At 45.5% G+C, this 71523-nt stretch overlaps 1 protein-coding gene and 1 pseudogene across 1 annotated transcript; one reads left to right on the top strand and one right to left on the bottom strand.

Annotated features, from left to right (window-relative positions):
- The first annotated feature begins 14456 nt into the window (after window positions 1–14456).
- TTLL6 (tubulin tyrosine ligase like 6) lies at window positions 14457–52308 on the top strand. Its single transcript, XM_043470576.1, has 14 exons — window positions 14457–15228; window positions 16179–16297; window positions 16436–16566; window positions 18159–18315; window positions 19071–19214; window positions 19844–19929; window positions 25103–25328; window positions 26632–26807; window positions 28102–28290; window positions 29073–29250; window positions 30184–30465; window positions 42936–43305; window positions 43787–44055; window positions 50942–52308. The coding sequence occupies exons 2-13, from the start codon at window positions 16277–16279 to the stop codon at window positions 44053–44055; spliced, it is 2229 nt and encodes a 742-aa protein (XP_043326511.1). The 5' UTR covers window positions 14457–15228; window positions 16179–16276; the 3' UTR covers window positions 50942–52308.
- An 8952-nt stretch (window positions 52309–61260) lies between these two features.
- LOC122447819 lies at window positions 61261–64936 on the bottom strand (annotated as a pseudogene).
- Window positions 64937–71523: the final 6587 nt, after the last annotated feature.

The following is a 71523-nucleotide window of genomic DNA, read 5'->3' as shown; positions in this document are numbered from 1 at the left end:
AACTGAATTGAAGCAGAATTAAATCACTTTTCTTTTTACCTGATCCCTCCAGAATTTAGAAACTCCTAGGTTCTCAGCAGTCTTTCCCACAAAGGCAAAATGGTTATAAGATGCAAGAAAAACTGACTTTATAAATGATCTGTCTAATTGGCTCCCCCCAGGAATAGTCAATTTTTCCACTTTGCTTCATAGACAATTATCTGATATATTGTCATAGTAGGTATTATTATTCTTTTCCTAGAGGAGCCTGGTAGGCTACAGTCCATGAGGTTGCAAAGAGTCGGATACAACTGAGCGACTAAGCACAGCACATGTTAAAGGTAAAGTGCTCGGGGCTGGTGCACTGGGATGACCCAGAGGGATGGGATGGGGCGGGAGGTGGGAGGGGGGTTCAGGATGGGGAACACATGTAAATCCATGGCTGATCCATGTCAATGTATGGCAAAAACCACTACAATATTGTAAAGTAATTAGCCTCCAACTAATACAAATAAATGAAAAAATAAATAAATAAATAAAGGTAAAGTCCCTGGAACACCAGTGCTGGTACTCCTTTGATGAGAAGATTCCCTTCCCAGGTGCCAAGGTCATACTGATTTGCTGTGTGCATGCTGATATTCGTTTTTTTTTTTTTTTAAACCTTGAAGGAATGTATCCCTGATTTGTTTGATGTTTTTTTGATCTGATATAAAACTGCGTTTCTCCAGAGAAGTTCCTCAGAGTTATCTGAGTATTTTCTCAGAGTTATCTGTCTCTTGGTTGGCTCAAATATAACTCTTTTCTATTCCTATCATAGTTTGGTTATTGATTATTTGTACTGGCAATTCTTTTTATCAGACAAATTGTGCTTTTTTTGAACTAGCTGAACCATCTATCTTCACTGAATGAGCTAAATAAAATCTTTAACATGAGTTCAAATTCACTTTTATACCTGTGTGAATCATGGTTTTACCTTTTTTGGTGAACATTTTCTTAATATTTTAAATTTTTAGTGCATACAAATACATATTTGACATAATTGTAGTCATAGTCTATAAATTTTTTTTCACTTATTATTATCAGGTAAAAAATTTTTGCATACTGCTAAAAAAATTATTTTTTTTGTATACTGCTATAAAACTTCATAATGATTGGGAGTTTTTTTGGTTGTTGTTACATAAGTGATTCTACTACAGCTTTCTTCCCCATTCTCTAAGCATTGAATATTTAAGTTATTCAACCTTTATTTATTATTGTTGTTATTTGACCATGCTGTACAGCATACCGGATCTTAGTTCCTCAACCAAGGATTGAACCCAACACCCCTGCAGCGGAAGCATGGCGTCCTAACCACTGGACTACCAGGGAATTCCCTAAACCACTTTTAAAAAGCAAAGATTCTGCATTTGCTTAACTCCTTCTGAAATTCTTGAATTTGACTATCATTACTATTTTTTAAAATAAATAAAGAAGTATTTATTTATTTATTTGGCTTTGTCAGGTCTTAGTTGCTGCCTCCTGGATCTTCATAGCCTCCTGTGGACTCTTTCGTTGCCATGTATGGACTCTAGCTGTGGTGAGCAGGCTCAGTTAACTGTGTTGCAAAGGCTCCAGAGCATGTGAGCTTCAGTAGTTGCAGCATGTGGGTTCTCTAGTTGTGGCACAGAGGCTTAGTTGTTCTGTGGTATGTAGGATCTTACTTCCTTGACCAGGGATGGAACTTGTGTCCTCTGCATTGGAAGGTGGATTCTTAACCACTGGACCACCAGGGAAGTCCCTCATTACTATTTTTACCATATAAAGTGATACCAATGTGTAGGTGAAAGGACTCCATACTATATATTCATTTCACACACATACGTGGGTACACAGTATGGAGTCTATAAAAGAAGTATTAGTGGGAAATGAGTATTCCAATTTGAAAGAAAATAAAAAGGCAACTCTGACTATAAAGGATCCTTTTGCTACATGTAGTGCCTTCAGTGTGGGAGAGCCGGGTTTGATCCCTGGGTCGGGAACATCCCCTGAAGGAAATGGCACCCACTCCAGTATCCTTGCCTGGAAAATTCCATGAACGGAGGAGCCTGGCAGGCTACAGTCCATGCAGTTGGACACGACTGAGCGACTTCACTTCACTTTAGTGCACTGATGAGTACGTGCGTCTGGTGTCTCCAAGGTACCCAGCAAGCTGCCCTGCACACATAAAGTGTTCAAGTAATGTGCCTATTATTTCCCCTGCAGTCAGGGTCACTTTCTATGGAATTTGTTTCTAAAAGCATCTGCACCAAAAAAAAAAAAAAAAAAAACCAACAATCATGAATAGTAGCTCCTTTCAGGGAAAGCTGTTTCCCCCAGAAGGCAGAGGGAAGATGAAAAAGGACAAAATAAAAACAGAAGCTGGAAGCTCCATTGCTCCTGGGCAAGCAGCCCTATTCCCTGGGCCTCTCTGAGCCCTATCAGATACACACCAAAATGAAAGACCTCAGAAGAGGTGCTAGACAGCAATTTCTGTTTCTGTTTCACCAATAACAGTACTAAGAAGTGTGTGAAGGAAGGAGAAGTTCTCTATGAAACCCTGCAAGGCCTTGGCCAAGGCAGCATATTCTTCCGGGCCTCACTTTTCCTCATCTGCTAACAAGAGAAATACCAGGGGAGTCTTTAAGATCTCTTCTGATTTAACAAGACTTCTGATTCTGTGATTGGACATACCTCTATAATATTTCCTAATACATTGCATCATGTCTATTTCCTACTTCATCCCTGGTACATATACCAGTACTTTCTTTTGACTGGCACAAGAAGAAAGGGCTTTTAGGCTGGATCTTGGGCCAGGGGACCAAAAGCAGGACTCTCTTTTTTCTTTAATTAAAGGAAGTGTCTCAAACTGTGTGTCAACTGTGAATAAACTTCTGAGGGTTCTGTTATGGTCTTTTCTTTATTTAGTCAGGTGGGTGCCTTAGGAACAAAAAGACAGTGAAAACAACAGCTTCAGACCTGTATTTTTTCACACACTCTTGCTTCTTAGTTGGAGCTCAGAGGAGGGGACACAGTTTACATTTTTTGAGAGGACTGCAAGGACCCTCTAACACACTGCTTTAAACCTTCACACCTAAGCTCAGAAAACCCCAGTGTTTGTCATGTGGGTTTTCCTGTTTCTGGTTTGTCTGCTACAAACCGCTGATGCTCTCGGATTTCCTGGCTGTCACTCTCTGGCCCTGGAGGGGATGCCTGAGGGGGCTGAACCCTGCTTTGCTCTATAGTGGGGGCAGCTCTACTGTTCACCCTGTGTTTGTTCCTGTCATTACCCCTGAAAGGACAGCAGTGCCAGGCTCTGGCCTATTAGCTCCCACTGCGGCCAACCCTCTCATAAATAACCCGTTGTCAGGGATTTTAATGGAAGCCCTCTGGAAGCTGTAAATCTTTGTGGCTCCCTCCTGCATCCTCTCTCTCATTTCCATCACAATATTACTCCAGAGGGACCAGAGACCAAAGCATGAGCTTGCCAGAGCAGATTGGTAGGACACTGGGGAAAGAAAGAGGCGGGATGGGGGAGGGGAACAGAGCTGGGACAGTTGGTCTTAGGGAAGCATCTGTTGGGTTGGTTGATGATGGTTACCTGGATCCCCAAGGCCCTGGAGAGGGGGAAGGGCACGATGGCCTAGGGCCACCTGATGGGAAGAGGGAAGAGAACAGGATGGCAGAGAGGTTTCTGGAAGGGTGTACCTCAGGCCCTCCAGTGTGAATTTACGCACCAAGTAGCAGGATTTTAGTGTCTGCTTCAGGTTAAGCTATGCCTTTGCCTCTAGCCTCCTGCTTGAGCAGATCAGCAGGTAAAGGGGCGGTGTCCTGTGTTGGCAGGAAAACCTTTCCTCTACCAATTTAGGTCTGAAAGGTAACAAAGTTTTTATGTACACCAGAGCAATCAGGAGTGAGTAACTACTCCAAATAGATAGGGATTAAGGTTTATACATCAGTTTAATAAGAGTGGGGGTGATGAGGGATTCAAAGGATGGAAGTCTCTAGTGAGACTTGTTTACACAATTTTTTGGAATGTCCAAGAAAATGGACATTCCAAATGGCCGGGTGGTGCCTGCCTGACTGGAGATCTTCTGGGATGGGTGGAGGGGGTTGCCAGGTTGTGACCACTGGTGTTTGGAAAACTCTGGTTTATTTATATCAGGGAAGTTCAAATAGGATTTCTTTCTGCATCGGCTGTAGCCCAAATACTTCCACCTTAAAGTAAAAACTCTCCTGAAGGTTTTTTTTTTTTTAAGTCTATTCACCTGCTGTTTCTCCAGTATTCTATCACAGCATGGGACAAAGTCCTGGGCACAAATTTCCCAGTGAACCTGATGAAACTTAGCTCCTGGACTAACTTTAGTGTGCTTCACATCACAGATGTGGATTTTGTCTTTTCCCTTAGCTGTTTTGACTACAGGTTTTCTTAGGAGGACTTCTCCTTCTTACATGTCTCCCCTCAATTGCTGGAAAAGAAAGTAATGATCCCAGTCTTACATAAATCTTACTCGTTGGGACTAAACGATCTTTTTTCACAGGAGCAGCTACATTTCAGTGGCATCAAGTCAAGCATCTGGAAAGATTTCAAGAACGAAGAGGGATGTATATCTCTCCTCGGTTCAATCCGTAAGGGAGTTTCTCAAAATCGCTCTGGTTCAAGACTTAAAATCAATCCTTTGTTCAATCTTTCACCAATCTGAATCAACCCAGGCAAAAACTGCTCTGTGCTGTGCTTAGTCGCTCAGTCGTGTCCGATTCTTTACTGGCGGCCAATCCTTTCCAGGCAGGACTCTAAGCTCAGACAGGTGGAAACTTTAGGGAACCACAATTATTTGAATCCAGTCACTACTCTGATTCTCCATCTGAGAATAGTCAAGGTGGTGTTTTGAGAAGTCAAAACCCCTGAGCCCTGGGCAGCTCTTTCCTATTGGCCAGTTCAGTGGCGGGGCCAGGACCCTCCCACCCTCTGAGGTATCATGATTCAATAAGCCTGAGCGGTTCGTCACAGGCTTGTGATACCCATTTTACTGCTAAAGAAGCTAAGTCTCAGGGCACGTTGGCTGTCCGAGGTTACACAGGCAACCTGCGATCTCGACTTGGGTTTCAATCTAGCCCTCTCTGCACGGTGTTCCCTGCTCCCGGTAGTGGATGTTTACCCTCTATACAGTGCCTAAGGGCCAAGGCGCCCCTCGCTCGGACCGACTATCGTCGCTAGAGCTCCAGAATCAGGCGTTCTGATTCGCTCTGGCCCCCGACGTTCAAGCCGCGCCTGCGCACGACGCCCGGACGGCGCGGGCCGGATCCGCCGCGGACCCGGGGGCGGGGCGGACCGGGGAGGGCTGGGCGGATCCGGTAAGGCGGGGACCCGCGGAGGGCAAGCGGTAGTTGCGCCTCGCGCGCCGGGAGCGCGGCCGGCGTCTCAGCGTCCTCGGCGTCTCCCGGGACGACCTCGGGCGCTTCTCTCTCCGAGCGGTTAACTGGATTCGGGAGGCGGGGGGCATGCCAACTACCGAAGGGGCCAATCGAAGGCCTGGAAAGACCTATATGCAAATAGGGGGGGCCGGGCGGACCCCAAATTAGGAGCGGCTCGGGTTGGGGTTAGGGGTTGTCTGGCAGCCAGTGGGAGAGTGTCTCCTTCGAGGAGGGGACCCACGAGTGTGGTTGCAAGCGATACGGGCGGCAGAGCGGGGGCGACACGGGGGAATAGGAATTGCGGGTAAGAGCGCCCCAAAGCCCGCTGCTGCCCCCAGGCCGCGGCCTCCTAGTGCCTCCCTACTGAAAACCGGGTTCTACATGCCCTTCCGGTCCTCCACGGTGCCCAGTTCCCCAAGGTTACCCCTCTGCCCTTCCCTGGTGGCATTCTGTGGCAAAAGCCTCCCGCACGCCCCTGCTTCCTCTCGGTTCTGCAGTAGCCCACATCTAAGCAGGTCTAGGTATCGCTCACCCTCTTCCACGCCCCATACTTAATTCACTGCTAAAATATTCTCACCCCCTTTTCTCATCCTCAGGACCCCATGCCAGGACCTTTCTCACACACCAACCATTCTTTTCCCACCTCCTCACTCTTTCCTAACCTACCTTTCCTCCCAAACCTGGGTCGCCCTCTGTGCGCACCCTCACTTCCTGCCCTCCCTCTATTTCCCCAAACCGCTGCCCCCAGGGAGCTTGTCCCTGAGATACCAGAGATCCCTGGGAATCGCACAACTCTCTCCCTTTCCTCCTTCCTCATCCTCCGATCCTTCTCCTGATCACCTTTCTTCCTTTGTCTTGGAGAATCCTTACAGAAAGACACTTCTGTTTCTCCTGGCAGCACAGCCCCCTGCAAATAACCTACCTCCTTTCCAGCCCTCTGCAAATAACCTATCTCCTTTTCCTTTCACTTCTAGGCGTTATTTCTCACCTTCCTGAAGGAAAACTCTTCTAGGCTTGAGGAAAGTTCTTTGGGATTTGAACCCTAGGGAAAAATGTAACTTACATTTATTAATAGGAATGAACGTGGGAAGGGAGCTAACAGTTTACTAAACCCTAGTATGTGCTAGGCACTTAAGTTATTTATTGTGTACACCAGTGCCACAATTATATTTTCATTTTACAATAGCCCTTATTTTGAACCAAACATAGCTTTAAGAGCTTTAGAAATATTAACTCACTTAATCTTTAAAGCAACCCCATGAGGTGAATATTATTTTCATTTTACTTACGAGGGAACTGAGGTACAGAGAGACTCACTCACCCACAGTCACCCATCTGTTATAGTAAGTGGTAGAGGTGGGGTTTGGATCCAGAACCAATCTGTCTTTGCTAGTTATGCACTGCGTATTGTGGAGAAAATGACTGGGTCTGAGCCTGCCTGAAAATTGCATCTTCCAGTCTTGCAGAATGCCTTGATTTCTAGCAGAATAAAAGATGGCATCTGAGTCAGCAAGTTTCTTGTTCGCAGGGAACGTGGCCAGTTATTCTCAGCACTTATTGGCAAAACCCTTGAATAGTTGAGTGCCTCCCTTATTAGTCTCTGTTTTGCTAAGGGTCCCTTCAGGCCCTGTGCTGAGATTCAAAGGGTGGATAGAATGAAAAGCCGAAAGACCATAGTGAAAGTGAAAGTCTCTCAGTTGTGTCCAACTCTTTGTGACCCCATGGACTGTATAGTCCATGGAATTCTCCAGACCAGAACACTGGAGTGGATAGCTGTTCCCTTCTCCGGGGGATCTTCCCAACCCAGGGATTGAACCCAGGTCTCCTGCATTGCAGGCAGAGTCTTTACCAGTTGAGCTACCAGGGAAGCCCTTCCTTTCTGAAGTCATAGTTTTATGCTAAAATATAGACCAAATAGTGCTCAAATTGACTCTGGTAACGGGGGCAGAAAAAAAAAAAAAGCCTTGCTAGAGTAGGGGAAGGAGTGGAGGACCATAGTAGGCATTTTTTTATCCGGCCTGCTTCAAAGTTCAAAGCACTTTCCTGGATATTAAGCTTTTATGTTCTTGGTGATTCTGTAATGATGGAAAAGGTAGGAAATGAGGGAGAATATAAGCACTGGCTTCTAAATATGATATCCTATGTCAAAGAGGCAAAGCTAAAAGCAAGATCCAGAGATCTTATTCTGCATCTTTTTTTGTCCTATCTACTTCTGTCTTTTCTAAGATCTAGCAGAGGCATTCTATGCTTCTGGTAGGGGAATGAGGACCAAAAGATGAAAAGGTGAGTGGAGTGCAGGAAAACATGTTATTTGGAAGAAGAGAAGGAAATCACAGGCAGACACAGTAGGAAAACTCTTCAGTGCTGAATGAATTCCTGCAGACCAAAAGAAAAGCTTAGGTTGTGAAGGTCAGGGTTAAAAAAACTAACATTTGAAACACTTAACGACCAAATGATTCTTTCCTCCCTTTTATAGACCCCCATATTAATCCCTGGTAGCTCAGCTGGTAAAGAATCTGCCTGAAATGCAGGAGATCCCAGTTCGATTCCTGGGTTGGGAAGAGTCCCTGCAGAAGGGATAGGCTACCCATTCCTGTATTCTCAGGCTCCCCTGGTGGCTCAGACGGTAAAGAATCTGCCCGCAATGCGGGAAACCTTAGTTCAATCCCTGGGTTGGGCAGATCCCCTGGAGGAGGGCATGGCAACCCAGTTTAGTATTCTTGCCTGGAGAATCCCTATGGACAAAGGAGCCTTGCAGGTTGCAGTCCATGGGTTGCAGAGTCAGACATGACTGAGCAACTAAACATATTAATTCAGCCTAGCAAAGGAAAGCACTAAACATTTCCCACCCTTCTGTAGCACCTCTTGGGCCAAGAAGAGTACTCAACATGTGTAGTCTTGGAGCAATGGAAATGAGTCCCTCCAAGTAACCTGCATTGTGTTTGCTTGCGTGGAGCTATCCCAGTGCTCATCCCCTCCCCCTGGTGGCCAATGGAAGTCATTTTCATGCTGTCACTCGGCTTTGGTTGGCAACCTCTACTTGGAAGATCCCAAGATCAAATCCCATACCAAAATGCAAACAGGGTTTTTTCACTATCTTAACTATTTTACTTGGGAAGAGAAATTGACTGTGTCATCAAGAAAAACTGAAGATGATGTTTGCTACATATATTTGTGCAGCATAGTATGTATGTTGTTTTTGCTTTAATTCCCTAAGTCCCTTGGTCTATATTGCCTGCCCACTGACTGGCATAATGGAAAGCTATGTAGAAGGGCAGGAAGCAGGGGCTTTGATCCTGGCTCTGCTGACTTCTCTCCGGCTTTGTACAAGTTGTCCCTCTCCGCTAGCTGGGAGGGGGATTTCAAAACCTCTAAGAAGCAAACAGACTGAACTAGACAATTTCCAAGGTCCCTCCCAGCTGTAATATTCAGGAATTCCACTGGAATACGCTCTGATTACACTCAAATAAGAGCCCTGGTACAGTGTGGACACTGGCGAAAAGAAGGGAAAGAAACAGTGAAAATACATACACAATAGAAACAATAGGGCTGGTCTCGGATTATGTCAGATCTGGGGAGATCCAGGCCCCTTGTTGAAAGTGGGAATTTAGAAGCATTTGGCTTACAGGAAAATGGTGTGGGACTAGCTGATTCTTAAGAGGCTAACATCACCAAGACTGCTTCTGGGAGCTAGGAAAGCAGTTGCTTCACTTGATGGTTACGGTCGTTTACGGGTGATTGGCAGAGAGGAAAAGGCAGTGGATGGAGTGTAGAGGAGAGACAGGCTATCGGGTCAGATGAATATGAATATAGCTTCTAATCCCAGGTCTGCCTCTTACCCTCTCTGTGTTTCAGCCTTCTCATCTGTAATAGAAGTAAGAGAGTATCTATGGTATGATATTATGAGGATGAGATGAGACAGTATGTATGTAAAGTGCTTTAGTATAATTAATACCTGTTATACTTGGTAAGTATAATTAATACTTGTTACACTTGGTAAGTGGGCTTCCCAGGTGGCGCTAGTGGTAAAGAATCTGCCTGCCAATGCAGGAGACGTAAGAGACATGGGTTTGTTCTCTGGGTTGGGAAGACCCCCTGGAGGAGGGCATGGCAACCCACTCCAGTATTCTTGCCTGGAGAATCCCATGAACAGAGGAGCCTGGTGGGCTACAGTCCATAGGGTCACACAGAGTCGCACGGGACTGAAGCGACTTAGCACGCATGCATGCATACTTGGTAAGTAGGTTGTAAATAGTATTTACTGTTATAGTGAATGAAACTGTTTTAAATGCCTGCTATATGAAAGGATGCAAAGTCAATGCTTTAAAAAAGTTATTTTTTATGCTCATACGACATTTCTATTATATAGATGAAGAAAAGGGATCTTAGACAGGTGAAACTAGTTCCTGCCTTTATTCATCCTTCCACTTCATTCATTCAAGAAGCATAGGGATCTCTGTTATGTGCCAGACACTGTGGTAAGAATTGAGAATTCACAATAGCCTCTTCCATCAGAGAAGTCACAGTCCAGGGACACATAGCTGAGAATGATAGCAAATAGTGAGCACCTGCTATGTGCCAGGCACTCTCCTAAGCATACTGTATTAACTCAAATGAATTACTGCATTTAATTCTCATGGCTGGGGCACACCATTTTACAGATGAGGAAACTAAGGCAGAGAGCTGTTATGATAAGTAAATTGCCTGAGATCACACAACTAGGAATTGGCAAAGCGTGGACTTAAATCTAGGCAGATAGACTCCAAAATCCTGAGTTCTTAGCCACTTCATTACAGCTGCCTCTTAGTAAGTGGTTTAAAGCCACATCCCTGACTGCACAGGCCCTTTGTTTTTGTTTTCAGTTACTCAGTGCGACCCCACGGACTGCAGCATGACAGGCTTCCCTGTCTTTCACCATCTCCTGGAGCTTGCTCAAACTCATGTCCACTGAGTCGGTGATGCCATCCAATCAGCTCATCCTCTGTCATCCCCTTTTCCTCTTGCCTTCAATCTTTTCCAGCATCAGGGTCTTTTCTAATGAGTCAGTTCTTCTCATGTGGCCAAAGTATTGGGGCTTCAGCATCAGGCACAGGCCCTCCCACTGGGATATAAGTACCGAATCTCAGGATGCCAGCAGCAGCCCCCTTCCCTCTTTTGTATTCTCCTTAACCTTGTTCTTTGAATCGGTGGCCTCACCTCTTTTGATTTCTCAAGGCTACAAGATTGCTTTTGACCAAATTTTAAGACAGGAGAGTAGGTAGAAACCCCCAGGTTAACAGGGAGTAGTTGCTGAGACTGGGAAAGAAAAGTTGAGATCTGCTAGCAGAGTCTGAGTAAATTCAGATGCCTGTGGGGTCAGACTTGGAGCCTAAATGAAAGAGAAGTGATCTGGGGCATACAAAAGTGTTTCCTCTCTCTCAATGCTGCTAAATGGAAAACTATAACAGGAGGGTAACTGTCACTTGGCTCCTGAATCAGGGAGACAATAGGGAATGATAGGGACTGAGGCAGACTGGAAAATGTCTAGAGAGGGAGCCATTGCTCAGTTCTGGTTGATTGCTGGCCTGAAGTAATGGGGACCTCCTTTTCCGAGAGGAATGGACATCTAGATTTTTATGACAGATCTACATTTCCTAGTTATTGGCAGCTACTTCTCTTTTACATCTCTAACAGTGATGACCACTACTGTGGGGCAAGTAAACATTTCTGTAGGCTAGATTCAGAAGGCAAACCCTCGTGGCAAATATTGAGTGAGCTGTTCTCTTTTAGGGGCTGGAGAGAAGCCAACAGGATTTAGCCCTGGGTATGAACAGGAAGGAGAGAAAGCTCCCAAAGACAAAGCGAAAAGAGTCACACGTGGCAATCAATGACTGTTGTCTGCTTTCTTGCATCTGTCTCGGGCGCCTTCCGAGTGTGTCTCACGTAGCCTAGTTTACAGAGGAAGGTGGGCAAGTCTGCCCTGATGAACCCACAGAACTACACAAGCTCCGTCCCTTCCTTGCTTTCTGTGCCCGAGGCTCTCTTGTGCAAGAGTAAACAGAATTTGACTGACTTTTTTTTTGGGTGGGGGGAGGGTTGTTGTTCTCTTTGAGGCAGACAAATACAAGCAACCATGACTTGTTTTTACCACTTGGGCAAGGATTTGAAAAAGGGCAAAGACAACTTGCAACTGCAGAGGCCAGATTCAGGGTCAGTTTTCCCTCCTCAAGTTAACATTAACCTTTAGGTAAACGAGCCACTCCTCCTAGAGGACTTGGTAAACAGAAGCCATTGTGGAGGCCAGGGGAGGGGAGCCGGCCGTTTACCTGGCAGGAAGCGAGCAGTCCAAGGTCAAGATTTCATGTACTGCAGTCCTCTTGAACTTTTCCAAGAATATGCCTGTTCGCTGAGAAAAACTGACGCACAACACCCAGGTTTCATCCGTTAATTGCACTGAGTACAACCTTTCTCCCCCTGCTCAGGGCAGGCGTCACCACAGATGGCTTGGCTGTGAGGAACAGCCCTTTTCAGCAAGAGAGAGAAACAAGTGGCCGTTCTTGGCCACTTGATAGCTCTGCTGTTCCTCTCAGTGGTGGCTACGAGCGTTCAGTGAGATGGTGTATGTGAAAATTCTTTGGAACACCTAAGGAATTATGTCCATGTAGGGTTTTATTATTAAATTATTCATAGGTAGCCTCTGAATTAGAGCACCCTCCCCCGTTTGGGTTTGAAAAAGAAATGGAGAGTGGTGGCAGGGTATCGTAAAGTTAAATAAAATGGCTGTAAGGTATCAAAGTTGTCTGGAATTAGCAAGGTTGGGTATAGAGGGGAGGTGATTCCCAAGAGGTTGTGTGACTCTGGTGAGCCTGCTGTAATTGCATGTTGCTGGTGGTAGTTGAAATTGTTGGAATCCCTCTGGGAAATAACATGGTGATATAAGTAAATAATTAAAATATCAGAGGCTGCATAATTTCCATATTCATTAACTTAGTCATTCTGGTTCTGGATAAATATCTTAAGAATATAATCCTAAAGAAATAAAGGCTCTTCTATACATGAAAGTGTGCATTTTAGAGCTATTTATATAATAGCAGGATTGAAAGCAATTTTCATTGTCAATAACTGCATTTAATTGCAATAGCTGGTTAAATTCAGACACATTCCTTCAGTGGGATATTATTACACAATGATGAAAAGATAGAACTATGTAAACTTTGCCACAACCAAAAGAATGGTTATGATATGATAGTAAGGGACAAAAAGCAGGTCAAATGTTTATTATATAATTATAATTATATAAGACTTTGAATTATATAAGACATATATATAAGACTTATATAATTATATAAGACTAATGATAATTAGAATTTTAGAATAAAAAGGAATATACAAGGGATTTCTCTATGGTCCAGTTGCTCAGACTTTGCCTTCCCGTGCAGGAGACACAGGTTTGATCCCTGGACCAGGAACTAAGATTTCACTTGCCTTGCAGCCAAAAACCAAAACATAAAACAGAAGCAGTTTTGTAACAAATTCAATAAAGACTTTTAAAATTGTCCACATTAAAAAATAGTCTTTAAAAAGAATACACGAAAAAGCCAAAGTTGCTCTGTTAGTTACAGGTGGCTTTCCACCTTGCCCTTTTCTGAGCTTCCTTTAATGTTATAACATTAACAATATTTCAATGATAATAATAAATTAGAACAAATTGTAGTAAAGATATTAACCATCTTTTAGAAGCCAAGGAGTTTTGAGGAAAGAATAGGGTAATTAGCAAGAGGACTATTGGCATCAAATCAGAGGGATTAAAATAATGAAGAGGTTGGTGGGGTTTGGGGAGGTGAGGAGAGGAGGAGGAAGCACCAGAAATCTGGTTTTATGGTCATAGAAGCCTCAGATGTAAAGGGGATATGAATCAGTTCATTGGGCCTGGGCAGTTCTGGGTACCCAAAGGCAGACTAAGCACATTCCTAAGGATTAGTGAAGCAAGGGCATTAAAAGCCATGTCAAAAAACTTGATATTTGAAATTTCAAGCAAGCATCAAGGAAGTCATCATGGAGGTGGGGTTAGGGGATGAGAACTTTGCTGGACTTCCTTGTAGGTATTTTATGATTTTGTCATGCTTTTATTTTGAATTGGATGGTGAGGGAGATACTGTAGCCTCTTCTGTGGTTGAAGTCTCTGAAGGGTTGCATCTGATCCTGGGCTGGAGTCTTGCTCAGTCAGCTACAAGTCAGTCCGTCACTTGTGAATGCCAGTTGCGTTCATTCTCAGGCCAGCAAATTGCATGAGGGTTGTTTGGTGCAGCGCCTGAATAGTTAACAGACCTCCTCAAAGCACCCCATTTACAACCACGGGGACCAACTCCCTCAGCTAGGGAGGCTCAGGGCTCAGTGCTGAGGCTGTCTCCAGACACTCACTCAGTTTTAATAATAAGACTGTTTACCTGGTACCAGGCATAGCATCTCAGCTTGCTATGATGCTGAAAACCCCAGGAGGGAAAAACCAAGGCCAGAGTTGGCTGAGTGAGTCCCCAAGGTCATAGTCATGGCAAAAGGTGGAATCAGCTCCCTGCTGGAGCGTGCACAAACCGTGGAGGTGAGGTGGCATTTCATACACTGTAACCTGTTTTCTGGTTCTGAGTGCTGGCCCACCGCCCACATGAGCAAGGGAGGGGATCCCCCTGCAGGTGGATCTGAGTAACTGCCATTCTGTTTGCCCTCTCTCCAGGGTGGGGGGGGCAGTATTTCCCCCGAGCCTCCTCACAGGCAGGGGAGATGCTCCAGAGCCTACCTTTGGAAGAAGAGGAAGGGACAGACTCAGAAGAGAAAGAGGACGGTTCTAAAGAAGATTCAAAAGAAATCATCACCATGGCTTTTGTGAGAGAGAACACTGGGGCGCAAAAGGGACTTCAGAGTGCCCATTCGCAAGGCAAGAAGAAGAGGAAGAAAAAGAGGTTAGGATTGCAAGATGGGGAATGGGGATCCATGTTGGGAAAAGCAGGAGGGACCTGGAAGGGAGGGGGCCTCAGCGGCTAAGGAGTAGGTAAAGGAGAAACTCTGTGTAGTCACACCATTTTTGGTTCATATAAAAAGAACCTACTTTTGATTATCTGTTTTATAGAATCGAAGAATGCTGTGTGTAATCTAAAACCACACCTGTCCTAATCTTCATTCTGTTGTGTGGGCAGGGACGATTTCCTCATTTTAAGAGAGTACTTATTGTCTTGGGGATGTAGGACACTTTAAATGTAACAGAACCACGTTGATTTCTTAGGATCTGACTGTGGCTTCTGTATTCCAGTTCTTATTTAATATTTTGCCATACCCTACTCCATTCTTGGGGGGTGGGTGTGGAATGAATCACTCCTCAGACTGATTGATATCTGACATCTTCTCCGATTTCTAACTCATAGTTTCCCTTAATTGGGGGCAATAGGAGGGAGACCATTAAATATTTTGGCCAAAAAGATGTTCACTTCCTATTCCTGATGGGCCACTGCAATTAGAGGATTGAGGAGTGATGATGTAAATGTGAAGCTTTAAGCAAAATCGGCCATAAACACAATACAGAATTTCTAGCTCATAGGCAGAGCAACAGTACTCTGCACCAATGTTTTCTGTCACTCTGCAGCTACAGGGATGTGTGTCCTCAGTAACAGGGATGGTCAAAGCAGGCTCAGTGTGGCCACTGAGATTTCACTCAGCTCCCATGGGACTGGATGTTTCTGCATGCAGTCACTTGCTCTGGCAAGTGTGTCTGTCTCTGTCTTGGTGCTTTCCCCTTTCTCTTTTCCAGATGATTGGTGATCAATCTATCCAGCTGCCGATATGAGAGTGGTGAGCATCTGCCTTCAGTGCATCCACCATGGGGACCCCACCGGATTCCCCCAAAGAGTTGGGAAGGGTCACTTGTATATTCCTGAGGACGGGAAGGGGGTGTCTGCTAATTGTGTTCTTTGCATCTCCCAGTCCAATTAACTATTTGAGAAAGTTGGGAATCTCATTCCAAGAAAAGATGAGTTTTGATCTCATATTGGTGAGATCTCGTTTGAGATCATTTGATCTCATAGTGGTGTGTACTTCCACTATCTGTAGTTCCTGTGTATGGTTATTGGGGGATCTATTGAAGAGCTGGCAGCGATGGCTGCAATCATTGGCTCTTTTTTGGAGCACAAGTTACAAACTGGCTGTCCGTGGGCTAAAGATGACCTGCAGACCTACTTTGACTGCAGAGCAGAGTGTTATTATTTTCACTTTGAATTTGGGTGCTTTAGGCTGGTCCTGACTCTTCTGGTCACTACAGGCACCTTGAAGATATTTGAATTTATGTTGGAGTCAACTCCCAGTTATTAATAGGGACCAGGAAAGAAGGATGTGTGTTGTTTTGAAATACACTGTGTAGTTTTCTTCTGTCAATTTACCTTACTAATTAAGCTTGGTTTTGGCTGACGTTAAGGATTAGTTTCTATTCCCTGAACACTCAGTGCTAGTGTTTGGAGAAAAGCCAAAGGCCTGCTTCCTGGCAAGGGTGGGTGAAACACTGACCTCAGAAAACCTTCTGTGGTGATCACTGGGCACCGGCCGCGCTCTCCAATAGCTTTTGATTCTCTGTGTTCCTTTCTTGGCAACAGCGTGTCCAGATGGGGCAAGATGGCTTCCGGTCCCAAGGAGCCCACTAGTCTGGCTTCCGTGTACAGTCTGGGAGCACCTAGAAACATAACCCCCCCCTCCCGTGCTCCTTCCCCACCTCCCCCCTGATGGGTCTTTCTTCCTCCCCCTCCTGGCAGTGCGTAGGGCCGCCCAACAGTATGGCCTTCGAGAGGGAGGAGAAAGTGATGACTGGACTCTCTACTGGACTGACTTCTCAGTGTCACTGGAACGGGTGATGGAAATGAAAAGTTACCAGGTATCTGGGTCAGAGCTGGTCCTCAGTGTAAGCGTGGCATCAACCCCGTGGGGCCCCACTCTTATGACTGACCCCAAAGGGGAGCTCGTGGGTGCTCCTGTGGGCCCCATTGTTCATGACTTCCGGCTTCTTTTGCAGAAAATCAATCACTTCCCAGGGATGAGTGAAATCTGCCGCAAGGACTTGCTGGCCAGGAATATGAGCCGCATGTTGAAGATGTTCCCAAAAGATTTCCACTTTTTCCCGAGGACCTGGTGTCTTCCTGCTGAGTGAGTGCCCCTTTCTCCACTCCCCACCCCCAGTTTACATTTTCTTCTTGCCCCTAACCCTGGTTACTACTTTCCTTCCCATAGGATCTTCCATCTCTCTCTTTTCAGGAAGAGAAGGGATAAGGGCGTATCCAAGGTTGAGAAAACACAAGGCTCTGCCTGTAAAAATAGATGACATTGAGGGGCTGGGTGCCTTGGAGCCTGTGCCCGCATTTGGGATGAGAGTTTATTCTGACCTTGAAAGCTGTTGATTTTGAACTTGTTCCAGTCTTTTCACTGTGCAGTTTCTGAATTTTTGAGGCCTTCAAGCACTTCTGGAGGGGGTGAGGTGATGGTTAGAGCCCTCTAACCATTAGGAGCAGGGAGGGATACCTGACCTCTGACCCATGGCAGGACATGGCAGTCAGCCTTTTCCCATCTCTGTCTCACTATATCCATCTGGAAACTGGACATCCATTCCTGGTACATAAAGTACTCTGGAACACACCGCTGAGAAGCAGGAGAAATGTGAGGTGACATGAGCATGACCTGGGTACAGTCCGGTGTCTGGATGAGGTGGGGAGGTGGGGGTACAGAAGCACTGCCATCAGAATAATGTTCACAAGGCAGGGGCCCCACAGCAGTCCCACTGTCCCCTCTCCACTGAGTGCTTTCCCAAACCAAGAGCGCCAGAGTGCCCAGCTTTTTCAGACTTGTTTAGAACAATCGGCAGAGCTTAGCTGCAACTTAGAAGGAAATGTGTTTGTCATCAGGTCCGCAGGCACCTCCAGATTTCATGGCCGCTGAGAGACATTGTAGTTACATGACTTCTCCAGTGGCCACAAAGCGCCTTTGAGTTAAATGGAAAACAAGAAGTATTGCAATGCTGAGATTTAGAATCCTGTAAGTTGGTTGCTTTCTTCTGAGTATACTTTCTTCAAAGTACATTCGAAGATAGCATTTGTTGGACTACCCTGGTGGTCCAGTGATTAAGACTCCGCCTTCCAACGCAGGGGGTGCAGGTTCAATCCTGGTTGGGGAACTAAGATCCCAAATGCCACGGGGTGAGGCCAAAAATTAAAATAAAAAGATAGAATTTTCCCTGTCACTCTAGCTAGAGTGGAGGTGTTACAGAGGAAAAGCTGAAGTCCAGAGCAGGGAAGGAGATCCAAAGTCACATCATTTGTCAGGGCTTGAGTCAGATTCAGAACTCCACATCTCTTATCTGTAAACTCAAAGCCAAACTGTGTGGATCACAGTTACCTTTATGGGGTGTGAGGCATGTACCAACACCTTGCCTGCATTGTGTCATGTATGAGATAACTGTCATTGTCCTCATTGTGTAGATGATGGAATTGAGGTTTAGTGAGGTCAAGTCCTTGCAACGGGCCACACTGCTGGTGAGTGCTGTTGCCTGGGTTTAAATCCAGCTCTGATCTCCCTGCAGAGCCCATCCTCTCTCCACTATGTGTGCTCCACTGGTTCTCCAGATCTCTGGGCATCTGTCTGTCAATTCCAGGGTTTTTGTCACTTTTTAAAAAAGAATAAAGAGCTAGCTTTCATTTTCACTGATCCCCAGCTAAAGGTGTCTCATTCCCTCCCTGCTCTGGTAGCTGGGGAGATTTGCAGAACTACAGCAGGTCAAGAAAAAATAAGACTTACATCTGTAAGCCGGATTCGGGCTGCCAAGGGAAAGGTATATTCATCACCCGAACAGTGAAAGAAATCAAACCAGGGGAGGATATGATCTGTCAGCTCTATATCTCAAAGGTACTTCCTCATCATGACTATTTATTTATCATCCACGGCACTCTCAGGCTGTAGCTTCACTGTGAAACTAGGGAAGGGAGGGTGGGGAGGAAGTGATACAAATCTTCTGCCTTGTACTTGGTCAGACCAAGCCTTCTGACTGGAGATGTGACATGTGCCTAGGCCAGAGTGCCCTTGGAGGTTGGTCTGGCCCTGCCAGGCTGGCCCCTTGCCTCTAACAGACAGCCTCCAGAGACACTGATCTCTGGAGATCCCACCTCCTTTGGGAGAGATCAGGGTAGCCAGCTTTACTCCGTGGCTGGAGATAAAGCCTGGTACAGAGAGGGAGCCTTCTAGAAGGTACATGGAAGGGACGCCTGGCTGGCACTTCCATCAGCATTGCAACTGCAGGGAGAATTCTGGCAGAAGGGCGACAGGAGTATATACAGTCCTGGATGGTGACACATGTCCTTCATCACAGGACTCTTTCGTGTTGTTTTGTCTCATCACCAGGAGAGCGCTTCAGGGTAGTTAGTTGTGCCACTCGACAGATCATGAAACACAGGCCAGGTGTGCTTTAGTGACTTCCACCAGGTCAAGTGATGGGTCACAGGGCCCAGGCCCCACATCTCCCTCTCCAGTCCCGGTCCAGGCCACCCTTTTTTAAACACAGGCAACATTGGGACTGACGCCACAAAAGGCAAGACAGGGCCCCAGTGAGCTTCAAGCCTGGGTTTCTCCTCTGATGCTGTGTGGCTCCTGTTCTCTCCTCCCAGCCCTTTATCATTGATGGGTTCAAGTTCGACTTACGGATTTATGTGCTCATGACATCCTGTGACCCCCTCAGGATTTTTGTGTACAACGAAGGACTGGCACGCTTCGCCACCACCTCTTACTCCCATCCCTGCACAGACAACCTGGTGAGCTCGGGGACACGCTGCCTCCACTTCCTCTTTAAGCTGGTAAAAAACCCTAGTTACATCTGCATTCTCAAGGCATGGTGAACGTGGCTGTCCCTTGCTGGACTCTCATTTACTGTGTAACAGGGTGTATCTGTTCTTGGATTTAGCCTTCCCAAGAGCCCTCAGAAATAGGGATTATCATCTCCAATTTACACATGAGGAAACTAAAATCCAGTTATAAGGACAGCAGAACTAGGAAAGTCCAGGACCTTGGGCCAAGGTCCAAGTTCACAGAACTAGGAAGAGGCGAGGATAGGACTCGTGGCCTGACTGTAAAACCACAGTTCCATGGTGCTCAGAAAAAAGGACATGGGCAAGCCCCCAGCCCTCCCCCCACATCCCTGGCCCCAGGGTTCCTCAGGTCTTCCTCAGCAGAATGCCACTCAGCCTCTGGAGGAGTGGGAGTATTATGCTCCAGGCTGTAGGGTACCCCTTCTTTCTTCCTCCTTTTTGCCAGTGTATGTAAGCCCTAAGACATCCTCTTCCATTTCCTTATCTTTAAGCCTCAGGGCCCACGGGAGGGCGCAGAGAGGAAGTGGGAAGCTGGGCTTCCTTCTGACCCCACAGACTTGTGTCTCTTTCCCCAGGATGATATCTGCATGCACCTGACTAATTATTCCATTAATAAGCACAGTGCCAATTTCCTTCAAGATGCTCACTCTGGCAGCAAGAGGTAAGGAAGCGGTTCCCCTTCTCTCTCCCTGCTGGGCTCAGAGCTGCTCTCTGCGATTCTACTCAAACCCCATCAGTCCCCATGTGTTTCCATCTCAGATCATGTGGTCTCAGAAAATATTTCTTTTCCTCTAAACCCAGAACAGACGCCTTAGTCTCTGCCTTCTGGCTGTTAATCATTAAAAGAAGGTCACATCATAAACCCTAGGGGGTTGGGAGGAGGAGAGATAAACATGAACTGTTTCCCCAGGAGGATACACACACACACCAAAACATACTCGTATTACAGTTAGCCCTTCTGACATTTCCAGACCAACAGCTATTTATCGATTGCTGGTCTGCCACAGGAGAAGGACCTGCCAGGCCTGGGGTTCCCTGGGGTGTTGCTCCAGCAGAGATTCTGAAATGATGTGGCATGATGTCCTGGTGTGACATGACCTATGGCTAGCTGGCTGGAAGTTTCCCCAGAAGAATGGGGGGAAATGGGAGGAATGCATGCGTCTTTCCCCCAGTGGTTTTTACATTTCTCTTGTCATCTAATCCTGTCTCACTGAGGTTTTTTTTTTTTTTTTTTGTCTCATTGAGTTTTAAGATGACTAGGCTAAAGGGAGAGGGCAAGGAAGGCCTGTGTGGCGGGGCCCATGTTGGTGCTTTGGGTGCATGTTTTTTTTCATTGAATTTTCACAATACCATGGCAGAGGTGCCATCACCTCCCCCTTGTAGGTGGACAGCTATGAGTTAGGCACCACCTCCATTTTATAGATGAGGAGACTGGGCCTCTGAGAGGTTAAATAAGCTGCTGAAAATTACAGGCTATAAATGCTAGAGCTGGACACAAATGTCACTCTCTCAGATTCCAAGGCACATGATCTTTCTCTTGTATCAGGCTTAAAGGACTGATAAATAGAGTCTGTTTGGCTTCAGAGCATCAGAGAAGCCCAGGAAATTTCACAACTCCCTCAGCAGCAGAGTTCCACAAAGCAAAAGGAAAGTCAATAGGTTAAGCCTGCTAGAAGGGGACATGTCGGGTGGATAGGTGATCTCCCCCTTGTCCTAGAGTGCCAGCCACCCATCTTGCCCACAGCTCCCTGACCTCCTTTTTGCCCACCTGGTCCTTGGGGACCCACTGGCGTTTTGCACTGTTCCGTGTTGAACATCAGGGCTTGGTGAGGCCCAGCTTCTAGTCCCTGCTCTGATTCTTGCTGGCTGAGTCATCTGGAGCAAGTCTGTTCACTTATATGAGCCTCCGTTTCTTGGTCTGTAGGATGAGAGCAGTGAGATGCCCTGCCCTGCCCACCTCATAGGTTCACTCCAAGCCGCACGTGACCTGTGAGAGCACCCAGACGGTGTTCTTAATTACTGTGATTTCTCTTTAGTCTAAAGGTGTGTAGTTAAAGGACCATCATCCCCCTCCTCTTATAAGAACAAACACCCCACTAACAGACTTTGGGCCCTCAGGCTGTGATGGGTGGTGTATGTGGTGCCAGGACCAAGGTGGGGGTGTAGAGTATTGTTCTGCTGCCTTTATTCTCCCTCCTTCCTTCCTCTTCTTTTGCTTTGCCTCTCTCACCCAGGCCTGGCCTCACTGCTCTGCTCTTCTCCATCCCCCTCTCTGCTGGAGCCCCCTCTCCTACCCGCCCCTGCAGTCCCCCACTCACCCTTCCTCTAGGCCCATCTCTCCTCAGCTGCACCTGGATGCCTCAGTGTTGCTTTCTGCTCAGCATTTCCCAATGTCCTGCATCCTCTCTCATCATGTCCACCCCAGCAGTCCAAGCTTCCTCCTCTCTACCTGCTGACTCACAGGATTGAAGAGTTTGGTATCATCTCAGATGTTTCCTTTTTCAGCAAATCATTGAATTCTGAAGTTCCTTCCTTCAAATGTCCCCCAGTCCTTTCCTTTCCACCAGGCCCCAACCTTGGTTCAGCCTCTTCCTTGACTATTGCATGACCTCATCACTCTTCTCCTTAGCTCCAGGCACTTCTGCTTAACCTTTTTGTACATCCAATTTCTCATCTCTGAAATGACGAGATTGGGACATCCCTGGTGGTCCAGTGTCTAAAACTCTGCACTCCCATGCAGGGGACCCAGGTTCAATCCCTGGTCAGGGAACTAGATCCCAGATGCTTCAACTAAAAGATCCGGAATGCCGCATCAAAGGCTTGGTATAGCCAAACAAATAAATGAAATGACGTGATAGGGAATTCCCTGGTGGTCCTGTGGTTGGGATTCCGCGTTTCCACTGCAGGGGGCACATGGGTTCGATCCCTAGTCAGTTCACTGATCAGATCCCACAAGCCATGCAGTGCAGCCCACAAAATAAATACAGATAGATAAATAAAATGATGCAATAAAAATGAATCCTGGCCAGCCAGCCTCAAACAGATTTACCATAAGAACTTATTGAGATGATGTGTATGAATAGGCCTCAAAAACCATAACCCCCATGCAGTTGGCTCATGTTATTGTTATACACTCCATGTACTCATTACTTACGCACTCAGGTAACCAGTGCCTAGAGCACCAGTTCAAACTCTTCTAGTCACTCTATGCTTTGACCAGACCCCATTTCCCACTATTATTATCACTACACTAATAGTTACCATTTTATTTGTTGGGACCTGCTGTCTGCCAGGCACTCCTCTGAGAAATTTATACACCTCAATACATTTAATTCTCACAATGACACTGTTAAGTTGGCATGATTTCCCAAGTTTGCATATTAGGGAACAGGTGTAAAAAGATTAAGAAACTTGCCCATGGTTACACAGCTAGAAAGTGGCAGAGCTGGAATTAACTCCTGAGTCTGGTCCATGCCCTTAACTACTAGTAACACTGTCTGCACCATCCACACTGTGATGTTCTCTCAGGATGTTCTTTTGCTTAATTTTTGATACACAGGCCTTGCTCATTCCCACTTCTCTGCCTTTGCTCAGCTCCAACTGAAAACATAGGGAAACATCCTTGAAGGCCCTTCTGTCTAACTAAGCTCTGTGTTGCCTTCTCTGACCTGGTCCTAGATGCTGGTCCAGCCACATAACCACTGCAGTGTGGGGGAAACCCATCTTCTCTGTGGGCCTGTTTCCTCACTTGTCAGATGGGAGGATTGTCTTCCATCTCTAAGGACAAGCCTGTGGAATCTAAGTCTAATCACCCCAGAAGCCTCTCCATCTCTGGACTCCCACCATCCTCCTGGTCAACATCAGCTGTAGCCTGTAACTACTCTTTGCTTGGAGCACATGTTTGTCTTGTGTCCCTAGTTGTACTTAAGTTCCTTGAGGGTTAGTATGGTGCCCTGGCTTTAGAATCTAGGTGCTTCCCATGAACACTTTTGGGGCAGAGTGTTTTCCTTCTCTCCCTCCAATTTGCTTTCACCTCTCCTCATTCTCCTCTTCCTCACCTTTTGAAACCATCTGCTTCTCCAACTGACTGCCTCATCTGCCCTAAACTACCCCTTTCCTAGCTTGACACCAGCCATACCCGCGGTAAATCCCCACCAGACTGCAAACTCAGTAGCAGCAGTGAAGAAGAAAAACTGGAAACTTGGCAGGCCTCCGGGGCAGAGACCGGGCCTTATTCATCTTTCAGGGAGCCTGGCACGTGGTTGGTATGTTAAATCGAATGGACTAACCACTGGGCGTTATGAAACTACACAGTAATGTGTATTCATTGTGATGTGCCTGAGTCATCAAGAAGAGGTTATGTTATGATTCATAATGTCTATTATATAAGATGGTAGAGGAGTGTCTAATCTATTTTGGGAATATTTTTTCCCAGTTAGGCAAATTAAGCACTTTTTTTTTTTTTTTTTGCACTTGAGAGGATTGGCTTCAAGGGATCTGGAACATTCATTTATGAGCAGCACTTCATCCTGGACAGTGGCAGGTAGAAAAGGCATGCCTCTGTACTGAGTGTCTCTCTTTATCTGTCGTCCTATAAATGCATCTTTGGTTGTTTCATATGTGTGCTGGCTCTTCAAACGGTCCTTAGGCTTCCCACAGGAGAGGTGCTGGTTTCTCAGGATCCCCTCATTGCATGAATTTTGCACACACAGCAGTGTGTTTGTCGCTCAGTTGTGTCCAACTCTTGGTGACCCCATGGACTGTAGCCCACCAGGCTCCTCTGCCCATGGGATTCTCCAGGCCAGAATACTGGAGTGGGTTGCCATGCCCTCCTCCAGGGGATCTTCCCGACCCAGGGATCAAACCCATGTCTCTTATGTCTCCTGCATTGGCAGGTGGGTTCTTTACCACTAATGCCACCAGCAGGCCCTTAGTAAATGTGCATTGGCTCCACTGACTGGGGTCCAGCTCTAGGGACTGCCTGGTTGAGCTGTGTTTCCTGTCTTCTCATTCTTTTCTTTCGTTCTCCTGCATCACCCATATTTCCTCCTCCAGTGTTTTCACTTCCTACTTCGGCTCTCTGTGCACACGTGTGTGTGTGTGAGAGAGGGGGTGGGTATCTGTCCCCATCATTGCCTTTTGGACCTGTCAGATTTGCCCTGTCTCTGTACTGCCCAGCTCAGAGCTGACTGGAGCATTTCCTCATGAACTTCTCTGCAAGGGGTAGATATTCTCTGCTATCTGTGACAGGGGGACCAGCCATCTTGGTTTGCCTGTGACTGAGGGGTTTCCTGGGATGTGGGACTTTCAGCTGTAAAGTCAAGACTATCTGGTTTGCCTGGGACAGTGGGTAACCCTATCTGTGGAAATGCCCTGGGGTTGTCTTTTCCCTCTGGGCTTCCCTTTAGGGGGTTAACATTGAACAAAATTAACAACATTTCTGTGTCTTTAGTGTCCCCAGAGTCCCCTCAGACAGTGGAAGTGGAACCCAGATATCAGTGGTCTTAAAAGACTCCTTAAGTGCTTCTAATGAACACCAACGGCTAAGAAACCATTGCAACCAAAGCAACATTGTGATGTAGGGTGTTGGTTTTTTCAATTTTTAAAATTCATCCATTAAGCTTTCCACCGGGATACTCAATCCCTGCCCCAGCCCACAGATGTTTTCTCCTACGGGTCCTCCTGAGCTGACACAGCTATTACCCTTGCTCCTGAGTGTCCCTCCCACTGGCTTTGGGGCTTTATCCTCTAGAAGTTTCTAGTTTCCAGCATTCTACGGCCTTAGATGACCAGAGGTGGGCTGCCCTGCCTCACGGCCCATGGTTTCCTTCCAGGAAGCTCTCCACCTTCAACATGTACATGGAGAGCCATGGCTACAACGTGGCGCAGATCTGGAGAGACGTTGAGGACGTTATTATCAAGACGATCATCTCGGCCTACCCCATCATCAAGCATAACTACCACACCTGCTTTCCCCACCACACACTCAACAGCGCCTGCTTTGAAATCCTGGGCTTTGACATTTTGTTAGATCACAAACTCAAGCCCTGGCTGCTGGAGGTAGGGAGGTTGGGGTGAGGGGTGAAGCTGGCACCTGTTACTGGGGTCAGTCCCATCTCTCCGCCCTCCTGGCTCAGCTAGGATGTTGTAATCCACTTGCCAAGCAACGGCCTCCCTGGCGCTTGCTGCCTGGGGCGTCTCCCGTTGCTGAAAAGTGGCCACCAGAGGGAGGTAGACGGCCGGGAATTAGAGAATTCCTTGTACTTTCTTGAGGTCCACCCAGACTTAGAAGCTCTGATCTCAGGCACAGAGTGACTGTAAAGACAGCTCTACCTTTTCTAACAGAGTTGTCTCTGTCACAGAAAGGAGACTTTGTTCTTCATCAAAGCTGGAGATCAGATGGAGCTACTGGGCCTGGCTATCTGGGGCCTTGATTCAGTTCCGAGCACCAGCAGAGAACAACCTAGTGTCTGTGGGCATGGAAAAGGGCGGGGAGCCACTCAGTGAGTTTCCTGTCTCCTCCAGCCCCATGGAGTGGTGGGAAGAGGAGGAAGAGAAGCTTCTGGGTGTCTGCATCTCTTCCTGACTGGACCTGTGCAAGCAGGCCTCTCCCATGGCCGTTCAGTGTACACACCAGAAGCAGGGGCGAGGGCAGGGCTGTGGTACAAGTCAGAGGTGATGGTGACGGCTGCCAGTGATACAGAGGCAGCCTGCAGAGGGGAGGACCGAGCATTACATATCAAATTCCTGGGGTCTTGCCTTTCCTCCATTCCTAGCCCTTGTTCCCAAGTACAGGTGGGAAGGAGAATATGGCCGTTTAGAGCTCTTACCAAAGAGCAGAATAAACTACCAGGAGCAAGCCTTCAGAAACTGCTAGAAGTCTTCAAATGTCACATAGTGCCTCTGAACAATATCGACTCTTCTGTGAGCAGGAATGAGTCCTTTCAGTCCTCCCACCATCCTGACCCTTAACCCCTGTCAGGATCCTGAATGCATGCATCACTCCTTTCCCCTCCCCACCTCCCAGCCTGGCCCTCTGGACTGCCCTCTTCCATCTGGTCTCTGGGGTGCACAGTGCATGGGAGGGGGCAGATGCACCCCAGATGGAGGGGAAACCAAAGACAGACTTGCCATGCTCCTCAGGAATTGAGGACTGAAATAAAAGCTAGTCACACTGCAGGGGTTTCTGCTCCCTCCTTTTTTCACCGGGGCTCCAGTCCAGACCCTCTTTCCCTCTCTCTTCCACTCATTATGGTAGCCAGGGCCCCTAGGTGGGCTCGGGTAGCTCCGTGGAGGGGGCACTTAGCTTTACCCCCTGCTTGCATGCTGCCCAGCCTCCCCAGCTGCCGTCTTGTCCTCACAGGTAAACCACTCTCCGAGCTTCTCCACTGACTCCTGGTTGGATAAAGAGGTAAAGGATAGCCTGCTCTATGACACTCTGGTCCTGATCAACCTGAGAAGCTGTGACAAAAAGAAGGTCTTGGAGGAGGAGAGACAGCGGGGGCAGTTCCTACAGCAGTGTCGTTCTCGGGAGACCAGGTACAGTCATAGGGCAGTTCTAACAATTGATAATCCTGTTTGGAACATAAATTTCTATTTGCAGGATGTGGCAGGTTAAACAGTTTTTCTTGTGGTTATTCCTTTGTTCCTAAGAATAGGAGATTAATTTATAGACATAAGTACATGTGATGAATATAAGTTTGTTAATATCATATGGAGAGATCCAGGGATTACCGATAGAAAAAGTAAAACCATCTGTCTTTACAAAAGGGAACATTCGTCTGTCCTCCCCTTGTCCCTGTGTTGTGGGGAGCACCTCATCCCTGCTGCATAGCGTTTGCCTTCGTCCTATAACAGAGGCCTTCATCTGCAGAGCAAGAAGGAAGTCTCAGAGCCTGTCAAGGACTTGGCTTTGCTGCTTTTCAGATCTCACAGTGGCCCCTGCCCTCCTCACAAGCCTGATCCTTTGAACTGATCTTCTGGAACCAGGCCATGGCATCAGGCCATCTCTGTTTGGATGGCACTGTGTTTCTCGGAGCATGTTCACGTCCACTGCCTTCCCTGTGAGGAGGGGGCGGGTAGGTGGTAGCATGGGGGATTGTATGTCCTGCTTTTGAAGCTAAGAAGACCAGTACTCTGGAAGGGGAGCTGCCTGTACAGGTCACCTCGCTGACAAGTGTCAGGTCTGGACACAGAGCCTGATAGGTTTGTGCTGCCTGGCGTTCCAGGATGCCTTCCACTGAACTCTTGGAGAAGGAGGCAGCATCATCTAAGGAGCATCCCCTGAATCAGTCTCCTTGTCATGACTTGGCCCTGGATGGCCCAGGGGCTCCTGGTTTCCCTACTATAAAAAGGGCTTATTGATCCTCCGCCCTCCACCTCCTGGGGGGCTCTGAGGGGGAATGAGATCATCAGCTCTCATAAAATCTCATTAGGCTTATCCAGGTTTATCCAAGCCCTCAAGTTTAGTCAGGTTCTCCAGAGGAGAGTAGCAGGGACTGTGATTGGAAAGGTGACAGTCTGCCTCCCATCAGAAGCTAAGCCAAGAGAGAAATGGGCTTTACTTGTAATGGGAGAGAATTTGGTGAGCTGTCAGGAAGACTGTTCTAACCAGCTCTTAGTGGTTATGACACCAGCTGTCCCAGGAGGGCTAGAATCTCCTTTCAGGAAACGTTCATGTATTCCTTTACTTAGGAAATGCTGGTTGAACACTCTCGCGTGCAAAGCCTTGGTCTCGCCCTAGATGACACCCATGTCCTTGGAAAGGCCACGTCCTTTCTAAGCTTGATCCCAAGAAGACCTAACTGCAGCCCTGCGTTCTGCTTCCCAACAGGAAAGAGGAAGTCAAGGGCTTTCAGGCCGTGCGTGTAGAGAAAACTGAGAAGTATGAAAAGGAAAACTGTGGAGGGTTCCGCCTGATTTATCCCAGTGTGAACTCGGAGAAGTATGAGAAGTTTTTCCAGGACAACAACTCCCTCTTCCAGAATACAGTTACCTCCAGGGCTCGGGAGGTCTATGCCCGGTAAGAAGGCTCCTGGGGTGAGGGGGGCTGGGTGTTGGGGGAAGAGGAGATTGTGCTTGACCTACGGTGTGACCGTGGGGCAGCCATGAAGTTGTTTTAGTCTCACAAGGACCAGGAATCATAAGGTTCCTTGGTGTGGGATGTTGGTAAGTAGATATGAAGCTGTTTCTACAAACTCACCCCTAAGCCAGCCAGCCCAACCCCACTCCCAGAAACCCCAACCCCTCAGAACTACCTCCTAGATTCATTCAGGTATCAGATCTAAGGACTGGAAGGGACTCATCCCATTTCACCCATTTCATGGAGCAGAAAAATGATCATCCAGCAGATAATGACAAAAGAGGCTCTAGAAGCCCTGTCCCCTGAGTCCTGTAACTGAGTTATTTCCATCACATCATTGGCCAGAGAGGCCCAGCATATGAAGGGGTTTGATATGGGAGCCCCTGATTTTATCCTCCTACCCAGACCCTCTCCCTAGCACTTGTCGGTTGTGTGATCTGGCATACTGGGAAGGGAGGAGAGAGATGGGGTGGTCGAATGGGGTGCCGCCCCCCACCACATCTCTCCCTGGGCTAATCCCAGATGGGAAATGGTATGGTTGGAGGAAGGACTGTCTCCTCCATCTCTTGCTTTGGAACCCTCAATCATTTGGACACACTGGGGCAGGGAAGATGGAGCACCCCTCCTCCTTGCCCGGTCTTGTCTGCCCCTCAAGAAGTATGTCCGTAATATTCATAGCCCATCCCTAACCTGCGTGATACTCACTGTTCCTTACTGGGCAGGCGGCTGATCCAGGAGCTGAGACTGAAACAAGAGAAAAAATGCTTGCAAATGAAACAGAAGAGGGTAGAGATGCACGGGGAATCGGCAGGCGAGCAAGCGAGAGGCAAGAGCTGGCAGAGCTGGCGACAGAAACAACAGCAGAAATGCAAGACTGCCACCAGCCAGACCTCCAAACAAGTAAACGTGGATGGGAGGGGAACGCACATGCCCAGCACACTTCCCCGGCTGGGGCCAGTCCAGGGGGGGGATGCTGAGAAGATCCCTACTGAGAGCTCAGAAACACTGAAGGAATGGGGGCCACATGGAGGGCTGGGCCCCAGGAGGGGGGCCGGGAAGTCACAAGGAGCCCTGCGGGCTTCAGAGGATCCCTTCATCCAGGCAGAGAGGACTCGCGCTGTTCTGTCCTTCTCCCTCCAGTAGGAGTAAAAGCGGCTGGGAGGCTGAGGACCAGCCCCATGTGGGAGTGGGCTCTAGGACTACCTTACTCATGGTCCCCAACTCCAGTTTAGGTTGAAATGCCCCGTTCCTGCAGGCCAGGGGCACAACTGAGAGAGAAGGCTACAGGGAAAAACTTTAGGGGGCAGGACCTCAGAACGTTACAGCAGGGGGCAGAACACAGCTGGTCTTTCCAGCCTGCTCTCTGCTCCAAGTATGGACTAGCCTCCAGGCTGGGGCCAGCTGTCCAGTTGTCCCACAGTCTCAGTCTCTGGAACCCCCTTCTTGGCCTAGCTCTCTCTTCTTGCTCAGTGGAAAGATTCAGTTGACTTTTCAGTCTCTATCCTTCTTAAAGACTTACCTGAAGTGACAGGGTTAGAAATGTTTTTTTTTGTTGTTAGGGTCATAGACCCTCTGAGAATCTGATAAAAGCTATGGAATCTCTTGCCATAAGTAACTGCAGTTTTAAGTGGTTCAAAGACCCCGTGAAGCCATCCATGAGCCCTCTAGGGGGTGTCCTTGAACTCTAGGTTAAGAGCCCCGGCTTAGAGAGACTGATTCAGATTGCTTTCCTCTCCTCCTGATCTCCTTTGCACCCACCCTTGGGTGCAGATAATCTACAAGTGGACAGAGCTCGGTTCCCATGGGCTCTATGTTTGGTTTCTTTCTTCCCAGTATCTCCAGCCATTGACATTGGTGTCCGGCACACCTGACTTGCTCTCGAGTGTCAGACACACAGAGAAAAATGAAGCAGATAGCAGCCTTGACCAGGAGGCCCCCAAAGAGGAGGCTGATCCAGCACCCTGTAAGCCTTCATCTTCAAGGCCTTACAGCTCTGTACCTGACTTGAGGAATTCAAGCCTTCTCAGCTGCTCCAGGCCAGAGCTCAGTAAACCCATCTCCAAAATGAAGGAAGCCAAGTCTACCTCTGCAGTGAACATGATCACCAGCACTGTGGTAAGTAGGGCAGGCTGCCCACCCCTGAGGACTGAGCTGGGGTGGGGTGGGGTAGTGGCAGGAGTCTTGCCTTCTGGTCCATTCTCTGCCCCTGACTTACTCTGGCCCTTTGAGTAAGCTGCCTACCCTTCTCAGGCCTCAATTTCCCCACTTGTGAAGTCCAAGTTGTGGAATGACACTCCTGCTAAGAGTCTAGACCTGTGCTATAGGGCTTTTAGAAACGAGGCATGCCCTCTTTTGGGCAGGTTACCACCTGTTGTATTAGTTTCTGTAGGGCTGCTGTAACAAATGACCATAAACTTAGTGGCTTGAGACACAAATCTCTTCTCTCACAAGTCTATTCTTTAGATCAGAAGCTAAAGATCTGAAAACAAGGTGTTGACAGGGTCATGCTCCCCTCTCTAGGGAGAATCCTTCCTTGCTTCTTGCTAGATTCTGGTGGTTGCTGTCCAATCTCTGCCTCTGCCATCACATGGACTTCTTACTTGTGCTTCTTCTCTGTGTTTCTTCACATGGCTTTATAAGGATACCAGTCATTGGATTTAGGGCTTACCCTTATCCACTATGGGCTTATTTTTAACTTGAGATCTGCAAAGATCCTATTTCCAAGTAAGGTAACATTCTGAAGTTGTGGGTGTACATAAATTTTAGGAAGTTGTTGTTGAACTCAGTATAGCACCTCAACAACAACACCTTTCAAACTCCATTGATGTATGGACACCTTTTGATGGAAAGAAACCTCTTTCAGATTCCAATTGTAAACAAATTATTTTTTTTTAATATATACAAACATAAAATAAAATATAGGTATAGGTATAAAAAATACCTATAACTCTTGAAGTGAAGTGAAAGTTGCTCAGTCGTGTCCTGCTCTTTGCAACCCCATGAACTATACAGTCCATGGAATTCTCTAAGCCAGAATATTGGAGTGGGTAGCCATTTCCTTCTTCAGGGGATCTTCCCAACCCAGGGATCAAACCCACATCTCTCGCATTGCAGGTGGATTCTTTATCATCTGAGCCATCAGAGAAGCCCACCTATAGCTCTTGCTCCATGCTAAGTTGTTGCAGTCGTGTCCACATCTTTTCGACCCAGTGCATTGTAGCCCACCAGGCTCCTCTATCCGTGGGATTTCCCAGACAAGAGTACTGGAGTAGGTTGCCATTTCCTCCTCCAGAGCATCTTCCCGACCTAGGGAAGACCCAGTGTCTCCTGCATTGGCAGACAGGTTCTTTACCACTGAGCCACCAGGGAAACCTAAAGCTCTTACATAGCTACAAAACAAGAATAAAGCACTTCCTGGTGTTCCAGTGGTTGAGGATCTGCCTGCCAAAGCAGGGGACATGGGTTCAATCCCTGCTCCAGGAAGATCCCACAGGCTTCAGGGCAACTAAGCCTATGCAGCACAGCTGTTGAGCTCATGCTCTAGAGCCTGTGAGCTGCAACTGCTGAAGTCCATGCCCTCTAGGACCCATGCTTTGCAGCAAGAGAAGCCTACACACCACAAAGAGAAGCACCCATTCCCTGGAACTAGAGAAAGCTTGTGCTCAGCTCCAAAGACCCAGTCTGGCCAAAATTAATTAAAAAACAAAACAAACAGCACCAATAAAATCAGCACAAAATATTAACTTCACATGACAGTTGATTTTCTATTTCTGTAGAAACCAAGTTGCCACATAAATATGGTACTGACAGTCCTAACACAGGTTCTTTTGTATTCATTATACTTAGGCCAACCAAGAGCTTTGTGGTGACTCTACTGGAAAATCTTCAGCATTGTTGGGCCTTCACTTGGTCTAAGTGCAGTATAGAGTAGTGCAGTGTTTTTCAAATTTCTAACCAGAGCCCATAATAGAAATTCATTTTATTTCATAGTCCATCAAATATACATACATACAATTGGAGAAAAGTTTTTAAAACAGTGCTTAGCCATGCTGCATATAGTGAGTGACTCAATCTTTTCTTTTAAAGATACCAGTTACAACCCCCTAAATTAATTTCATGACCTAGTGGTAGGTTTGCAACCCATAGTTTGATAAACATCTTTAAGAGAGTTTGCTTCAGAGCCTTATCACCTTGGATTTCACAATGATTTCTTGGATATGACACCAAAAGCACAAGCAGCAAACGCACAAATAGATAAGTGGGACTACATCAGACTTAAATAATCAACAAAATAAAAAGACAACCCGTGGAATGGGAGAAAATCTTTTCAGATTATATATCTGATAGAGATTAATATCCAGAATATATAAAGAACTCTTACAACACACAAAAACAACAAAACCAAACAACCTGATTAAAAAATGGGCAAAGGCTGGGACTTCCCTGGTGGTCCAGTGGTTAGGACTCTATGCTTTCACTGTAGAGGGCACAGGTTCAGTCCCTGGTCAGGAATTAAGATCCTGCCAGCCATGTGATTCGGCCAAAGGAAAGAAAAAAAATGGGGTGGGGAGGGAAAGGTTTAAATAGACGTTTCTCCAAAGTGAAATTAGCCAGCCACACACACACACACACACAAAATACTGCATGCTTCCACCTATATAAGGTATCTAGAGTAGTCAAACTCTTAGAAACAAAAAGTAGAGTGGTGGTTGCCAGTGACTGGTGGGTGGGGTGAAAAAGGGATGTTTAATGGGTCCAGAATTTCAGTTTTGCAAATTAAAAGATTCAAGAGATCTGTTGCCCAACAATGTGCATATAGTTAACACTACTGTACTATACACTTAAAAATGGTTATGATGATAAATTTTACGTTATATGGGGTTTTTTTTTTACTATAATAATTAAGAGTAGGAGTATACTTTGGGAATCTGGCTGCCTCTGTTGGGTTCTTGGGGTCTCCTTTTATTATATACATGACTTCCATCTAGTCAGTCTAGTCTCCCTAAGCCTTAGTTTCCTCACCTAAAAAATGGAATTTTCATCATAGTACCTACCAGTGGATTACTATGAGGATTAAATGAAAGGATCCACAAAAATGCTGTGAGTGGTATTCAACACACAGGAGTCAATAAGCATTAGCTATTATTTTAATGTTACTGCTACTTCTTAAGACCCCCACTTTGTGTGTGTGTGTGTTTTGCATTAACCCAGGAATTAAAGCAGTACTTTAACCTAAGACTTAAAACAGTACTACTTAACTCTGATGAAATAACAAAATAAGGCAGCTAGCAAAAATTCATTTTTTTTCTTTTTTTGGATTTCATGTTGATTTGATCAAAATCATTGGTTCAGGATGTTGTACTATACTTGGTTCATTCAAAGCCTTTGCCTGTTTTATTTACTTGTCACTTTATCCCTATGCTCATCTCCATTCACCTAGCCGCCATCTTTTGTTCATATGTTTCCTTGAAAAGAAGAGATTTTTTAAAATGCTGGCATTTAAAATTTGTGTAAATGTGACTGGGTTATTTATCTCATTCTATGCCCTATTTTTATTCTTATTGAGCTCTACTTTTTCTTTTCTTTTTTAAGATTGATTTTACATGCATTAAAATAATAAATTTTAGCTGAACAATTCTGACAAATAAATACACCCGTGTGATCCATATCCCTATCATGATATAGAACTTTCTGATATTTCCCCAAAGTTCCCTCTGGCCTTTCCCAGGCAATTGACCTTTGCTCCCTGCATCCGTCCCCAAGACAGCCACTATCCTGACTCTTTTTTTCATCTTAGATTAGTTTTGCCTATTTTCGAATTTTGTGCAAATGGAATAATATAGTATATATTATTTTGAGTGTGACTCCTTTAATTCAGTATTATATCTGTGAAATTCATTCATGTTGTTGGATATATCAGTATTTTGTTCTTCTTTATTGCTGAATTGTGTTCCATTATACAAATACACTGCAGTGTGTTCATCATTCTCCTGTTGATGGACATGTGGGTTGTTCCTAGCTTTTATTCTTTTATTGCTATTGTGATTAAAGCTCTTATGAACATTCCTGTATAAGTCTTTTTGCGGACGTAGTTTTCTTTTCTCTTGGATAACTACTTACGAGAAAGATTGTTAGGTCAAAGGGTAGATCTATGTATAACTTTATAAGAACACCAAAGCCTTTATTTAAAGTGATTATAATAGCTTTTGTACATTTCAGCCAACAACGGATGAAGGTACCGATTGCTCTGTGTCTGCTACCATTTGGTGCTGTCTTCTAAACTTTAGCCACTCTAATGGCTACGTTGTGATTTCTTATTTCGGTTTTAATTTGATGATTAAGCATGTCAAGCACTTCATCAAGTGTTTATTGGTTATTCATGTATGTTTTTTTATGAGGAGTTTGTTCAAGTTTTTGCCTTTCTCCTTTTTAAGAGATGGGATTTTGAAAAAAATATCTATTTATTGCATTCGGTCTTAGTTGTGGCACGGGGGAGCCTCATTGCAGCATGTGGGATCTTAGTTCCCTGACCAGCGATAGAACCCATGTCCTCTGCATTACAAGGTGGATTCTTAACCACTGGACCACCAGGGAAGTCCCAGATTAAAAAAAAAAAAAAAATTTTTAACACCAAAAACATCTTGTATTGGGGTGTAGCCAGTTAACAATGTTGTAATAGTTTCAGGTGAACAAGTGAAGGGACTCAGCCATACATATACATGGTAGCCATTCTCCCCCCAACCGCTCCCATCCAGGCTGGCACGTAACATTGAGCACAGTTCCATGTGCTGTACAACAGGTTTTTGTTGGTTATCCATTTTAAATATAGAAGTTTGTACATGACCTTCCCAAAGTCCTTAACTGTCCCTTCCCCCTGGCAACCATGAGTTCATTTTCAAGTCTGTGAGTCTCTTTCTGTTTTGTAAGTAAGTTCGTTTATATCATTTCTTTTTTGATTCCACATGTAAGGGATATCATATGATATTTCTCCTCCTTGTCTGACTTACTTCACTCATTATGACACTCTCTAGGTCCATTCATGTTGCTGCAAATGGCTTTATCTCTTTCTTTTTAATGGCTGGATAATATTCCATTATATAAATATATATACACCACATCTTCTTTATCCATTCCTCTGTTGATGGACATTTAGGTTGTTTTCATGTCTTGGCCGTTGTACACTGCAGCGCTATAGTGAACACTGGGGTGCATGTATCTTTTCGGGCCATGTTTTTCTCTGGGCATATATCCAGAGAAATGGGATTTTTTAATGTTTTTGCTGTAGTGTTGTAGGAACTCTTTATATATTCTGGAAACCTACCTATTCTTTTTCTTAATAGTGTTTTTTGATTAGTGAAAAAGCAATTTCAATGAAGCTTATGAATTTTATTTTATGGTTATTGCTTTCTGTGTCCTGCTTAAGAAGTTTTCATGCACTCCCATGTCAGAGATATTTCCCATTTTTTCTAAAAGCTTTATGGTTTTAGCTTTGTGTATAGGTCCATAATCCAACTCAGATTAACTTTTGAGTGTGCTAGGTGATGGGCAGTAGGGTTTTATCCCCATAGGCACATCTAGTTACAAGACTATTTACTGAAGGACCTTCCTTTCTCATTGAATTGCTTAGGTGCCTTATAAGTTCTTTAAGGTTTTATTTTGTTGTTGTTGTTGATTCCATAGGATTTTCATCAAACAATTATGTCATCTTCAAATAAAGACAGTTTTACTTCTTTATTTTCAATCTTCATGCCTTTTATTTCTTTTTCTTGCCTTATTGCCTGTCTGGGATTTCTAGAACAATGTTGAATAGGAGAGGGGAGAGTAGACATCCTTGCCTTGTTTCCAATCTTAAAGGGGAAACATTCAGTTTTTTATCATTAAGTATGGCATTATTTGTAGTTTTTGACAATGTTCTTTACTAGTTTGAAGAAGTTCAAAGTTCTATTCCTAGATTGCTGAGTGTTGTTTTAAATCATGAATGGGTATTGAATTTTGTCTAGTGCTTTTTTGATGCCAGTTGATAGAATCATATAGTTTTTCTACTTACATTGTTAATCTGGTATATTACATTGATTTATTTTTTATCTTGAGCCAGTCTTATATTCCTGGAATATAAGACCTTTTTGCCATGTTGTATTGTTTTTTTTACAGATTGCTGCATTCAATTTGCTAATGTTTTGTTGAGGATTTTTATTATCTGTGTTCATCAGAGATGTTGGTCTATAGTTTTGTTTCTTTTTTGTCTGTTAGCTCCATAAAATAAATTGGGAAGTGTTTTCTCCTCTTCTGTCTTCTGGAAGAGATTGTGTAGAACTGTCATTATTTCTTATTTAAATATTCAGTTAGAGTTCTCCAGTGAAATGCTCTCAACCTCGTGATTTCTTTTTTGGAATATTTCCCTCATAGTTCAGTTGGTAAATCATCTGCCTGCAATGCAGGAGACCGGGGTTTGATTCCTGGGTTGGGAAGATCCCCTAGAGAAGGAAATGGCAACCCGCTCTAGTATTTTTGCCTGGAGAATCCCATGGACAGAGGAGCCTGACAGGCTACAGGGATTGCAAGAGTCGGACACAACCTAGCAACTAAACCACCAAACTATAATTAAATTTCTTTAATAGTTATGTATTTTATTTTGAGTGAGTTTTGGTGGTTTGTGGTTTTTAAGATATTGGTCAATTTTATCTAAGTTGTTGGATTTATATGTGAAGAGTTGTTTATAGTAGTTCCCTATTATCCTTTTAATGTCTGCAGAGTTTGTAGTGATACATTCTTTCATTCCTGATAATGTAATTTTTTATTCTTTCACTTTTTTTTTCTTGGTAAGTGTCACTAAGAGTTTATCAATTTATTCTTTTCAAAGAGCTGAATTTTGCTCCCATGGATTTTTTATTTTCTATTATTTTCCAATTATTTTCTATTATTATTTCCAATTTCCTATTATTTTCTGATTTTTTATTTCATTGATTTTTGTCACCAATACTTAGGTTCTGTTTGCTTTGGATTATTTTTGTTTTTTTAATTTCTTAAGGGGGAAGTTTAGGATGTTAAATAAGACCTTCTTTCCTAATATACACACTTCATGCTATAAATTTCTTTCTAAGAACAACTTTTAACTAGATACCATGAATTTTGATCTATTTTCATTTTCGTTTAGTCCAAAATGTTTTCTAATTTCACTTGAGATGGTCTTTATGACCCTTGGGTTATTTAGAAATGTGGATTTTTTTTAATTTTTAAAATTTTATTTATTTTTGTGTTTTTTTATTGAACTATATTTGCTGTGTAATATTATATAAATTATAGATATACAATATAGTGATTCACAATTTTTAAAGGTTACACTCCATTTATTGTTATTATAAAATATTGTCTCAATTCCCCATGTTGTGCAATATATCCTTATAGTTTATTTTGTACCTAATAGTTTGTACCTCTGACTCCCCTATCCCTATATTACCCCTCCCCACTTCCCTCTCCCTACTGGCAACCACTAGTTTATTCTCTATATGTGAGTCTGCTTCTTTACTTTTATATTTGCTAGTTTGTTGTATTTTTTAGATTCTACACGTGAGAGATATCATACAGTATTTGTCTTTCTCTGTCTGACTTATTTCATTTAGCATAATGTCCTCCAAGTCCATCCATGTTGCTGCAAATGGCAAAATTTGCTCCTTATTATGGCTAAGTAACATTCTTTTGTGTGTGTGTGTTTGTGTATGTCTGTGTGTGTGGTTATACCACATCTTTATCTATTTTTCTGTTGCTGGGCACTTAAGTTGCTTTCATGTCTTGGCAATTGAGAAATGTGTTAACTTTCAGTTGTTTGGGGATTTTCCTGTTATTGATTTCTAATTTAATTCCATATCATCAGAGAACACACTTTATATTATTTCAGTTCTTTAAAATTTATTAAAGTTTATGTTATGACCCAGAACATGGTTTCTTCTCGAGAATGTTTCATGTGCACTTTAAAAGAATATTTTGCTGCTGTTGGGCAGTGGGTCAGTTAGATTAATTTGGTTGCTGATGTTGTTCAGTTCTTCTATATTCTTATTAAATTTCTGTGTACTCATTCTATTAATCACTGAATTCTATTCATTACTGAAATCCACCTCAGGATTTTCATCATGGACATGGGGGCAAAGAGAGTAGAGAAAAGAAAAGAAGAGCCACAACTAGAAGGTTCTCTTAGAGCTTTCTCTGTCTAAGGAATTACTTAGCTGGCTAAGGAATGTTACTTAGCCATAAATAGGACAAAATTTTGCCACTTGCAGCAACATGGATGGACTTAATGGACATTATGCTAAATGAAATAAGTCAGACAGAGAAAGACAAATACTGTATGATATCACTTATATGTAGAATCTAAAAAAAGACAACAAACTAGTGAATATTCCCCCGTACCCACTTTTGAATTTTGAGTTGCCTTGAGTTCAGGTCAGGGCATACTGAAGGAAAAAACAGTAAACTTCCCTGGTGGCTCAGATGGTAAAGAATCCACCTGCAATGTGGGAGACCTGGGTTTGATCTCTGGATTGGGAAGATCCCATGAAAGAGGGCATGGGCATGGCCACGCACTCCAGTATTCTTGCCTGGAGAATCCCCATGGACAGAGGAGCCTGGCGGGCTGCAGTCCATGTGGTCTCAAAGATCGGACACGACTGAGCGATTAAGCACAGCACTGATGACTTGCTGGTGCTTTGAATTCTCATCTTCCTCAAATCTTCCTCCATCTGCTTGCTACTGTTTACTTTTCAGAATTGTCAGATAACTATTCTACGCATGCATTCTGTGCAGGTTTTGTAGGAATAGCCTATGGGAAAGATAGATGCAATATGCTTAATTCATCTTAGCTAGAATCAGAACCAAACTACTGTCCCTTCTGCTTGTTTTAAATTTTCTTATCCCTTTGATGTCTGCATGATACATCAAGATATCTCCTTTTTCATGGATGATAAAAGCATTTGTATTTCCTCTTTATTTTGATCTTAGTATGAGCTTATCCATTTTATTAATTAAAGAACCAATTTTAGGCTTTGTTAACTTTCTCTACAGTTTATTTTCTGTTGCTATTGCTTTCCAGTGTTGTTGTTTGTTGTTTCATTGCTAAGTCGTGTCTGACTCTTTTGTGACTCCATAGACTGTAACTCACCAGGCTCCTCTGTCCATGGGATTTCCCAGGCAAAAAATTGGAGTGGGTTGCCATTTCCTTCTCCTGGGGATCTTTCTGACCCTGGGATTAAACCTGCATCTACTGCTTGACAGGAGGATTCTTTACCACTGAGCCACCTGGGAAGACCAGTGTTTTCTTTATTATTTCCTTTTTCCCCCAGTGCTATCTTTATTATTTCCTTTTTTTCGATTAGCTTTTAGTTTAATTCAATCACTATTTTCTAGTTTCTTAAAGTGAAAAGTTAGATTATTTACTGTAAGCCTTTCTTCCTATCTAATATGTGTTTAGCACTATAAATTTCCCTGTAAATACCAGATTATCTTCATATCATAAATTTTGATATGTTGCATTTTTCTCATTGTTTGGAATATTTTTCTGATTTCCTTGTGATTTCATTTTTGTTCCATGGTTGATCTAGAAGTATATTGTATAATTTTCTAATACTTAAGAGTTTTCTAGATATCTTATTGCTATTCAGTCAGTTCAGTCACTTAGTCATGTCCGACTCTGCGACCCCCATGAACTGCAGCATGCCAGGCTTCCCTGTCCATCACCTACTCCCGGAGTTTGCTCCAACTCATGTCCATTGAGTCGGTGATGCCATCCTTACCATCTTATCCTCTATCGTCCCCTTCTCCCACTCCTGCCTTCAGTCTTTCCCAGCATCAGGGTCTTTGCATCAGTTCTTTGCATCAGGTGGCCAAAGTATTGGAGTTTCAGCTTCAGCATCAGTCCTTCCAACGAATATTCAGACTGATTTCCTGTAGGATTGACTAGTTTGATCTCCTTACAGTCCAGGGAACTCTCAAGAGTCTTCTCCAACACCACAGTTCAAAAGCATCAATTCAAAAAAAAATTCAAAAAAAAAAAAATTTCAAAAAAAAAAACCAAAAAACAAAAGCATCAATTCTTCAGTGCTCAGCTTTCTTTATGGTCCAACTCTCACATCCATGCACGACTACTGGAAAAACCATAGCTTTGAGTAGACGGACCTTTGTCAGCAAAGTAATGTCTGTTTTTTAATACGCTATCTAGGTTGGTCATAGCTTTTCTTCCAAGGAGCAAGCATCTTTTAATTTCGTGGGTGCAGTCACCATCTGCAGTGATTTTGGAGCCCAAGAAAAGAAAGTCTGTCACTTTTCATTGTTCCCCCATCTATTTGCCATGAAGTGATGGGACCGGATGCCATGATCTTAGTTTTTTGAATGTTGAGTTTTTAAAATTAATTTATTTTTTACTGAAGGATAATTGCTTTATGAATGTTGTTTTAAGCCAACTTTTTCACTCTCCTCTTTCACTTTCATCAAGAGGCTCTTTAGTTGTTCTTCTCTTTCTGCCATAAGGGTGGTATCATCTGCATATCTGAGGTTACTGATATTTCTCCCGGCAATCTTGATTCCAGCTTGTGCTTCATCTAGCCGAGTTTCTCATGATGTACTCTGCATGTAAGTTAAATAAGCATGGTGACAATATACAACCTTCATGTACTCCTTTCCCAATTTGGAACCAGTCTGTTGTTCCATGTCGGATTCTAACTGTTGCTTCTTGACTTGCATACAGATTTCTCAGGAGGCAGGTCAGGTGGTCTGGTATTCCCATCTCTCCACACAGTCAAAGGCTTTGGCATAGTCAATAAAGCAAAAGTAGATGTTTTTCTGGAATTCTCTTGCTTTTTCTATGATCCAATGAATGTTTGCAATTTGATTTCTGGTTCTTCTACCTTTTCTAAATACAGCTTGAACATCTGGAAGTTCACTGTTCACATACTGTTAAAGCCTGGCTTGGAGAATTTTGAGCATTACTTTGCTAGCATGTGAGATGTGTGCAATTATGTGGTAGCTTGAACATTCTTTGGCATTGCTTTTCTTTGGGATTGGAATGAAAACCAACCTTTTCCAGTCCTGTGGCTTATTGCTATTAGTTTCTAATTTGATTCCTTTGTGGTTTGTACAATGCTTTGATAAAATTTCAGTGTCTTAAAATTTATCGTCTTACTTTACAGCCCAGCAATACCTTGATGAATATTCCATGGGCACTTGAAAAGAAGGTGTATTCTACAGTTGCTGAGTATAGTGTTATATATATCAATTCCATCACCCTGGTATATAGGGTCACTCAGATTTTCCATATCCAGACTAATTTGATTTCTGCTTTTTATATCAATTGCTGAGAGATGGATTTTAAAGTCTCAACCCCAATTATGGACTTATTTCTAAATATTTATTTATACCTCATATAAAGAGAATCATATAATAATTGTACTTTGTGTCTGGTTTATTTCACTTTGAGAGCTTCTTTGGTGGCTCAGATGATAAAGAATCTGCTGGCAATGCAGAATATCCAGGTTCGAAGTCTGGGTCAGGAAGATCCCCTGCAGAAGGGAATGGCAATCCTCTCTAGTATTCTTGCCTGGAGACTCCCATGGACAGAGGAGCCTGGTGGACTATTGTCCATGGGGTCGCAAAGAGTCAGACATGACTGAGTGACTAACACTTTAACTTTATTTCACTTAGCATAATCTGTTCAGAGTTTGTATATGTTGTAGCATATATCAGAATTTCCTTCCTTTTGAGGATGGTAATAATATTGCACTGTGCCTATACCACATTTTGTTTATCCATTCATTTGTTGGTGGACATTTGGGCTGTATCCACCTTTTGCCTATTGTGAATAATGTTGCTGGGAACATTGGTATACATACTTTTTTCTTTGTTCTTTTTTTTTTCATTTATTTTTATTAGTTGGAGGCTAATTACTTTACAGTATTGTAATGGCTGATTCATGTCAATGTATGACAAAAACCACTACATACTTTATTAAAAGGAGCGATTTTATAACTTATTTAGCATCTATAGCTAGGAGCTGAATTGCTGGGTCACAAGGTACTTGTAATCTTATTTATTAATTTTTGACTGCACTGGGTCTTTGTTGCTGCATGCAGGTTTTCTGTAGTGGTAAGCAAGGGCTCCTCTTCATTGTAGTGTGCAGATTGTAATCTTATCTTACTTATCTTTCTAGATGGTTCACCAGAGTGTCTGGACCAACCTACATTCTCATCAGCAGTGCATGAGCATCCCTGTAGCTCCCTTGCATTCCACCAACACTGATATCCAGCTTTCTATTTTTGGCCAGTTTAATAGTTGTAAAATAATACCTATTTATTTCTCTGATTACCAGTCTCTAGTATTTAAAGTCTCTCTCACATTTAAAGACCTCCAGAGGAAGCCCTGTGGACATTCCCCACCATCTTCTGCCTTAGTGTTTAACCAACTCATGGTTAGAAACTGTTCTGACCAAAATCTTTCTTATTGCTCATGAATTCAGCTCTTCATCTGTTTGTTTTAATTAAAAGGGGCATAGGAAGGAGCCCTTGGCTTTTCATAATCTCATTTTGGACCATTTTCTCTTCCAGCCTCTAACTTCAGTAGAAGCCTTCCCAGAATCTACCACCCAGATCTCAGACACCCCTGAATGTCTGCTGAATGTGACCATGACAGCCAGCTCTGAGTGTAGCAGCCCAAAGATGGACAGGGTGGCCTCCTTTAAATGCAAGCCACAGCAGGTGCCTTGGCACCTCATCCCAGAAAAAGTATCAAACAGTTTTCTGCCTACAAAATCCCGGAGCTTCTCGTGGAGTCCGAACCCAAGCTGGACTTTGCTAAAGAATAGCCTGAAGAAGCAGCATACCATGTCAGAGCTGTTCACCAAGGTTCAACTGAGAGAGAAGCTGTCTTTGTTCCCAGCTCACTACAACCCAAAGCTGGTGCTGAGTGACCAGTCACGTGAGTGCCAATGTGTTTGAAGATGTGCCGAGAGCATAGGGGATGAAGAAACCAACAGAACCAGCCTAATCTTGGGGCGTGCCCCATCTGAGGGGGGCTGAAGCCCCTGCCTTCAGGGAGATCCCAGTCTGATAGTGGAGACATAGTCTTTGTACTTAGGGAGTCTCTTTCCTTAATGGGAAAGCAAAAAAAAAAAAAAAAAAGATAAAAATAGAATGCTATGTCTAAGTACCCTTTTCAATCTTTCTGGTTGTTATTCAGATGACGCCCATTCAGCTAAGCCTATACACGTTTAAGTCAGTCAGGGAAAAAAAAAAAAAGGGAAGAGAAACTGTTTAGAAGAATGGCACAGTGGCTGATTCTAATTAAGGAACTTCAGCCAGTTTTAAGCAGGAGACCCTAGTGGGAGGTGTCTTTCACCAAGAATTTATGCTGAGCCCAGCAGCACAGATTGATGATGCCAATGGCCTTGCCTTTCCAGAAAACCCCTCCCTGCCCCGGGAGTCCTACTTTTGCAGCCGAAGCTCTGGCGAGAAGAGGCAGCTGGATGTGCCCTCCTTCCTCTTCTTACAGAATTCTCACGGCCTTGATGTTTCCCTGAAAGACCTGCTGGTGGTTGCCACTCCAGCCCGACTGGACCCAAGGCCTGGCGGAAGCCATACAGGTGCTTTGAAAGACCTGTGTATGCAAGATCAGGAAGCATACAGTCACTGCCTGATCTCTGGCCAAAGAGGATGTGAGAGGAACTAGGTAGGCCCACTTATGTTCCCTTCATGTGTCTAGAGCATTGGCAGGCACTCTACATATATTTCTGGAATGTTGGGTAGGTAGGTGGGCAGATAGATTCATAAAATCATGCAGGTAAGTAGACAGTTAAGACTCACCTCAGGGCTTCCCTGCTGGCTCAGTAGTAAAGAATCCGCCTACCAATGCAGGAGACATGGTTTCAGTCCCTGGTGCGGGAAGATCCACATGCTGAGGGGCAACTAAGCCCATCCACCACAACTACTGAAGCTCCATGCCTACAGCCTGTGTTCTGCAAGAAGAGAACCCACCACAATGAGAAGCCTGCATACTGAAATGAGTAGCCACTGCTTGCCACAACTAAAGATAGCCTGCACACAGCAACAAAAACCTAGCACAGTCCAAAATAAAAACGTTTAAAAAAAAGACTCACCACAGTCAAAATGTGACCCCCTTGCAATGTATTGATATGTTTCTACTATGACTGATCTGGCCCTGCTGCTTTAAGTACACTTTGCCTTGTTTTCCACTTCTGGCTGAAATTGAGACAGTCACTAATGCCGGCCCTGGAAGTAGAACCATGTTAATCATGAAAAGGTTGATCTCCATACCTTTTGTCCTCTGCCAGCCTAGCCTATTTAGGTCCAGGGCACTTGACCTGAGAGCTGGCCCTGTAAGGCGTGTACTAAGGGGACAGAACAACAGGACACTGGTGCCTGAGAAGATCTGGAAACAAAGATCCTTAAGCTTTTACTTATTTATTTATGGCTCTACTGGGTTTCCATTACCATGCACAGGCTTTCTCTAGTTGCAGTGAGCAGGGGCTACTTTTCTTTGCAGTGTGAAGGCTTCTCATTGTGGTAGTTTCTCTTGTGGAGCACCAGCTCTAGGCGCAGGGACTCCAGTAGTTGCCGCACATGGACTCTAGAGCGCAGGCTAAGTAGTTGTGATACAGCTCACGTACATGTGAAATCTTGTCCTGGACCAGGGATTGAACCTGTGTCCCCTCTATTGGCAGGCAGATTCTTAACTACTGGACAACCAGGAAAATTCAAAGACCCCTAAGCTTTAATTCCACTGTGTAAAAGCACCAGAGAGATGGCAAGGGAGCCCTCTGTCAGGGCATTAGTGCTTCTGAAGGAAGGTGATATGTAAAAATTTAGAGCTCTACAAGATAGCATTGCCTATGGTAGAGGGTTAGAACTGGACATGGAACAACAGACTGGTTCCAAATAGGGAAAGGAGTATGTCAAGGCTGCATATTGTCACCCCTGCTTATTTAACTTATATACAGAGTACATCTTGAGATTGCTGGTCTGGATGAAGCACAAGCTGGAATCAAGATTGCTGGGAGAAATATCAATAACCTCAGATATGCAGATGACACCACCTTTATGGCAGAAAGAGAACAACTAAAGAGCCTCTTGATGAAAGTGAAAGAGGAGAGTGAAAAAGTTGGCTTAAAACTCAATATTCAGAAAACTAAGACCATGGCATCTGGTCCCATCACTTCATGGCAAATAGATGGGGAAACAGTGGGAACAGTGACAGACTTTATTTTCTTGGGCTCAAAAATCACTGCAGATGGTGACTGCAGCCATGAAATTAAAAGACCCTTGCTCCTTGGAAGAAAAGTTATGATCAACCTAGACAGCATATTAAAAAGCAGAGATATTACTTTGCCAACAAAGGTCCATCTAGTCAAAGCTTTTTTTCCGGTAGTCATGTATGGATGTGAGAGTTGGACTATAAAGAAAGCTGAGTGCCAAAGAATTGATGCTTTTGACCTGTGGTGTTGGAGAAGACTCTTGAGAGTCCCTTGGACTGCAAGGAGATCCAACTAGTCCATCCTAAAGGAAATCATCCCTGAATATTCATGAGAAGGACTGATGCTGAAGCTGAAACTCCAATACTTTGGCCACCTGATGCAAAGAAGTGACTCATTGGTAAAGACCCTGATGCTGGGAAAGATTGAAGGCAGGAGGAGAAGGCGACAACAGAGGATGAGATGGTTGGATGGCATCACCAACTCCATGGCCATGAGTTTGAGTAAACTCTGGGAGCTGGCAATGGACAAGGAGGCCTGGTGCTGCAGTTCATGGGGTCGCAAAGAGTCAGACACAACTGAGTGAACTGAACTGAACTGAACTGATGGTTTAGGGATTTATACTGCTTGACTGCCTATAGAAGGAGATACATTTTAATCATCTCATTCACTTCTGCCACCTAAAACAGACTGACTGGACAGTCTGACCTGGCCCCCTTGTGACCTGTAGTTCACACTGCAGAAGGGCTGACGAGTGAATATCTACCCATACACATCACTTTGGGTGCTCATAAAAATGCATATTCCAAGGCCTGCTCCTGGAAATTCTGAATCAGTAGGTCCTACTGAGGGGTTCAGGAATCTGCATTTTAAGAAGCTCCACTAGGTGTTCTGATGGTCCTCTCACCACCCTCAAAGGAAAAAATTGGCCTAGTGTTTCCCAAACTTCCCTGATGATATGAATTGTATGGGGACCCTTGTTAAGCCTGTAGTTTCCAAGGCCACACCTCTGGAAATCCTGACACGAGATTTGGGACAGGCCACTGGGAATTTGCCTTTTGAAGACATCTCTCTAGTGTGGAAATGAAGACTATCCTACATGTAGACCCAGGCCTGGGCAGAGGAACCTGTGATGGCCACCCTGACCTGTGGACCTGTTATAGGAACAAAACTCCTCAGTCCTGATGGGGCTCAAACCCACCCCCACTGTCTCTGGTTCATAATTTTCTAGAATTTTAAGTTATTTATGCTCCTACTTTTAAAGGGAAGGATAGGGGACTTCCCTGGTAATCCCTGGTGGTCCAGTGGTTAAGAATCATCTTTTGATGCAGGGGACATGGGTTCAACCCCTGACAGAGGGACTAAGATCCCATATGCCTTGGCGCAGCTGCACCTGTGTGCCACAACTAAGACCTGATGCAGCCAAGTAAATAAACAAATATTTTTTAAAGTGAGGTGGATGATGTGTGGTGGTGGGGGTTTAGTCGCTAAGTTGTATCTGACTCACTGTGACCCCATGGACTGTAGCCTGCAAGGCCCCTCTGTCCATGGGATTTCCCAGGCAAGAATATTAGAGTGGGTTGCCATTTACTTCTCCAGGGGATCTTCCTGACCCAGGGTTCAAACCTGGGTCTCCTTGCATTGCAGTCAGATTCTTTACCAACTGAACCACCAGGAAGCCTGGGGCATGAAACCTTATATGTAACATGAGTGTTAAAGTTATAATGATCAGAAGCCATACTGAGAAAGGGAGAAGATAAATTATATTAAAAGGGTATGATTAAGTGCTTCCTAAAATGACCATTGAATTTGGCTCTGGACCTCTTAGCAGAAAAAATAACATTGCATCCTGTTTTGGACCTTTTTGTCTCCCCAGTCAAAGACTCCCGAAGGACATAGACTATGTCTGCACCATCACACTGGGGTTTCCCTGAAGGCAGGGTCTTCATCCTCCTACTCCAACCCCAGACAGGACACTCCTCAAGATTAGGGCTGGTTCTGTTGGTTTCTTCATCCCCTAAGCTCTTGGCTACTTCTTCATCTACTTCTGCTTCATTGACTATGCTAAAGTTTTTGTGTGGATCACAACAAACTGTGGGAAATTCTTAAAGAGATGGGAATGCCAGGCCACCTTACCTGCCTCCTGAGAAACCTGTATGCAGGTCAAGAAGCAACAGTTAGAATCGGACATGGAATGGTGGACTGGTTCAAAATTGGGAAAGGAGTATGTCAGGGTTGTATATTGTCACTCGGCTTATTAACTTATATGCAAAGTACATTATGCGAAATGCTGGGCTGGATAAAGCACAAGTTGGAATCAAGTTTGCCAGGAGAAATATCAATAGCCTCAGATATGCAGATGACACCACTCTTATGGCAGAAAGTGAAGAGGAACTAAAGAGCCTCTTGATGAAGGTGAAAGAGGAGAGTGAAAAAGCTGGCTTAAACTCAACATTCAGAAAACTAAGACCATGGCATCCAGTCCCATCACTTCATGGCAAATAGATGGGGAAACAATGGAAACAGTGACAGACGTTGTTTTCTTGGGCTCCAAAATCACTGCAGATGGTGATTGCAGCTGTGAAATTAAAAGATGCTTGCTTCTTGGGAGAAAAGCTATGACCAACCTAGACAGTGTATTAAAAAGCAGAATCATTAACTTTGCCGACAAAGGTCGGTCTAGTCAAAGGCATGGTTTTCCCAGTAGTCATGTATGGATGTGAGAGTTGAACCATAAAGAAGGCTGGGCGCTGAAGAATTGATGCTTTTGAACTGTGGTGTTGGAGAAGACTCTTGAAAGTCCCTTGGACTGCAAGGCAATCAAACCAGTTAATCCTAAAGGAAATCAGTCCTGAATATTCATTGGAAGGATTGATGCTGAAGCTCCAATACTTTGGCCACCTGGTGCGAAGAACTGACTCATTGGAAAAGACCCTGATGCTGGGAAAGATTGAAGGCAGGAGGAGAAGGGGACAACAGAGGATGAGGTGGTTGGATGGCATCACCAACTCAATGGACATGAGTTTCAGCAAGCCCTGGGAGATGGTGAGGACAGGGAAGCCTGGTGTGCTGCAGTTCATTGGGTCGCAGAGTGGAACATGACTGAGTGACTGAACAATGACAACAACCTCTTGGCACGTCTCTGTACACACTCATGTAACTAGTCTGGGAACAAAGACAGCTTCTCTCTCAGTTGAACCTTGGTGAACAGCTCTGACAGGGGATGCTGCTTCTTCTGGCCATTCTGTAGCAAAGTCCAGCTTGGATTTGCAGAGAAGGCAATGGCAGCCCACTCCAGTACTCTTGCCTGGAAAATCCCATGGACAGAGGAGCCTGGTAGGCTGCAGTCCATGAAGTTGCTAAGAGTCGGACACGACTGAGTGACTTTACTTTCACTTTTCACTTTCATGTGCTGGAGAAGGAAATGGCAACCCACTCCAGTGTTCTTGCCTGGAGAATCCCAGGGATGGGGGAGCCTGGTGGGCTGCCGTCTATGGGGTCGCACAGAGTCGGACACAACTGAAGTGACTTAGCAGCAGCAGCAGCTTGGATTTGGACTCCATGAGAAGCTCTGGGATTTTGTAGGCAGAGAAGGTTTTGATATTTTCTCCTAAATGAGTAAAGATAAATTTACTCATCTAATAAACAGGTGATTCTTTAGGGGTGATTCTTTTCATTGCCTCTGATTTCTAAGAGCAGTTTGTCATGTGGTCACTTGCTGTTATGGACTTTTTGTACCATAGTAGATGATGGCTGAAGGTACTGGCATGTTTTCTGATGAATATTAATGATGGTAAAATTTACTCTTTTTTTTGGGTAATGTACTCTATAGGCACTAGCACTCTCTCTCTCTTTGTATATATATAATTTAATTTCAATCATAATTGTGAAGTTTAGAAAAGAAAAAACTGAGGCTCAAAGAGCATAAGGTTTAACATTCAGAAGGTTCCACAGCTTTCAGTGGTGAAGGGTTTGAGTCAGATGTTTCTGATTCCCAATCCTCAAGCTCTTACAGCCACTCTTTCTTTCCAGTGGTATTTTTAATATAAGTCTTCAGGTAGAGCTGAGGGAATGGTAAATGGCTCTTTAGTGAAGGTATTTCTGCAGGAAGCAGTGGTGGCCAAGGTCAAGCAGAGCTTTCCAGGGTATTGTGTGGAGTCACCAGATCTCAGAGCTTATCCTCTGCTTTTAGGTCAAGTAATGGCTTCTCAAAATTCCCAGCTGATCAGACTGCCAGAAACTGACACATACAAGGCAAACTGGCAAAAGTCTAATTATATGCAGCAGAATGCCTATCAACATGTTGATTTACAAATGGAGCAGGATGTGGTATGAGAATAGGGCTTATGTATAACAATGCTTGAATTAGAGAAGGAAAGAGCAGAGCAGATGTTCAAATTACAGATCATGGACTTTCTCTGTAGGTATAATAACAATACCTTCCACACATCACGTTTACGTACTGTCTCTCATGTAATCCTCAGGTCAATGCTGTGAGGTTGGCAAGACAGAATTATTCTCTTATCCTCAATTTGCAGAGGAAGAGAATCAAGGTTTGGGGACATTAACTGATTTGCCCAACCTCACACAGTGGTGCGTTCCAATATTTCTTCCTCTTTACCAATCTGCCATGAACTTAGATCTCATCCTGACTCATGTGAGGAAGGGAGCCCTGACAAATTCCTCCATTTTTCTGCTTAAATCTCTATAACCTCATCATCCTTCCTTGGGATCCACTTTCGCAGTGAGGCCACTGAGGTCAGGGCTTCAGATCTGCTAACAGTTGAGTTTTAGGGGATAAATAATCCCTTTTGTAGGACTTAAGGATGATTTAAAGCTTGCTAATGCAGGGTGCTTGGCACCCTCCTTGATAAATGGTAGCTACAGTGATGATGGTGGTAATGATACTGTGTTAATGGTGTTGAGCCCAACACAGACTGGACACTTGTTTTGGGTGTACTAAAAGGTTTGCCTACAGTATCTCAATCCTCAAAGCAACTCTTTGTGGTAAGTACCACTGTTATTCTCTTTTTTCAAATGAGGAAACCAAGGTTTAGAGAACTCAGGTAACTTGGCCAGGGGCACACAGATGCTGAGAGCTAAGTTTGTGCTTTTAACAAGCACCACTTGTTATCTCTGGACCAGCCGGGTTGGCAGCTCTTAAATGATCCTTGTCAAATGTTTGGGGCTATGATAAGGAATGTTGTGTAGGTAAAATGAGTTTCTGGTTACTGTGGATGTGAATCACCACAAGATAGGAATGGCGATGATGGGTTAATTGACTTAAATATTCTAGAAGCCATTTTAAAGAAAAATCTGAGAAAAAAATTTTTTTTTTCTTTCCAGAGTCAGACTGGATTTCTGCCATTTCTTCCTCTCACTCCCAGGAAATGATTTGTCTCTTCCTATAGTGTCTACGATGCCTGCAGAAGCAACTGAAAGTTTTACTTCCTCATCTAGAGAGCCTGGTCTTATATGACTACCTCCCATTAGCACTACTGAGGCTAACAGCCTTGCCTTTTGTCCCGCCCCCCAGTTAGCTTACAGTACTGGAGGACCATGACTTCTGGGAGTTATGGGTGCTGCCCCAGGACACGTTCCATTTGCCCCACCAGTGGCGTTCTTACGGGTCCCTCACATGGCACTGCTATCCAGGATACTCCCAAGGATAGAGCAACTTAAAGGGAGGAGTTGCAAGGAAGGACTCCCAGTTTCCAGAAGTCCGGAGCCCTCAGGGCACCAACAGGCCAGTGTCAGTTGGTCTCCAACTCCAGAGAGAAAAGACCCAGAGCTAGGCTTGATGGAGAACTCTGAGCCCTGAGTAAAGGAATCAGGATGGTTGTAGCTTCATCAGGTAAAGACCAGACCTCCTCCTATACTAGCAGCTCTGTGCCCAAGTATCTTCCGGCTGCCTTCCCTACCAACCTAACTCAAATTGCCTTTTCTGATTCCATTGTCACTATCAGGCTGCGATAGGTCATAGTCTGGCCCAGACAAAAGATGTAAGACTTGCTGAAATGGGACTTCCTAGAAGCTCTGTGTCTTTCCCTTTTTCTCCCTAGTTACCAACCCCAGCCAGTCAAGGTTCCTGAGCTGATAAAATGGAAGTCTCTTAAGGTGAAGTCAGAATTATTTGTCTTCCTAAGGGACAATTTGGTGCCAGCACTTTTGAACCTAACGACAGGGTCACCTTCATGGTCATGCAGTCTATGCAGTCACACAGGGCTCTACACTAGGAAGGCCTTGCGTCTGGTTTAATGCTATTACCATCTCGAAATTCTGATTAATTTGTGAACGAGGAGTCTTGTATTTTCATTTTTGCACTGGGCCCACCAAATTAGGTAGCTGATCCTGCCTAGAGGCTGTAATGGCTCTGGGTTGTCCAAAGGCAAAATACTATTAATAGTAGGATGCTTTCCTAGCCCCACCTGCCTCCCGCTTGTTCAGCCATGGAGCTATGCAGAGCAATTGTCTGCTGAATGCTTATGGGGGACAAAAAATGCTCATGGCAGTCCCTGCCCCCATGGAGTGTGTGGTGGGGTAAGACGGGTCCCCGGATAACTAGTCGGGTTTAAGTTCCACTAAAGAAGAGCATCGGTGGATGAGAAGGGAATGCCCTCACACCCAGTTTCGAGGATTAAGTCTGCTTCATTAGGTGATATTTGAGGTGACAGAAAAAGATAAATGGATTTTTTTAATTAAAAATTTTAATGTAAAAAATTTCACATTGCAGTGATCATTTATTTGCCTTTGTATGAAATTTTGTATAAAAATTTAGGTTCAAAATGCCTTTCCTTCAAAAAGAATTTTTAATTGAAATACAATTGACATATAATATTATATCAGTTTCAGGTATACAACATAGTGGTTCAACATTTACACACATAATGAATTGATCATCACCATAAATGTAGTAACCATCTGTTACCAAACAAAGTATTACAATATTGCTGACTACATACCCTATGCTGTACATTACATCCCTGTGATTTATTTATAACTTGTTTCTCTTAAATCCCCTTCACCTATTTAGCCAACCTTCCTTCCCTCTGGTGGTTACCAGTTTGTTCTTTGTATCTGTGAGTCTGTTTCTGTTTTGTTTGTTCATTTGTTTTTTAGTCCACATATAAGTGAAATAATATGGTATTTGTCTTTCTGCGTCTAACTTACTTCACTTAGCATAACATTCTCTAGAACTATCCATGTTGTCACAAATGGCAAGATTTCATTCTTTTTATGGCTAAGGAATATTCCATGGTGTATGTAGAGACTACATCTTCTTCATCTATTTATCTATCAAAGGACACTTAGGTTACTTCCATAACTGGGCTATTGTAAATGATGTTGCAATGAACATAGGGGTGCATATACCTTTCCTAATTAGTGTTTTGATTTTCTTTGGATAAATACCCAAAAGTAGAATTTCTGGATCATTTGGTTAGTTCTATTTTTAATTTTTTGAGGAACCTCTATACTATTTTCCATAGTAGCTGCACCAATTTGCATTCCCACCAACAGTACATGAGGATTCCCTTTTCTCCACATCCTCACCAACACTTATTGCCTGTTACTCCCTGATAATTAGTTATGTTGAGCATCTTTTCATGTGTTGACCAGCTATATGTCTTTTTTTTTTTTTTTTAATGTCTGTTCAGGCCTTCTGCTCATTTTTTATTGGATTGTTTGGCTTTTTAAAAACATCACTATTGAGTTTTGTGAGTTCTTTATATATTTTAGATGTTAACCCTTTACTGTCATTTTATGTCATTTACAAATATCTTCTCCATATAAACAGGGTTTTTAAAAGTGAGTATGAGGTGTGGGACTGAGGAATAAAGTTCTGGAAGAAAATATAAACAACCCGGGACATGATCAAGAAGTAAAGTCTAGTCCAATTTGGCTGGATCAGAAAGGATAACTGGGAGATGACATTGGAAAGATAGTTTAAAAGAGGGCCTTGGAGACCCAGGTGTTCTTTGTTTCATTATCGTACACTTCATGATGGTGAACTTGTTTGTGGCTGTCTCTCCACTGGACTGTACCATGTCTGTGCTTCTTTGTATCCCCTGCTTTCAGCCTGGTGCTTAGGACCAAACTGTGATTCAGTAAATACTTGCCAAATGAATGGATGTAGTGGAGAGTCTAAAATGTTTTCCTGGGAAATGTTAACCTAATTTAATGGGCAGTAGGAAACCACTAAAGGTTTTTGAATGGGATAGGTTTTATTTAGTGTTAGAAAGGTGAATCTCATCGTAGATGGTAGAATGGATGACTAGCAAGGAGGAGAGAACGAAGCTGGAAGAGAGGTTAGGAGGCTCATACAATGATCCAAGTTTCAAGCCCTTGCAGCCCCTATCAGGATGGCTGACTGTGGGAAAGAAAAGGAGACAGAGGAGACATAGAGCTGGGACACAGCAGCTGAATGAATGGAGGGGGAAAAGAAAAGGGAACAAGAAAGATGGCCTCAAAAGAACTGAGTCCCGTGAAAGAAAATAGGAACTTTAGAGCTCTGGGGGATGGAGATCAGGGTATTTGTTTCATAAAGCAGATGGATGAGTTCCTGTCTCCAGATAGATTTAAAAGAGCAGCACTGAAGGACACGGTTTCCAAATACAAAAATGATTTCCTGAAGACAAAGCTGTTAAATGCAGCCATGTTGGATCAGGCAGGTTCTCTAGGCTCAAAACTATCTGGGCAGCTTAAAAAAACTATCTGGTGCCTCCACTCCCTCAGACGAAATTAGTCAACCTGGCTGGGGTGGGGGGTTATTGACCTGGATTTAGAAATCTCCCTCAGAGGGTCCTGATACATAATGAAGTTCGGGAGCCACTCATCTGACTCATCCCACTGCACAGCCGTGGCCACCTCAAACAGGCAAGCTAGCTCTCCCTAGCCTTAAAAGGGCCATTTCAGAATCAGTCCAGTTTTCCCTCCACCCTGGCAGGGAGCGTGAGGCAGGCAGACTGGCAGCTGTTCCAAGTGTCCTCCCCCACCCATGCTGGATGATTACATGAGCCAAATGTAATCATTCACAAGCCTTGTCTTTACAGCTGGCGTGTCACTTAGCTTAATTACAGCACACAGTGGCATTTCAACTCAAGGAATCTAAAAAAGCAATAAAATGGGTTTTGCAAATTGTTAGAAAGGCAATGAAGACCTTGAAACTGCAATTTACTAAGCATTGCTTTCAATTATTTTCCATTCTCCAGGCATGACTCTAAGTTATTAACTGGCAGCCTAGGAAAGCCAATCGGCAATGTGTCCTGCAGAGGATATTCCACGTCTCCTGAGAGCACACCATGTGCTGGGGAGGTGGTGAGAGGCTCCAGGAGCTGCCCTGAGGTGGGAAGGGATCGTTCTGAGCGTGTGTTTTCCCCACCATGCACCTGCTAATCATGCTTCTGCCATGACTTTTCTGAACCATGGGCCATGACTGGTCTGGGGTGGCCTCAGTAAGCCTCTTCCTTTTTACTCCTGAACATCTACTGTTCTGAAAAAGCCTGAGGGAAAAAAGCAAAACCTAGGACTTAATTTTTTTTAATTTAGATTTTGTGCTTGGTGTCTTCAGCTCTCTGATTTCTTTTGCTATTTCCTGGTTCCTTTTAATTCTTGAGTACTTACTCTTTGGGCAGCCATTTGAAAGGGAAAGACTGGTATCTCTCTACCACCCTGCTTTCCTGAGACTAGGAGTCTTAGGAATGATAATAAAAAGAGACTCCACCCATCTGAGAAGGGGGAGGAAGCAGCAGGGAGTCACAGCATCCCCTTGCTGTGAGCAACATTGGTCAGCATGACAATCAGGAGCAGAGTGCCAGCTGCCTCTGCAGTCATGCCAGGCAGGAGAGCAAACACCCAAATCCTGTTGGCAAACCCAGCAGGGCCATCACAACGTGGCCAAAGTAAACAGGGGCTGGGGCAGCCTGCTGAGATGGACTCTCACTTTCCCTTGGATCTGGTAGACGGTGAGACGGAGCCAACTGAGCTTAGGGGTCAGGGCATCAAATAGCCACAGGGACACTCGTACCCATCCCTGGGTTGGGGCAAAACCTGGACCCTTGCTATTCTTGCCATGATCCCCTTTGAATTAGGCACAGGCCAAGGAACATATGATGATGATCAAGCATGTTCCCATGTATTATTGTTTATTCTTCACAGCAGGCTTATAGATCAGTATTATCCCCATCTTGCAGATGAGAAAACTGAGGCAAGGAGACATTAAAGACACAGAGCCAGGACTTTGTCTCAGGGCCTCTGACTCAGTGTCTGCTACACTTCTCTTCCCCTCTGCCCTTCCACTCTCCACTCCAAGCTCTCCCCTGTCAGTTCCCACAGTCCTTCCACTGGCAGAGCTCTCACACTCTAAAGCGGACTTGAGTTCTTTCTGTTTCTTAGCACAGCGTGCGTGTGTGCTAAGTCACTTCAGTCGTGTTCGACTCTCTGAGACCCTAGGGACTACAGCCTGCCGGGCTTCTCTGTCCATGGGATTCCCTAGGCAAGAATATTGCAGTGGGTTGCCATGCCTTCCTCCATGGGATCTTCCCAACCCAGGTATTGAACCCATGTCTCTTATGTCTTCAGCATTGGTAGGTGGGTTCTTTACTACTAGTGCCATCTGGGAAGCTCAAAGGAGGGGGAGGGGTTATCAGGAAACAGCTAGTGGACCCCTGATTCTGTGTGTCACATCCACCAACACAAACAGAGACCCAGTGAGAAGAATTTGTTTACAAATATTTTCAATTATTTGGATATTTCACCAGTGCTTCTTACCCTCACCCCTTATTTAAACAGGAAAGATCTGAATCAAGAGCTCTGCTTTTCATGTTATAATTTTGTTCTGTTTGGACACCGTCTGAAAAGACCCTCTTCTGCCCTGCAGCCTCTTGGTGTCCCTAGGGCCCAGTGAAAATTCACATCCCTTGCTGCCTGGTTGGGAAATATATGTTTCACAGACAGCCACACAGAAGCTATATTCATATCTAATGGAGGGACTGGGCTCCTATTGAAAAAAGAAAAGCCAGTTCTTGGGTTGGCTGTTCCCTTCTGGGTCCCCATTTCTCAGCAGATTTTCTGGTTATTTGAAATTTTCTGATTATTTTTCCAACATGACTGAGGAGAAGGAGGGACAGAACCAGTACTTTTCCTCCAACATTTTCATTTGCTGTGTTTCTGGAGACCTTGCAGGGAAAAGCCATTGTCAGAAGGAGACTGGGAAAGAGGAGGTGAAGGGCGCCCTTGGAGCAAGTCCTCCAGTCCCTGTCTCTGGAGAGAGGATTTAGAAGGCAGAGTGGGCTGCGGGTCCCCGGGAAAGAGAGAGGCCTGTGCGGAGCTGGTTTGGAACTTCTGTTGGAGAAGATGCCGCCCGGCAAAAGCGCATGGGGGGAATTTGCCTGTTGTTGGAGATTGGGACGTGAGCAGTAAAAACCTCGCTCCCCACCACCCAGGCCCAAAGTGCGGTTCCAAGGCACCCAGGGAGTAGGCTGGCTCGGGGCACTGAGTCCAGGGGAGAAAAGTCCCTGGTGGACCGTTTCTGGCTGCCTGCTTCCCAGACACCGCGCCTCACACGCGCTGTCCCACCCAGCGCATCCCGGCTCCGGCGCCGCGGCCACGGGCAAAAGGGCTCCCCGTAGAGAGGCCAGGCTTTCGCCCCAGCGGGGTCGGGGGACGATGGGTCCGTTTTGGAAGTAGGACAGAGGTTGGCCGGGCTGCGCCTGAGATTCCGCTAAGAATTCTCAGGCCAGGGCCAGACCGCCTGTTACCAAGCGCTTCCCCCTCCCTCCTCTCTCGGCTTCTCCCCACAAAGCCTCTGAGGTAACGTCAGGACGTGAAATTGGCTTCCTCCGGTATGGACCAGAGAATCCGTACGCATCGCTGCTGTTTATTCAGCAATTATCATGTTCCAGGTACTGGGGCGAAGCGCATAACGAGCTTTATTATACCCTCACCTCATGAGGGGGCTGCTATACCCATTTACAGAGGAAGACTGAGCCTGAGAAGCGGAGTAAACCAATACGTGTCAGTTCAAGACTGAACAGTCCATGTCTCCAAACCCAGGGGAGACCTGGGACGCCTGGACCTCGGTTGCCTGAACTTACACTTCGTGCTTGGAGTTAGTTTCTAGTGTTTAGGTCAGTGTAAGGCTAGTCAGGGAGCAGAGCTGTGTGTTTCAGCGTGGTCACCTCCGTTCCCTGGCTGCTTCTGTAAGGCCTCCCGTGAAGACAGGGTGGGAATGGTGGCAACTCCAGTCTTACAGAACTGAACTCAGCAATGAACGTCCAAGTCGTAGACAGTTTAAAGCAGTTTCAAGGAAGGTCTTCTGATGTCCAAGAAGAGTTTTCAGCCTGGCTGTTTTCTTGAATTATTTTCATCCTTGGAGTAAAACACCAGCTGTTAGGGGTGTCTCTGCACTTGGTAGTTTTGATTTAATAGCATCTGCCTCTTCCCAGAGCTATTGATTCTCTTGGTGTGGTGGTGGGCTACAACCTGGACACCTGAAGAAAGGGAACTGAGGTCTCGCCCTTTCCCTCCCTCCCTCCTATTCTTCCTTCCCCCCTTCCACCTACCTTTTCCCTTCCTTCCTTCCTTCTTCTCTGGGGTCTGTGGAGAAGAGTGGAATTTGGTGTTACTTTATCTTTAATTCACTTCTCAGTCACTCTAGTCACTTGGCTGTAATTGGGTGGAGGCAAGTGCCTGAGAATTTTTCTGGGACATGTGTCATTAGGGCCTTAAGAAGGTCTGAGAGGCAGCTGAGGCTGGTGGGACATTTTTGCTGACACGAAGTCCTGGGCTATACTGTGTTGATATGATTCCAGCATCAATGCCGTAACTGTTAGTATTACCCCCCTTTTACAGGCAAGGAGGCTGTGCTCAGGGAGATGAAACTGGTGAAGCTGGTGAGGAGAGGGATCCAGGTCTATGCTGGATCTGTTTGACCTCACAGCTTCTTCATACTCCATCCAGGGCCCAAAAATGACTTTGAATTGAGAGTCAAAACAGGCTCCCTTTATGTCATATTCAACATTAAAAATGATAGCCATAGTAACTATGTTCTTAAGGTTTAGTAACCAAGTTTGTCCCCAAGAAATGAGAATTTCCTCTTGTCCTGCCTGTGCCCCTAACCCTTCACAGATGCCCGCTGTCCCTCCAGAGGGATGTCCTTTAGCTGCTTCTGAGGGAATCGGAATCCAGCTGAGACCTGACAGTCCTTTCCCCCATCCCCCAACGCTGGGGTCATTTTCAAAGTCTCATTTCTGAGGCTCCAGAAAACTGATTTTTTTATCTAGCTAGAGAGAAACATCGACAGCGGGATGCTCCTTCTTCGTCCTCCAGGCTGCCCTAATATTCCTGGCAGGAAAAAGAGGATTTCAGAACCTCCTCTCCTCTAAGCCTCTCTCCTTTCCTCCCTCCCTCTCCCAGCCACCCCCTTGCTTTCTTGTCCCACCAGTTTTCAAAGTGCAGAGGATGTTTACCCTCCGGAGCAAGGCCGGGATGGTGCTGAGGTCAGAAGCCTGATTCACCACTGGGAGGCACCCGAACCCGGCCCCTGCCCAACGGCCTCAAATGCAGAGGCGATCCAGCCTTGGAAACCCCAGGCTGCCTTGCCAGTAATCGCCTTTGGGACTCCCCAGCCTCCCAGGCATCCCTCCTGAGCCCGCCTGCCAAGCCCAGAAGCACACTCAACCACGGGAAAACTGTGAGGGGGCCCTGGGCGCTCTCCCTCCCCAGGCGCCATCAGAATTGAGGGACGGGAAAAGAGTTTTCATATCCCGCCCCGCCTGACCTCCAATTCACTTTAAGACCTTCCTGGCTTATCTGGTGCATCTTTGTCTAATGCCTAAAGATTTCTGCTCACCCTCTCCCCGCTCCCACTCCCACACCAGGCCAAGACACTCTTTGCCCTTGGGGAGGAGGAGCAAGGAGGTAGAGGAAAATCGAGAACTTGCACCTTCCCAGAGGCCACGGGTTGAGAACTGAAAGGGTTTGGATCTTAGATGCAGAGAGGAAGGGGTAGCAGCCTCCGGGCTCTTCTAGTCCATGACCTCTGAGGAGTGGTTCCCCCTTCAGAACCCGGGGCGGGGGAGGGGGGGTTAATATTTCACCAGCTACCCCCTTCCTTCCTCCCAGAAGTTCCTAAGTGGACTGTCCCCAGTCCAGCTGCCACGTGGTCCCATGTTGAGTCAGCCTCCTCACCTGTGCAGCCCAGACCTGGGTCCTGTCTGCCGGAGCTTGTTGCCTCGGCCCCCGCCTGACCCCGACACACCGATAAGCCCCCAGACGGCCAAACATCGTTAACTTCTTTGCGTTTCTAGACTTCTCTGCCTGTCCTTTCCATGACCCCGGCTGAGGGGTCGCCCGGTGTGAGCCTGCACTTCCCCCAGGGGCTGGACTCTGGTGGGTCGGGCAAGCTTGCCTTGTCCCCATCCCCTCCCCCATTCTCATGCTTCAGGATGGGGAGTCAACTTTCTGTGAAAGCTGGTTGGTCTAAAATAGTGTTCCCTCACTCTCTGTCCTGCCACAACTCACCTTGCCTGTGTAGTTTGTCTCAGAAGAGCTCCAGGAAACAGTAAAAATTGAGAGAGTGAAAGGAGAAATTGACACAGAGAATGTCAACCACAATTTCAGAAACTGGAGCTTAAAATACCTCTCAGCTCAACCTTAATTAAATATGTGGGGTGGGGCGTGAAAAGGACTGGATTGTCCACTGGGTCTAGTAACCACCATATAATGTTCTTGCTTTCTTAATTCCCTTTCAGTTTTTGAAGTGCTGCTCACACACACCCTAAAAGGGAATCACACTAAATAGGAGACTGTCTACATCAAAAACAATCAGTTGTTGCGAAACAGGATGCTGGTGGTTTCTCCAAAACCCATGGGGATCATAGCCTCAGGTTCACAGACCATCTGTCCAGGGTGGAGGGAACCACCATTAGAAACCTGGTTCTTTTCACCCCGGTCACTTGCTTCAAGCACCCTCGCTGCCACCAGGGACACTGGTTCTGCCCTCAAATTCTTGTCTCTCCATTCCTCCTGAGAAAGAGAAGACTTCTGGAAAAAAACACCCCAGGAAGACAGGCTCTGGCCAAAGAGGGAGCTGGGGGTGTGGAGAAGGCATCCACAGTGGAGGACAGAGGGTCTCTGGAGTGGGGATGGGGAGCTCTTCTTCCTAGAGGAGCCCCCTCCCTTTCTGGACAGGAGCTGAGCTCTTCAACCCAAGTATGTGGTCTACACTCATTCAAACAATTGTTTGGATAAACTGGAAAATTTTCTCACCTGAAATAAGGCAATAATGGGACCAAGAAGTTAAAAGTCCTTTGATCAGAAATCAAATAAGAAAGCGCCCCCCCCCCCAAAAGAAAGAAAGCCCCTCAGACCTCTCCTGGGAAAGAGGTCTTTTGACTAAGAAATAGATAATGTTATAATCTAATTTTGGGGGGGGGCTCCACTTGCTTACTTTTTAATAACAGAAGAAGAAGAGAATAGTGGCAGGGAGCCTTGGGGAGGTTCCTCTGATGGAGAGGGGAAGCCATTGGCACTGTTCGTGCCTAGTTTAGAGGCGGGGAGAGGAAGATGGCTAAGGAAAGGATGTTCCAAATACTGGAGATTCCAACTCCCAATCCTGGGCCCCTGAGGCACGGCCGGCCAGCGTCTTGGGCTTGGATGGTTTCTCCCTACTCCTCAGACTGTAGTTCCACCCCCCAGGGATGGTAAAAGGGGTTCCTAGTGGCTGTGACAGTGCTGAAGGGACACATAGAGCCCAGCTGCCTGGAGAGACAAGACCCCTCCTGGCCCAGGGGACTCCAGGGAGACCAAAGCAGCTGGGCCCTGCCAGAAGGAGGAAGTGGTCCTCCTCCTGTGGATAGTCTGCCCTCTCCTCTTCCTGATCAGGGTGTTCGGTGGTGCTGGGGAAGCCACAGCCATCACTGTCAACCAGCAGAGGCCCAGACGCAGCCCCAGAGCTGCCCCACTGGGCCTTCTTCAGCCTGTGGAGACTTAAGGTCATTGATGATTCTCTGTCGCCTCCTTAGATCCTCCAAGTGATGAGTGACCGCCCTTACCCGGGCTGGGATGCCCCCAGATCCCTGCTGCATTCCTCCTGAATGTGGCCTCCTCCTCTTTCTTCTGCAGAGCACCTCAGGAGGTGGGAGTCCCTCAGGGCCATACTGGCCAGGCTGGGAGCAACGAGTGGCTCTCAGCAGGGGTGGGGTGTACTGTTCCTCCATCCAGGTGGGGCTGGGCCTTTGACTAAGACTCTCCCAGAAGATGTCTCCATAGCGCTGGGGCATCAGTCTGAGGCTTTGGCAAAAGAGATAAGGTTGTCTGCATCTTCCTGTACTTGCATGACTGGACTGGGTTGAGATGTTGGATTGAGTCTCCTCATTGGTGCGAGGCGTGAGGAGCTGCTAAGCCTGAAGGCACAATTTGGGGGCTGAGGAGTTGATGTGGCTTCCAGGTGGTGGGCCCTGCGGGGCTGAGGCCTGCTGGGGCCAGGCTGGGCAGGCAGGGGTGGCCTGGGCCGGCACTGCGGGCCCAGTCGAACTTTTCCCGGCTTTTCTGGCGCTGGCCTCTCGAGTCCCGGCGTCCGGGTCGCCCTTCCACTCAGTTCCCCTGTCTCCGCCTGGTGGGTCCCTCAATCCCGGGGACGTTGCCCCTTTAACAGCCGTCCGGGTCGCTCCCGGGCTATTCTCGCGGCGGCGCGCGCCCGCCCTCCCATCCGCGCGCACTTGCGCGCGCGCCCGCCGGCCCCCCGCTCCCCGCTCCCGCCCCAGCTCGCGCTGCCCGGGCGGGCGCCGGCCGCTGGCGCCGCTACTGCTGCCGCCCCAGGGGCGCGAGTCCGCCGCCCGCCGCCCGGGGACCCGACGAGGGGCGGGGGCAGCCCCGGCCACGGATCGCCCCCCTGCGGGCTCACGCTTCCCGGAAAGTTTGTCCCTTTGCACTCTGCCCAGCCGCTCCGGGAGCCCCGCCGCGACCTAATCTAATTTTAAAAAGCCTTTAAAATGCGATTTACCCAATCCAAACCTCAATTTCAAAAATTCTGAGGGGATAAAACTTTATAACCAAATCTTGGGGAAAGTATACCTTATTTTCAAATCTGAAGCACTATCCTGAGGCATTTGACTGGCTTGAAATTCCCCCCAATTTCAAGTTGAGTCAGTTTGGGCACACAGGAAGTGCTCAGTGTTGGCAGCCACATCCTCTCCTCCTTGCGTATATCCGGCTCCTGATGCTGAAACTGCAGGGCCCGAATTCTCTCTGGATCTTTTCTCTAACGTTCGGCCTCATGTTTTGGGGGCCCGATTTCTTTTTACAGCGCCCAGGTAGGATCAAGGCGCAAACCATTCTGCCTTCCGAAGAATTTCTGAAAGTGGTGGGGATGAGCGGAATGAGGATTACTTCCCAGAAAAGCGCTGCAAAGGCTGCTTTTGAGCCCGCGGAATATCCAGGGCTTTAGAAAGAGGCTGTGTCTGCGACCTGAGACAGGGGAACCCGCCTGGAGTTTTGCGAGGCAGGATGCGGGGCGGTTGGCTCATTGCGAGGATCCCGCCGCTGATGGGGGCCTCTGGAGAGAGCGGTACGCGCGGCCTGTGCGGCTCCTCCGTTCCCTAATACCTCCTAGTCCTCGCTCGCCTTCCTTGTCCCCCAACTTCAGCCCCGCCGCCTCTCACCAGCCCACGTCAGTCCCTGCTGGTCCAGGTGTCCTCTGGGGATAAATAAGTGCGTGGAGATCACTAGGTCCCTAGAGGGAGCGGCTTTCTCTCATTATCCAGAGAACCGAGGCCGAGACGACAGACCGTCCTCCCCCGTCCAGAACCGAAGGGCCGAATCTCCAAAGGCCCATCTGCCAGGTGTTTGGAGCAGCCGTATCTTAGACTCTACCTCAATTTTCTAGTGTTTTGTAAGTTCCTAAGTGAGAGTCTGCTGACCTGTGGAGGGGTTTGCCTCGGGCTGAGGCTTCAGGGGAAGGAAACAGTGAGTCTGGCCTGTTTCAACTCTGCCGCAGCAGCGCTGTAGCGGTTTCAGTGAGTCCAACGTGGGACTTTTCTGTGTCTTCTAATTTTAAGGAGAGTCGAAGAAGAAAAGGAGATGATTAAGAAAGGCCAAATCTATCCAATAAAAATGCAGCTCTGCAAGAGAAAATAAAAATGGGCAATAGTCTGAAATCTACACTCCATTTCTTCCAGAAAAGGAAAAAATGGTCAAGAAAACTCTGATACATATAAACTTCAAATCCTCAGTCACAAGTATAATTCTATTGACAAAAAAAACCATGACCTCACGTTTTAATAAAATATAAAAACAAATTAGTTAGAAATTAGATTAACAAAAGACAATAGAAAAATAGGACAAGAAAAGACAGTTTTCTGATAAAGGACATACAAATTGCTTTAACACTGTGAGATTAGGTTCAGCTTTCATGAATATAAAAAATGCACAAAACCTTTGATACAACCCGTTTTTTAAGACCATACCATACACATATACTTGCATAAATACACAGAGTAGTGTATTTTGGTAAGATAGGGGGAAAAGGAAGAGAAAATTGGAAACATTTTTTCAATAGTCACCTGGTTGAATAAATTGTGGCACATTCATACAATAAAATGGAATCATTAAAAAGACATTAGTAAAGACACAAAACCATCATTAACACTTTTCTAAAAAAATAAAAGACAAAATGCAAAGCTATATACATATGGTGTGCTGCCACTTTTGTTAAAGGTGCTTGTAAGGATACCAAGGACTCTGGGAACAGTGCTTCTGGTCAGAAGTGATCAAAGAACTACTTTTCTGGTATTTATTATTATTATAAATCTGGTATTTGTTATTTTAATAGTGTACATTATAAATTTTATAGAGGATAAATTTTATGAAAAATTGAAAACAGAAAAATTAAAAATGAATTACATTTCTGCTTATAAGATCTGCTTAATGCAATCTTTGTAACAACTAAAATGTAGACTCCACTCAGACACTTAGAACTCCTAAAAACCAGACCGTTAACTTACTCGTTGTAAAAAATATAAGCAAAGGTTTTTTGGTTTTGTTTTCCGTAGCAAGTTTGCAGAAAACTATACTAAAGCAGGCACTTAGCTGGTAGTCTGAGTAAAAAGATTTATTTGGGGATGGGGGGAGTAGGAACTAACTTTTAGCCCCCAGACTAGGTCAATACCTCTGAGATCTCCGACAGAAGAGTGAAAAGGAGACCTTATTTGCACCATTCAGAGCAAAAATCAAACCAAACTCTAGCTCTTCAATTTGAAGTTGAAACATATGTACTGTTGCGGAACTTTCCGCCTTCTCCGGGTTGACTTGGCTCTGTTTTAGATCTTCGAACCTTATCGCCATGGGACCCCCCGCCCCCACCCCGGGCTGCTCTAGGAGATGTTGTTTAGGCGGCCATTCGGCTGAGAGTCGGCGGGCGAGGCGAGCTGGGGCTGCCCGGGTGAATCTAGGGATGCAGACCGGGCAGAGCCAGGGGCACCCTCTTCTGATGCGAGTAAATACTCCGGGAGGGAAATGCCTTGCTGTGTCCCGCTCGCGGCCTCCCCCGCCGGCCCAGGCAGCCGTGAGGGCCCGGACCCAGGAGCGCCTGGTTTCCCAATCAACTTTGACCGCCCGCTTCGGGCAATCTCCCTATGTTGGACGGGCTCCCGCGCCTCGTTCAAAAGAAGGCTGGCCCTTCGGGCAGGTTATCCGAGGGTAAGCCAGCGGGCGAGGTTCTCCCGATCCTTGCACTGATCTGAGGGCCGGGAGTGGGGTGGGGGACGTGGGGTGAGAGCCGGGAGGCTTCTGGGGCGCCTATGGGTCCGTGTCCCTGAAGCGACCAGCGACTGACTCCAATCCGTGCAGGAGAAACATGCATTTGGGGCCCAAATCCCCCTTCCCTAGACCAGCGCCTCGGCGCTCTTCCTGACCTTCCTTGCTAAAATATATGGACACTGAGGCCCAGAAAGATTAAAAGACATCTGCTGGAGCTGGGTCAAGGAGGAGATACTGGGGACGGCTTCTTGGTCAGCAGGATCCTTGGCAAACCCAGAGAATGAATTGTGTGAGGGGGAACAAACCAGTAAGGGAGGTAGGAGTGGGAGGTGGGGACCATCTGGGTCAGGAGAGGGGTTGCTGAAGGAGGATGAGATCCCACCCTCCTGGAGACCCCACAGGGATTTTGACTTAAGAGACAGCAAGCCAATTCCACCACCACCCCACCACCCCCAGCCAAGTCTCCTCAAAGAGCAGCTGTGCAGAGGCTGAAATGGTCCAAACATGGAAATTATAAATTGATTGGATTTAGCCCAAAACCATTAATTTTCTCTATTTCCTCTTTTTTTTCTCTTCCTGGGGATTCTGCTACCCATTTTCAGTCCTTTCTGAAGGCGCTCCTAAATGAAGGAAAGATCAGAGTCGGCCAGGCAGGGCCCTTGAAATCTTGTTCATCTGTCACATCCTCCCCCATTTGACTGGCCTGGCCAAAATGGAATGGGGGCTTGGAATCTGAATATTTGCCTAAATGCTTCAGCTTTCTTTGTGTAAATGTGGCTGTGACTCTGTCACACCAGGCAAGAGATGACCACGAATAAGACTAAAACTAAAAATAAAGTAAAAACTTACTGGCTTTGGGGGTCTTGAAAATCATTGGTGGGTCTTTAGTCCTGTTTGGTCCTGCTTCTGACTTATAACCTGATCAAAGAAATAAATACAATTGGAACTGATACAACTTCAGGACCACTCGAGGTTGTTTTGTTTATACACAACCAAAGCATGTCCTTTCCAATACTGAACCGGGAGAGGTGACAGATTTCCCCCCTGGGGAGTGGGGGAGTCTGTTCTTAGATTAGAGCGGAAGTGGCCTGATCACCTCCCTTCAGGAGTTAACAGCTCAGGGAAAGTGAAAAATCCAGCCAATCAATGATTGTTTGGTTGGAGAAAAGCCAAACAATGGCTCTGGCTGATTTCTTCCAGCATTGTCTGAGCTGGCTGGTCCTTAGAAGGCCAACCTAGCCTGAACTGGGAGATCAGTATCTGTGTCAGTACAGGTTCTGGAAGGTCCCAGCCCCCGCTGCTCTCCTATCCAACTCTCTAGGATGTCTCTGCTTTGATGCACTGAAATGTCCTAATTTCGCTCCAGTTTCTATCCCTATTCTTTTCTCTATATGTGCTCCCATCTGGCCCTCTGTCCGTCTCTCTGTCATAGACTACATTCATTTCTCTAGGGGGCTTTTGCTTTAGAGCTTGTGGGTACCATCTAGCATGCTTCATGGACTGGACACCTTGTCTTCATGGGGAGGGTGACTCACCTACCTGTGTTTATTATAATCCCACATACTTCAACATGATTTCAAAATTTTTTTCCTCCTGAAACCGACAATTTGACTAAGGCAGAGAGGGAAGACAATTTTGATTCAGTTTGGAGTCTCCTTCTCTTGGTCATGTGTGGAAAAAAATTCCAGGCCAAGATTCCAGCCGAAACAGATTTTCCTCACTATTGGAAAGGACCCCCACTTAAGGGGTCAGCCAGGACAACTTTCTGGGGTCCAGAGGGAACTGAGTGGTGTTTGAAGCCCACCTTCCCTTTTCCTAAAAAAATAAATTCTGGCATCCAAATCAAGGAGGAAAATTAAAGGAGGCAAAAAAGGAAAAGAAAACCAGAAAGAAAACAAACTGGAGGAGGCCTCTGAGACAGATCTGGCTCAGTCCAGGTCCCCTGGCAGAGCCTCCACACCCAACTCAGGGGCCAGACCAAGACTAAGAGAAAACACTTCATCCTGCTCTTCTTTTAAAAGTCTCCCCACCAGGGCAGGAATCCAGACACAATGCCAGAATTTCCCACCTCTTCTCTGTGGGTGGGGATGCTTAAAGTCACCTAGGACTCCTGCCCCTCTTCCCTTCTCCCCGCCTCCCACTAGTATTGCCTTGATCTGGGGAAAGTGTTAAAGTGTTAGTTTCTCAGGCCTGTCCCGCTCTTTGCGACCCCATGGACTGAAGCCCTCCAGGCTCCTCTGTCCATGGCATTTTCCAGGCAAGTATACTGGAGTGGAGGTGCCGTTCCCTCCTCTGGGGGCTCTTCCTGAAGTAGGGATCTAACCCTGGGTCTTCTGCTTTGCCGGCAGATTCTTTACTGTCTGAGCCACCAGGGGGAGGAGCCTAGCCGTCGGGTATCACTGCTCAAAGTAGCCAGACTGCTCCCAGACCCACTGTACCTCCAGACTCTTTTCAAATGAACACATTCAACCCAATCCCTCAAAAAGGTCTAAACAATGTAGACTCCCTGATGGTATAGACCCGCCCTGCAGTGCTAATGGCTCTACAGAGATCCCACACTCTTTGGAAGGAGCCTGCTTTGTAGGTGTCCGGCTTGGAGTTAAGGACTTTTAAGTTAAGTAGAAAGGAGAGTAAATCCTAGATAGCAGCAATTCCATGTTTGCACAGCAGAGATCTTGTGATGTGCAGCAAACATGAATCTTGGAAGATAAACATCAAATTTCAGAGGCCCCAGCGGTGGGAAGACCTGCAGCTGCCAGGTTGGCTGAAGCAAAATTTAGCATGCATTTCTAGTCTGCAATGAGATGGCTTCCCATATCCTTTGCAGACATTGCACAACAAGTGATTAATATATATAAGTGTACATGCGTGCACAAAACACCAGATTTTCTAAGGGAAAAACCCTGTCAGATAAGCAGTTGGGAAAACAAGACTAAATTTAGTACTGCTGGCTGAGGAAGTTCTCTTTAAGCCAAAGTCACACCTTTATTTCACCCCAAGACCTTCAAAGGATAAATATGAGTTTTGTTTAAATCTCTGGAGAGGATCACAAGCTGCTTGTTACTCAAAATGGATTATGTGAGATTCAGTTTACAAGGGCAAACTGTATTTCACACATGAGTCACCTTGAATAACCCAATAATTAATTAAAACCACGTTCTGCAGTGGAGAATTTATTACATTCGCCGGCTTTTTATGAGCTAGGTGTAGTTTGGAAATGGAAAATGTGAGGACTCTTCAGTATGTCTGTAGTGCATTCTGCACTGGCTCACAGTGACTCCCTCTCTCCGGGTCCCAGAGAGCAGAGTCAGGGGTGTGGGACCTCAGTTGGGAAGAGTAGAGCCCAATTATTGCAGCTGAGTTGGATTCTCTTTCAGTTTTTGTAACCAGGGCCTGGGCCAGTGTTTCTTGGACTTCCTCTTGGAGATAAGTTGGGGCTTTGGGGGTGGTTGAGGGATCCCTGGAAAGAGGAAAGTGGTGTGACCAATAGAGAAGGGGCAATGGGGAGAGGGACGAGACAAAATCCTGACTTGTGCCAGGCTGCTTGGCAATTCCTGGGAAAGAGGAGTGGGCATTGTGGTACTCTTCTCCATGACAAGGAGGTCATAGCTTCTTTGACTGGATACCACCAAGCCCAGATCTTAGTTTGGAAGGAGGTGCTTTTTGTGTACCCAGCCAAAGAAGCTATGTGAGGAGGTGCTTTTCCATAGATATAGGACCAGAACAAGCTTGTAGGTTGGTTCTCTTCCTCTAGTAGAAATCCGACATTCATCTTAGGCACTACCAACTCAGAGCTGCAACTGGTTGGTTATAGGTATGTTGTAATCTTTATACAGCAACTCCACTTCCCTCATCTTTATTGTCTCCAAGCAGCCATGTGCAGAAGGCTGGGCAGAGACAATCACTCCCACTTTACAGATGGCAAGACAGAGGGCTGGAGAGAGATGGCCAGCTCAAGGACATACAGCTAGCAACATGTGTCAGAGCAGGGAGAGAAATTCCAGCTCTCTGTGTCAATAATGCCTGAAGGGCAGGAAGGAATAAGAGATGGCAAAGCTAGTCTGGCCACTGCACCTTGGAAATAGACGATGCTCTTTAGTTCTCTTGGGAAGTATGGTGGCCTCTGGGGGCACCTCCAAGGAAGGGACTGGACAGTCCGCCCCAGTGGCAGTAATCTTGCCTCTAGATCTGAAGCTGAGTATCAGTCTTTGACACTCTTTGAAACCTGGATGATTCAAAGACTCATCAGAGGGTCCCATTCTTGACTGCCTGGGAGGGGAAGAGAGAGAGAGAGGTCCAAGGGCAATAAGGGAACCAAAGGAAGGCAGAATGTGGTCTGTGGAGGGAGGGGCATTGCCTGGCCCAGCTCCACTTTCTTTGGAAGAAGATACAGGAAACTGTGTAGTTTTCCTGTCCATGGCCGGCTCCCTGGACAGTGGAGCAAAACCTGTAACAATAAGTTTTTTGGTCTAACATAGAACAATAATCTTCCTTGAAGATGACCAATACTTTTGGGGCTTCCCTGGTGGCTCAAAGGTAAAGAATGCGCCTGCCAGTGCCTGCCAGTGCACAAGAGTTCCTGGAGAAGAAAATGGCACTCACTCCAGTATTTTTGCCTGGGAAATTCCATGTGCAGAGGTGACTGCTGGGCTATAATCCGTGGGGTCGCAGAGTCTGACAGGACTTAGTGACTAAACAACAAAATATCTCTGGGAATTGGGTTGACTCAGGTTTTTAAATAAACAAATGGTATGAAAAAAAGGAGACAAGGAAACTGCTGTAAGAAACTTGAGACATGTCAACTAAATGTAATGTGTGACTTTATTTCGATTATGATTTGAGCAAACTAATTGTAAGAAGGCAATTTTGAGACAACTGAGGAAACTGAGACACAGATAGTATTAAAAGATTATTGTTAATTTTGTTACGTGTGATAATCACATGAAGGAACTGTTAAAAAAAAAAAAAAGGAAGTCTTTATCCGTTAAGGATTCAAACAAAGTATTTTTGGATGAAATGGTGCCTGTGACTTGCTTTAAAATACTCCAGAAAAAAAGCTGAAATATGATCGGTTTTGAGTTGATAAGGGTTGACACTGAGTGATGAGATTAAGGAGTTATTATACTCTTCTGTATGTATGAAATTTCATTTTTACTGTTTTCTGTGTATGTGAAGTTTGCCACTAGAAAATAAATCAACAAGGCTGTGGATCCACATCCCCCAAATCCACACACACACTCAATATCAAGGAGTGTGTCTTTGAGAACCCTCATGGAATCAAGTTCAGAATGTTTAGGCTCATCAAACTCCCATTTTTCCCCAGGGAGAGAGCAGGGTTGGAAAGTATTTTAGCACCAGACTGACTCCATCGTTTTCTTTCTCTGCAGTGCTATGGGGCCATGAGACACTGAGGAGTTTGAGTCTCAGAGGATTCAGCTACAGGTGAATATTTCCAGGCATAGCTCCCTCCTTGCTCTAATGGACAAAGCTCCAAAATGAAACAGGGTGGCAGGGGTATTGACAAGTGAGTTGAGTTCAGCCCATAACTTTATGGTTTTACATCAATTATGGTTTACATCAATTATGCCTCGATTTCTTTAAATGCTACGTGTTATTTTGGAGTCAATATTTTTCCCAAATCCCTGTTTCCTCCTTTTCCCTTTGGTAACTTCCCAAATATCTCGTCTATTTGTATAAGGTAGTACTTTTAAATGGGATTCCTTTCCATTTTAAAAGTTGTAAACGACTTGGTGTTTGAATAGGAAGAGAACGTGAAATGGTCAGAGCCTGAATTGGTGCCATAAACAGTGTTGGAGTTCGGACTTCATTATTCATCAGTCTCTAGAAGTTGAACGAATTAATCTCCTAAACCTCAGTTTTCTGATCTACAAAACGGGAGTAACAATTGCCCTTTACGCAGTTCTATTGCTGTGAGGATTAAAGGAAAGGCACATACGGGGCGCTTACAGTCCCTGACATCCACACATGGGTTACGAAGACGTTGACGTTTCTGAAGGGCCGCCCCGAGAAGCCGGAGGAGCAGCGCAGGGCCGTTGGGGCGTGAGAAGCTGGCCAAAGCGGTGTCCGGGAGGCTGAGAAGCAAACCGCAAGGACAGACGCCAGCGCTCCTCCCTCCGATGCTCTAAGCGGGTTTTGGTACAGAGGGAACTTCC

This window comes from Cervus canadensis, chromosome 1 (assembly GCF_019320065.1).
Source record: "Cervus canadensis isolate Bull #8, Minnesota chromosome 1, ASM1932006v1, whole genome shotgun sequence".
Taxonomy (NCBI): domain Eukaryota; kingdom Metazoa; phylum Chordata; class Mammalia; order Artiodactyla; family Cervidae; genus Cervus; species Cervus canadensis.
The sequence above is the reverse complement of the archived record's forward strand: the minus strand, read 5'-3'. Positions and strand labels throughout refer to the sequence as shown.

Excerpts from the sequence above, each read along its gene's own strand:
- TTLL6 (XM_043470576.1), top strand. The coding sequence starts at position 16,277 with ATGGAAATGAAAAGTTACCAG. Across the intron at positions 16,567-18,158 it reads ACCTGGTGTCTTCCTGCTGA|CTGGGGAGATTTGCAGAACT; the intron begins GTGAGTGCCCCT and ends CTGCTCTGGTAG. Across the intron at positions 43,306-43,786 it reads GGTGCTGAGTGACCAGTCAC|AAAACCCCTCCCTGCCCCGG; the intron begins GTGAGTGCCAAT and ends TTGCCTTTCCAG.